Source organism: Fulmarus glacialis, unplaced genomic scaffold (assembly GCF_000690835.1).
Source record: "Fulmarus glacialis isolate BGI_N327 unplaced genomic scaffold, ASM69083v1 scaffold5051, whole genome shotgun sequence".
Taxonomy (NCBI): Eukaryota; Metazoa; Chordata; class Aves; order Procellariiformes; family Procellariidae; genus Fulmarus; species Fulmarus glacialis.
In genome coordinates, this window is record NW_009192051.1 from 7,700 (window position 1) to 79,788 (window position 72,089).

Below are 72,089 nucleotides of genomic sequence, written 5' to 3' on the forward strand. Positions count from 1 at the left end.
AGCAAAATTATGCAACTACCTAAGCCCAGCTTGTCCCCAAGGAGATCTCTGTCTGAGAGCACAGAAAAAAAACCCAAATCCTGTCTGTGCAGCATCGGTTCCCCTCTCCCTAACCATATGGCTGCTCCTCAAAGAGTCGGGGGCTCTGTAACTGAGAAGAGGGAGTAATGTGGGTGAAACCAAGACGCTGTCATCATGCATGCGTGACGGCTTCCACAAATCCTCCAGCTACTCTGTAAATACTCTTCTCTCTCTCACTATTTGCATTGCTAATTCATACACCAAGTAACTACTGGCTAAACTACACAGATAGGGAGAAGTATCTGGATTGCTTGCTCCCTTTACTCCCTGTATTGTTTTTTTATTTGATTTTTTAAAGATTTAATATACTGTGAAACAGAGAAGTAAGGCAGACTCCTTTTTATTTCCAAGACATCTTTTGTCATTCATACCTTCTTTGTGTGGAGCTGCATTTCATTTCTGTAAAACTGGGGGGAAAAAATCTACATTAGAAACATTCAGCCCACAGAGCTCTATACAGCTCTCGCATAGCTGCACTATCTCGTATCAGCAAGCTGTTGTTATCTGAGCCACTTCAGGGACACAGGCTCATATCTGGAGGGTGACAGCAGTAAAACCGCTATGAGCAGCCTTGAAATTTCCACTTCAGTGCGTCTGGTGGAAGCCAGAGGAATAGGAACTGCGCAATACACCACTTCCTCTTGTTTCAGGGAAGTAGGGACAGCGGTACTTCATCAACAGCGCTCAAATAGTCTACTAAAACCTTTAAACCCAGCTTAACAGGAGTGGCAGATACAGTGATCCCTGTAATATATTACTTTTTACTGTTTCTTCCCGCAAGCAAGCGAAGTTAAGACTACTATCGTGAAAGATGAATTCATCCAAGCTGGGATTTGGTGTAAATTATGCAGACTGAGAAAATGAATGAGAGATTATGGCCTCTGCAAATGCATGTTTTACTCCCTGCCAATGCAAGAAGATTTTTTTTTTTTAAATTCACATTTTTATTACTATATACATGATCTGGTTACTCACAGAAATCATCACATTCAGGACATTTGCTGGCTGGAGACATAGGAAGAGCAAGGCCTTAGCCTGATTACTTCCCAACATATTTTTATTTGCCTCATAGTCCTTTTACACGTAATAGTGTGAATTAGAGTTGGAAGACATAGCTAAATGAAGGACACATTCTGGGGTGTAAGAAAACTAAAATCACAAACAGTTATGAGCTGCAATGAAGATGATTTAGGAAGGAAGAATATTTCATGCTCTTTGTGTGTCAGTCGATGGTGCTCTGTACACTATCTACATACACAACATGTGCACAGAGTGGTTTTATAGGCAATGATTATTATGTTGAAGGACCTCTGGGGAGAAAAAGTGTATTAAATTCAAGTTATTTATAATTTTAGTTATATTAACTTAAAAATATACTTTTTGCCCTTATTTTCTTTCTATCTCCTCTTTCTGTTCAGGTATGTTCTTAGAGTGTTTTTGCTTCAGTAGATCTTCTGGCTTCTGCATCAGCATGTAAGATAGCAAATAAAAACAAACTAGTAAATAAGTTTGCTTCACAACTTAACTGATTTTCATTGTAACCCCCATACACACAGCTACATGTAGCTCCATGTGTAGATCCATTTAGGTCCTTATCTGAGAACGATATTCCTTAATAGTCTTTCAAACCCCCCATTTTAGCAATAAACTTACTTTTAATACATTTTATGTTAGCTCTTGATGCTGATCTCACAAATTATCATTCCCCGTATTTGTTCCCATCATTAGGTGACACCTATACACACGTTAGTACTATTTAAGAGTTCTCTTGTAGGAGCTTTTGCTCATCCTTGTTTTATTTTTTACAAGCTAGACATACATTCAGACACCAGACTACCTAGAAAATTTCCAATCATAAATATGAATAAAAAAATAAGTAGTGTTGAGATGCGACCGAACCTTGAGGTATGCTGTTCCCTATTGGCTTTAGTAAGGTGAAGAGTTCAGCATCCTGCAAGACAGGAAGCTCTTCGTTTGGGAACAGTTACAAATCACAGCACGTACAAGTATACCAGTTGTCAGTGGCCCGCTCTCGCCCCACGATGTCAATGGAAAAGCTCCTTTACTCTAAGACAAATTGAGTACACCGTGTGGGCACCCAAGGAAATATTAGGTATTGAGTGACTTCAGGTGCCTTTTTGTGTCGAGTAGATAAGGCAACTGGATGTGTCTGTAAGTGCCTACAGAGACACTTGAGGAAAAAAATCCTTGCTCTGAATTTAGCCCACAATCCCTATGAGACGCGGTTGGCTGTCCGTGAAATGGGAATACTATCACATCCTTACTTCCTGGAAGTATTGTAAAGGAAACCAGATGGTAAGATTGAGAAGTGTAGAGGCAACACAGCTGTACAGAAAGGTTAATGTATTTGATAAAATAAGACACTTTCTTGAGATATAGATTTGAGGAGAAGAAAAAATATTTTCAGCTGAAGTTATTAAATAAGTTTCATCCTAGATACTACAACTGTAGTAAACATTTATAAAGAAATGACCAACTCTAGAATCAAAAGGAAGATTAACAGCTTTAGTTTTATATGCTAGCAGCCAAATTCTTTTCTCACTTTGTGGAATTCATCCAGGCTTCTACTCTCTAACTTTAGTGAGTTACTCCAGATTTAAACCAGTGTAAGCAAGGGCAAGTTAAAAATACTTGTGCCACAATTGGCCTTGGAAAATACATTTCTCCATGATAGACGTTAAACTGACTGCTGAGGCAGACAGCATGTCTTGCCCATAATCATTTTGTATTTGCTTCTTTTCCTCAATCCTTAAAATGAGTTCATGACTTCATGACTCTAAGAGTAAATACTTTATATAATGAATACACTTTTTATTCAATATTTGGAAGAAATTAAAGTAAATGTTGTATGTAATAATACTGCATGGAAAAAGCAATGATAATTATCTGATGAGAGTGTTAATATGAAGGGCACTCAGTTAATCCTGTGGTCTGAGGTAAATGGCAGATAATCAAGTAAACCTAATTAACATCATAAAACAAAGACAAACAGCATCAGCCCACCAGCTCTTGGCTAATCTATTATTTTCTTCAGAATACCATTGCATGAAAAGGTTAGGGTGTAATACTCAAACCAACCCAATTCCATAAATGAATTGTCACTTTGTACTGCTGAAAAAATATCAGTAAAGACCTTTTGTTCCATTTATAGAATGTTGCTTATATGGATTTCTTTTTCATTTGGAATAACAAAGGGGGGTTTTTGTTTGTTTTGGTTTTAAATGAAACTATCATGCTTTAGCCAAATTTGAACCAGACTTTCCATCTGCACTCTTGCGAGCAAGTCCTTACTCATGCAGATAGACCTTTGGAAATGAGTTTTCTCTAATGGCATTTCCTCCCCATTATTCTGGTAGATGAGCATTGCACAGGGAGAGGGGGATTAGTGAGAAAAGAGAGAAACCACACAACCACTGCAATAATAATGATATCATATTTCAGTGCAGACAGTTAAATGAGAGCAACTTTGCTGCTTTAGGTGCACTTCACCGGTTGCATCAGTAATTCTTGAAGGTGAAGCATCAGCACCTGGGAAAAGCTCCTGAAAACAAGTATATTTTCTGCTGAAAAAAATTTTATATTTTTGGTTGGGGGGAAGGATTTGTGACATTTTCTTTGGGGTTTTATAAAGCAAATATATATAATGTAATATTAAATTTGATTACTTGTCATCCTGTTGGTTCCTTCTGCTGTTCATTAAAACCTGGAGGACTGTATGTCACTTGTAGATAGTCTTTCTGTGAATATAGCACCGTGGATAAACGTTATGAAATGTACTTTGGATGTGACAAGGGTCATTTCTTCATACATTTATATACAGAGACTTGGACAGAATATCAGAGGATGGACAATACAAAGCCTTTTAAAAACTGCCTATTTTCCCAACTTTACATAGAATTGAGTGAATGGGACTCAGAAGGGTTTTTGAAAAGTTAATATTTCTTTTCCTCTACATGAGCCATCTGAGGTGAACAAAGTTTCATCTCTCAGATGAGGAGGATTACCAGATACAAATAGCTACCAGTATGATGAACTAGCATGTTTTTCCTAGGGAAAAGGGTAATAGAGTATTTTCATCTTTTTTCTGTTCATACAGTACATACATGCTGCTTAAGAATAAGCAGTTCAGTTATTTCATGATGTCGATTATTAAAGGGTAAAAGGAGTAAAAGAGGGTGCCAGCCCCGAATCCTTGTCTCTCTTCAGTCCTGACCTGGCAGGTGGCCTCTACCAGGGAGAGTCAGTGGAGATTTTGCCATGCATATTAGGAGTGACTGGGAAGGCACAGAGAGTAGCAACTGTCCATCTGCTGAAAATCTCTGGTACGTTGTTCTGTAAACATGCTAAATCTTACCTAGGTTTCTTCATCTACAAAAGGAAGAGGGGGATAGAAGAAGACTGGAACAGAGAACAGTTTTTCTACTTTAAACTCAGGATTTGTGCAAAATACTGGGTGCTTTGACCACGATTTATGAAATTCAATGAGCATTAGCTATAAACTTCAGAATTTTGTTTTGTTTCGCATAAATATGTCTATGGTGGACTTTGATTAACCTTTCTATGCATTTTGTGTTGTCATACTTTGTTAACTGTATTGCCCTTTTCCTTCATGCTTTTTTTTTCTCCTAATGACAAAGCATTGTCTAGTTAGATTTATATAAAATTTATCCAACTATTAGTCTTTATTGGGAACTCATAGAGTAGAGAACACGCTACTAAGAAATAAAGCAAGTTAAGAGGGATACGTGCACATAGTAAAGAGGTGGCATGGAATGACAGGAAAAGGGCAGCAGCTTTAAATTAAGAAAGGAAAATGATGTAATAATGATTAAACCACAAAACAGAACTCCAACACAGTGAATAAGCAATGAAAATAAAGTAATAAAAAGAAGTACTGAACTAGCTCATGAGACATGTTATTACAGTGAACATTATGCTAGCACTGTTTATTTTGCTTAGCATTATGGCCACCTTCAAGGTTGCTATGACAAATGTGTGTGAGCGTTTAACGGAAAGTGAACATTTTTTTTTAGCTAAGGCAGCATCTACCAGCTCTCTGCCTACTTAATTTCCTAAATTATGTGCCACATAAATTTAACTTCATTGGCACTAGACAAATATTAACATTAACCACTTATGGGTTAAAACAATTTTGAAAATATTCAGTGTGTTCCTCTGTTGACATTCCTCAATCCATACACTGAAATCCATGCAGTTATGCAGTTTTGCTTGAAAAAAGTATTCACTCAAAGTGTATAGCACAATAACAGCATCTAAATAAGAAGTTCTACTAGCTAAAGGGCTGATCCAGAGACAAAATGAGTATATACAGCTTCTACTAGATTTAAGGGAAATTAAAGTTGTGTTCATAACTGGCCTTTCAATGACATTTTTTTTCACGGCACTGAAAGAGTCATTCATGCGTGACTAAGTGACACTAAAATTTATGCAAGCTTCTTACAGCAGAGAGAGTAAAAGAGGAAAAGCACAACAGGGTTTCTCCATGCAACTTACAAAAACATTATCAATGTGGCTCGTTCATTGAGGCCTGTTACCAGCTGGAATGGATGTACTGGACCAAACGAAGAGGGAATGTGGAACTGGGACAACCACAGTCTGAAAGTGAGCTAAAAATAGAGCACAAAAGGCCACTGGAACACAACACACAGGAGGGTCATACATTGACAGTGCCCCTTTCCAGGTTGTTATGTAGTGGTGCAATTTATAAAGATTAAACTAGGTATTTGGGAGCTTTGGTGGCATAGGAAGCAGGTGAGGGGTTCCCACCTGGCCTATCAGGACACGTAGAGGAAGCAGTAGAAGGCTAGATTAGCCTTGCAGCATTTGAAGCTGTGCAGGTAGTGCTTAATAATGTACTGAAATAATGAAAACACTAAATGGCAATAGAGCCAGTTCTCAGGCAAGAAGAAAAGCTGGTGTAAAAAAAGAATATGAGATCAGGGAGCCCATCTAATCAGACCTCATCATTTCAAAAGGAACGGATCGATTTCCTCTGCTGGGACCTCAAGCTGCAGGTACACTGCCCTCTAACCTGGTAACTAAAGAATTTTGTGATGTTATTGTTGGAAACCTTGATATACGCTTTCTCTTTTCTGAAACGTTGTTTAGGAGATGCCCTTTTTACAAGTTTTTTCTCTTTGTTCCTAGGGGATGATTGGTAGAAAACTGTCATGGTCTGTACATCTTAGCACAAGATTGCAATTTCATTGTTGGGGCGCCTGATAAAATGTAGTGCTCTCGCTGCTAGACTAGCAAAAAGCATCAGGAGGCTCACAAGTCACACCACAGGAACCTGTAAGACTACAAGTGATATCGATCGTGTTCTTGTCTGATGTTTGTTGTCAAAGATTCAAGCTCATAACAGATCTCCTAAAGAGCTGGCCATGACCCTGTCAAAAGGACTCTAAAGCAGCATGCATATAGAGGAGACACTTCTACAAACGTTCCCAAAGGTGATGTCCTTCTAAAGCTACAGGTGGCAAATAGCATAAGAGCCTAACCATGTACATTTGCTGCTCAGGGAACACTGTATGTAAGCAAACAAGTGACTGAGAACAAGACAAAAACAAAACCCACTTTTCTGGGATGTACTTGGTGATGGGAGAGGAGCAGAATCACCTGGCTGTGGAGATTTTGCCTGAGATACCACATTGTGTTTCAACATGGGAATGGATATTTTTGCCATTCCTGGGGACATGCTGTGGTTCATTAAGCTCTGCCCCACTGAAAAGAAACTTTCCACAACATGTCTCTGCAGAGTGCTGCATGAGATATTTGTGTTGGTAGAAGAGCTGGAATGGCTGTGATTGACTTGAATGCAAGAGCAGAACTAGTGCAGGGGTTGAGCAAGGTTGAATACCAAGCTGCCAAGGTCAACCCCATCTCAGCTTTCTCACTCTAGTCCGTTAATGGCTTGACAAAATGGAAGCAACCTTATACAGTTGATGTTTAGCATCAGCCCTCAATAACTCATCAGGAGCTATTTCACCTGAGGAAGACTGTCAATAAGCCATTTTAAGACATTGTCTACAGTGATATCTAGCTGACTGATAAACTGCTGATTGCTCACGGACATAGCTACAGGACGTAAAAGTCTCCAGCAAGCTGAAGTTTTTGGAAGAAACCAAGACTGTGCACTCAGCAATTCTTTGTGTGTGTATGTGTATGTGAGCCCAGTTAACTTTTTAAGCAATTTTACATCCTGAATGCCTAATATCTATGACCACTATAAATTGCTATATTCCACCATATAATTCACTTGGAGGATGCTGCAAAAAAACCCCTTTTGGGAAGAATCTTTGCTTCAGTCCTGATTTGACATCACAAATTACTGTCAACTGTCATCTAACCACCAGTATCAAAAACAGAGAAAGATAAACCACTAATTTTTCAGATATCATGATGATACACGATGACATGGCAGGCTTTTGAATACTTCTGCATACTGGCTATGTCCACTGGCACTAAGCAGCACCTGTTGATAGCTACCCTCCTCTTGACTAGCTTTCTCCACTTTTGTAACAAATCAAGATAAGAGTGAACTGACAACCTTTCATGATCTTCCTTAAACTGTCGCTGTAGATGTGTTATTGACAAGCTACTTACTGTCCAAAAAAGGAAGCAAAGAACTCACTGAAAAATTATATTACCATATTGTTACCAGCCACATTTCAGAAGTTGTTTAAAGTCTGGTAAGTGACCCTTCAAACACGTCAGCAGCTGGTGAGATTACTGCAAGTAGAGTTGATCTTCCAAGTCAGAGATACAGTTAAGCCCTAACTACACCATGTAGTGGAAATAGAAAAGAAAATTCATTGCAAGATGAACTGCGGCTGATGAGGTGCCATCTGATCATCCATGTAAATATGCAAACTGAAATGCCCCTTGGGCTGCATCACAGATGTCAAAGTTCCACCAATTCCTGGCAGCATGTTCACCAAACGCTCTAACAGCCAAGGCTTTCATCTCAAGTGATGTTGTGATAGGATGTCAGTCGCTCTGTTTTTGCAGACATGAATCACTCATGATGTCAGCCTTTCCTAAATGACCTTCGCAACACGTGGGAGCAGTTTCGTTTAAATGTTCTTATGTCCCGTTACCACACACACAGTTTTGAACTGGGCATGCTTGAAGATCTTTTCTACAATATAATCATTAATTACATAAAGTGAGATTTTTCACACATGCAAAATTTTCAGAAGGCACATAATCCCAGAAGAGGTCCACACACATAGCAGGATCTAGTTTGACCATTTACAAATCTGTATCACTTTGATATCCTTGCAAAGGACAGTTCTTTAACCAACAGCCTGATAAGGAAGCCTACATTTGTTAAAGGTTCATTTGTGGATAAATGATAGTAACACAACCCATCACTGATTTAGTACATGCTACTTGTGAATTGAAGAGCAAGCCCATACGGTGTTCTGTCCGGGTCTACAAAAAGACTCCACTGTACTACCTAAAGATTGCCTGCTCCATGATGGGGAAGGCTTCTATATCATCCTCAGAAGACTAAAAGTATATTTTAAGTGCAGGTGCTTAGGAGGAGAGTGAAAAAATACAAATCAAGGGATCAGGGACTTGAAAAAAGCAGTTGCCAAGTGCAGGTAGCTTTGCACTTGAGATGTAACTGAAGCCTAAACTCTAGGGTTAAAGGTAACTTCTAGACCATGCTTCAGCAGATATATAGCCAATTAGAAATACCTGCACTGGACAAAGCACGTTGTAAAGGTTAGTTTGGAAGATCTGAAACCTCTCTAAGTCATCTAGAAATATAAAGCTCTACTAGTTGAAAAGCTCTACTGGTTGAGCCTGTTTTCTCAAATTCTTCTAAATAATAGTAACTGTCCTAACATACTGTTACAATACAAATCTGCACTAGCATTCTCACCCTACTTTTCCCTCTAAATGTAAATGTATATGTTAGAGAGATGGAAGGTGGAAACAGAGAAGCTGAAGAGAGAACGGAGATAACTGTTGCAGTGAAGGAGTTTCAGTAGATACATATGGGCCACACGTCCAGGGTGTGAAGTCGGAGCGAGCCTTACGGCTCCAGTGGCTGACGGTTGTAACTCTGGTGCCTGTGTGACCTTTCCTCCTGCCCAACGCTGTATTACTGCAAGACTGGGGAGTGATAGCATGGAAAAGTACAACCAACATATCCACTCCCACCTTCCCTCAGCTTACTTCCCACCTTGCTGGAAGTAGAGAGACCGAGTTGCTTTATGGGTTTTTTTGTTGATCTTGGGGCAAAAACCTTCTACTTTACTTACACTACTGTAAGGCCTCAGGGCAGTGCTTACCAAGAAACGAGATCTGCAACTAATAAATGCAAGAAGACAATACTGTCAGTGGTCAGAACTGCCGCCACACTCATGAATGTTTGAGTCAGTTCAGAGATATCAGGCTGAACAAATGAGGACAGAGAGGAAAGCAGAGAGGTGACAGGTCTAAAGGGAAGAGAGACTTCAGGAAATAATTAAACATTTTTTGGAAAGACTGGTAGATCAACGGAGAGAAAAACTACAGAGAGCATGAAGTCATCAAGGATAGTGCAGGAAGGACTTGAGTCATGATCAGCACGTTACTGAGTAAGCTGATGAGCCAGAGTTACCACTTCAGAACCGGCTGGAGGTAAGCTAGCAGGCATCCATAGACAACAACAAGGTACCCAACAAGCAAACGATGCAGTTCAGGTACTTTCGAAACACAGAAAGGGCCAAGGTTTTTAGAATATTTCACTATTCTAAACTTCAGGACTAGGATATGTGAACTGACAAATATATGGTTAAAATCTGTTCTAGTAACCACTTGAGACAAATGTCTGTCTAAAACCGGGATGGATGTTTGTGTGCAGTAACGTTACTTTGATTTTTTAGGAGAGGCATGAAGGGGAATGACTCAATCTTCTCAACTCCCCACCCATCCTTTGGCTCTGGCTACTGAGCACAGTACAAATTTTGTAGTAGGTGCAGGGTCCCAGAGCCACAGCCATGAGTAGCTGCTAGCTCTGCGTGCCTGAGGACACCCATCTCCAGTCTCACCCTGCCGCTGATGCTTCAGTCCGAGCACGTGTGTGTGCCTTCCAAGTACCCTCTGCGCAGGCGTTTTTGCCTGGCTTTGCTCGGGAAACTTGCCTCAGATTCCAGCCAGGTTTTAGAGATGCTTTTAAGCTAGATTGGTAATCTGTAAATGGTTTGGAGGGCCTGATCTATGTACTTTTTTTTACTAAACTATCTTAAAGTTAGTTAGCAGCTCTGGGAAAACATTTTCTCTGCCAAAAGAGCATGTGAAGCAGCTGTTCAGTACTTATGCAAACACCTGTGCATATTTTTAAGCTTACTAACAGTTGGAATAGCTTTCCCCCTCACCTCAATGCTATGCTAATACCTCTTACTTATATTGAAGCCTTTGTTCATGAAATATATTCATATTTTAATAATTCTGTCAGTGAAAAATATTGAGGTGTAATGATGACATGATTAAAATGACAGTCCTTCTATGGTACTTGAAATGTTCAAGCATTTGCCTCCAAATCAGAGACCAGATTTAGCAGGCACAAAATCGCATCACTTTTCTGAGACTGCTCTCTTGCTTCTCCAAAATCTTCACTTTCTTGAAAAGCAAGCCAGAATCGCTGATGCTGTAAGTGACTTCTGGAGATTGCCTAGTCCAACCCCACCTGGTCAAAGCAGGGTCAGTTTGAGCAGGTTACTCAGGGACATGCCTAGGTGAGTTCTGAGTGTCTCTGAGGATGGAGACTCGTCCACCTCTCTGGACAACCAGCTTCAAATGCACTAAAGCCTTCCGGATACTCCTTCACAGCCATGACTTTAGAAATTTAAGTTTACTTTACTAACATAGCTAACACAGCGATGTCTATGCAAGTCTGCCACAAGCTGAAGTTATTCAGAAGTCAGAATACCACCACCACTTCAGAACAGGGTGTTAATTGAAATGTCTGGAGAGCAGTCAACCTTCAATATCAATCAATTAGCTATTCATCTGTGCAAATCCCAGGCCAGGACTATGTACAAAGGGAAGTGTTCTGTACTATGACTTGGCGGATTTCAGAGACAGTGCCTATTATGGAAGAGCCAGGACCTGGGCTGTAACAGACTTTACATATTTATTCAGGTACACAATGAGGCTCAAAGGCCCTGGGGAAGTCAGAAGCTGCATAGCTGTATTCAGAAAGTTTGAAGTCTCTTGTGAACGCTGTATCACTTGTCAGCTCATCCTTAAGAAGTTAATTTTGTGAAGAGGGCCCAGGCAATGCTCCCCTTCCTCTGCTCTCCCTCTCCATTCCCATTATTCCACACACACAAAATTTAACCTCTGTCCCGCACTGTACCTCTTCAGCTCGGGGATCACCATTCTCCCGTCTCATGCCTCCACCAATTTCCAGGCTTCTAAGAACTCCCTGAAGACCACCAAGCCCAAGGAAGAAGGAAGAGTCATTTCATCATTCTCATGACAGAAGTAGCCCTGAAAGAAAAAGAGCTCTTTTCTTCATAAGCAGCATTTTTAACGCATAGCTGTAACATCATGGAAAACAAGAACAGTGGATTCTGCACAGCTGGTGACTCAACAGCATTTCTAGTACTGTTGAAGGCCAACAGTGACAACCCTCCCAAACTAATTTGTTCCACCATGTTGGTTTCAACATAATTTCAACAACTGTTAAAATTATTTAACTGTATTACTGATGTGATTGTTAGGGCAAGAGAGCAAACCAAGAGTTGTTTAGAGCTTCAGGGTTTGGTTTCCTTCCCTGGCAAAGAGATGTCCAATAATGTACTGGAGAGTTCATCCCATTACATATCTTATAGGCAGTTATATGTAAGTAGGCAAGAGACAAATGAAAATTTAGGTAAAACCGTATCAGACTCAGAAACCAATTCTTCGGATTGGTCACCCTGTGGCTGGATACCCACATAACAGAGAAAACTTCTCAGCATTACCACATTCAAGAGAGATGTAATATTTCATACTCTTTTGGCCCTTGCAAAACAACTTTTAGATACTATTTATAATGGACATTCAGTAATCAGGAGCTATAGTCATCAGATGCACACACAGCCTGTAAAACTCTATATGCTGGCAGAGAAAGCCGAAGACGACTTCAGACAAAAGGAAAAAGAGATCAAGTCACCGTAATGCTTCCCTCATAGGCAATACAAAGCAACAACAGAAAAGCACCTAAACACGTTGGCAGGTATGAAGGGTCAGCCAGCTCTGGCAAAGTGACAGTGATAGCTGCTGACAGCAGTAATATGTTTTCACAACCCTCTTTTACTTCAGATATAACGAACATAGAATCATACCCTCAGTTTGAAAAACAGTTCACTACACTACTTGCTGTTTACATGAGATACAAAATGGCAAATTACCTACATTGGGGGCTAGGAGGTCTTTAGTACATGTAAATGGATTTGTTTTCTACAAATGTAGTAGTGGAAGGAGAGAGCTCATACAGGAGTGGTTTGGCAGGTTGCAAAATTGGAGTAGGGGAGATTAGCCCATAATTCAAGGCCAGTTTTGCATGCAACAGGACATTTTATCATCTTAACAGGCTTTCTTCAGCTAATTGTAGCATTGACTGGAGAAAGAGACCTGGTCGATCAATGCTGGATCTATGTTTAAAAGGATAATTCCTTCTCTTTCAAACATTCTAAATATGGTTCTACCATCACAAACCCCACAGTACTTTCCATTGTTAGCAAGCTCATTAACATCTGCACATTGTCCTTCATGGTGAAATCAGAACCATCTCTTAGCAAGGCTGCTCATTACCATGGAAGGCAGCTAAATCTGTCTCTCTCTAAAGTCTCCATTTTTAGACAGCAAGTCATACTGCAACAGCTTTCATTTAGGAGTTGTTTCATTATCTACCATGTAGGCCTGGGAAGGAACTAAAAAGAGCTTTCCTGGTCATGGGTTTTTTTTTCCCTCCCCACCCATCCTCCCACCAAACACTGAGCTTTTTGGTCAGCTTACCTTACCCTGATACATATTACTCAAAATGAGAATGCAGAAGAGTTTTTTGTTGATAGTTTTGGGAAGGAGGGGGGGGGGAGGGGGAAGGCAGTAAATGCCAAACATGAAATAATTGTTTCTGTGCATTACTTCAAACTGACATAAATAACGTAACATTGCTAAAAACACATTGGATATGATTTGGTGGGTACCGAGATGTGCCTGGAGTCTGCCAAATCACCACTTAGCTGAAATCACAATTCATCTGAGAGGCTTATTCTGTCAGTGAAAGTCATTATCTTCTCAAATATTCCCAAATTTCTCAAGTCAGGGCATGGATATCTAGAGCTAAAAGCTTCTTGAAGAACTGACTTATCTCGTTCTTCCTTTTCCTTCTAGGTAAAACCAAATATTGCCAGTCATTCACATTATGCAGTAGTCAAAGTGTAATTTAGTCAGATCTCATTGTGTGCGCATGCACACACTCTCCAACCTCAAGTTAAAGGTATGAAATGTGGGATTATTTTTTATTCTCATCCATTTACTTGTTACGTCTATTTCCACGCTATTAAATTACATTACATAGCTCAGTGTTCCCAAATGATGGAAGTAATGATATAACCTTGCAGACTAAAGTCTTTCCGTTCTAGTACAGGAGCACATGGAGCACTCATGACAGTAAGCCAAAAGGTTCAAGAAACAGTAATACAAAATACTGAGTATTAATTGCTATATGGCAAGGACTAATGTGATATTTTTATGAACTCTCTTTAGAAACCGGCCACTAAGTCTGTGATCTACAGACAATAGTCTGTGGATTAACTTCAGTTTTTGATTTAATTTATAAACCCCAGCAACTGAGTTTGACTTACCTGTCCAAAAAAAAAAAAAAAAAAAAAAAAAAAAAAAGAGAGAGAAAAAAGAAGAGCCCTTTATCTATTTTTTTTCTTGTTCAAAACCAGAAGATTGTGTATTATCCATGACATTAAGGTGGATTTGTCCGAGATCTAACACTAGGTTTTTAATTTTTATGAAACCATGTTTAATGCTGAGTCACTTTCTCATATGTGGTCGTCACATAGTCCTGTAATACTCTCTGTTAACCCCTCACCTTGCTAGTCACTTAATTAATTTGCCCGTTTCCTTTCTCTGGTAGAGCTGCATTTTCAAATCATCAGTTAAAAGCTCAAGTATCAACAGTTAATAGTCCATGTAATGATTACACCCAGCAATAATAAAATTCTTCAAGTTAGAAACTGATCAGATGAACAGCGAGAATTACTTTATCAGTTGTAACCAGTAAGAAAACATTCGTAAAAGCTAGAGGCAAATACAATTCAATTTAGAATAATCCATCCTAAACCCTGACCATGAGCTTTCAAATTATAGTCTCACAGATTTCTACGTGTTCATCTTCATTTTTCTTCATGGACTGATTAGTTTTTCTTCCTTTTCTGGTGTATATCTTATTCTTTAACCTGCACAAAGCTTAGAATTATATTCAGAGATACACAATTTTGTGGTGGGGTTGAGTGGGAACTCAAGCAAACACGATTTATATGAAGGAATCTTGACCTCCATAGCATGATGTCAAGGATAAGTACTGCTGTAGATACAAAGCAAGCTCGTACAGGCACATTTTTGTTTAAAACATTATAGCAGCTTTTAAAGATGTTCTTACAATGAAAGATGCTGGAGCTTGAAGGTAATACAATGTTTGTTTGACCAGTCTTAAAATCATAAAATGATCTGATTAACATTTGTTTAACCAGTAAGCAGAATACTATGGCAAAATAATTACCTGTATTTACATCTTTTTATTCTGTTCTTGGGCTGCAACATTTCATTTCATATGCGCTGTTCTGAGTAATCCCAACACAGAATGGAAAAACATGTCAGTTGTTTCATTTCAAGATAGTTTTAATCAGGTAATTACAGGAAAAAACATTTAAACAATTTTAATGTTGTTATCTGCTATGTCAACTTACAAGGATATGATGTAACAAACCAGTTACAAACTTAAAGGCATATTTACATTATATACTCAAAGTAACAAGCTATATTCTTATTCATAAAGGAAACACCTATGGGATGAGTTAACTAAATTATACATCATTTAATAGAAAGAAATAGCAGCTGAGGTTTAATGGAAACAATATACACATGAGGCACTTCGAGGTCATTAGGGTGGAAAGCAAATGGCACCAAGCGAAAGGAGGAAAACTGCGTACAGCTTATACTGCAGCTTTGAACATGAAGGCTTCTTCTTCACCGAATGCTTTGATTTCTTAAACGAACCACAACTTTTGCAATTAAGAGAAGCTTTCAGGAAAAAAACCCAAACCATCCCCCCAACCGCTCCTTGTATTTATCAGTGCACCGAAGGAAATGGAAGTTTTATCCACCCAGCTGCTGGACTAACAGTACCATAAGGCATCTTTTTAAAGTTATTGTTTCGTTGCCAGCCACCACCCTTGATCTTCATTTTATTAATACGAATGTATCACTGTACTGGCTGCATACTGTGCCATAAGCTCTGAAAATATTTGAAGTCTAATTTAAACTTGAGCATTATTTACACGGGAGTTCAATATTATCCTCCAGGTACACATGAACAGATCATTCTGAAGAGAACACATCTGAAATGGGAATGTTGTATTCCAACATGCAAAATTAAGACATTCTTCAAAATACCTTTGCTTCTCTAGAGGAAACTGCATTGGTTAAGACTGTTCGGAACATCCCTTACATAAGCTCTGGAAAGGCATCTGAGTTTTATGCCATCATTTGCTGCTGTTTACTAAACAGTTACCATAGTAATTGTAGATTATTATCAGCATATTGCTTTAATCTTGCACACAGCTTTAGGTGTACCCTTCACTACTACTGAATCGCACAGACCCACCTGTGCACACTCAAAACTCGATTCGTATCACAAACCAAAAGGCCAGATTCCCTCTGCATGAACATCAAAACTCCATCGCTTCGCTGTGGGAAAGAACTTGGGGGGGAAGGGGGGAAATTATCTTTCTTATGAACCCAGTGACAGAATCAAAAGAATTTTCATTTCATTCCTGATTGTTATGCTTTTGCGTAATAGGCCATTGTAACTATTTTAAACCTAACAAAATATGTGGTTGAAGCATTTTTACTTTCAATCAGTATTAATGATGAAACTTAAGAAGCATGATGAGATAAAGAATCACAGTAAGAGTCCAAATTACAATTCATAACTGAAGCTGAACATGTTTTTGTAGTTTAAGTAGTGCACCCATAGCCAGTTAAATTACTGTGTAATCAAATATTGTGCCTGAATGCAGCTGAATGTTTTTCTCCCAGTAGATGGTGCACGAGTGCTGCTGTCATCTAACTTCTTCCCCCGCTTTCAAGGGGAAATACTTAATTTTCACGGTAACTGAGGCTTTCAACAAGACAGGGACTTAATACTCAATGATGGTTTCCCAAGGCTCAGGTCTCCCCTCCAAGCAACACAAAGCTCTGCTACTACATGCCTGACAAACTACAGTTCTGATGTTAAGGGCGAGGGGAGGAGTAAGGATTGGGGAAGAAACTTCTCTTTTCCCAAATGCTTAAGGAAGTATTTCAGAAGAGACAGAACGAATGTTACATGCTGTCAAAACCAAAAGATGCACAGATGCAACAGCCCGTTCTGGAATGGGTTTGCTGTTATGTCCTCCTTCTACTACTCATCTCCTAACTGCAACAGCGGGCAAGATCCCTAACACCAGAAGAAAAAGTATGTGTGCATCCTACTAAAACCAGCCCTTACCTAACCATGTATCTTTGCAGTTCCTTTAGTCGCTCTCAAATTGGGCGTGCAGGCTGACGCTCCCAGCACAAGAGGAAAAAGTGAACGTATGTCAGTTCAGGAACCCTTTTTAAATGGATCAGGTCTTCAAAGAGGAAAGCAAAAGGTGAAAACATTTTAGCAGCAAAGTGGTTAAATGTAAGGTGAAAATATTAATGCACACATTCAATAAAAATATTAAAGCATATATGTTTCATATAAAATACAGTACAGGACCAGAAGTTTCACTGTGTTGTATAGTGCTCAGAGGAAACTGTTAAACTCATTTCTTTCTGAAGTCTACACCCAATATATTTCTATAGCATTTTCTTATACAGCCAGCAAGTTCTTTTCTTAGGTTGTTCATACCTCTCTTCACCTCCAATTAGGAACCTAGCACTTACAAATACTAAATTCCTCTCATTCACTAGAAAAACATCACCTTTTTTTAATCAAAGTTGTTTTTAAAGTTAACAGTCTATTCTAGGCAACCAAGTTTAGCTGAAAATGTGTGAAGCATGAAAATCAACCAGAGTAGCAGCTTTCAAATATATAAACAGTAAAAACCAACAGTAAAAACTGCTGCTACCGTGTCATATTCTTGGACTTAATTCATCCAATCAACTCTTAATACAAAACTAGAAGCTCTTCCTTAACTTCTACAGTTATCAATATATTTGTCTTCTTTTCAATGTGAAATAATACTTCGAGATGATCTATGTACACAAGGTGGTCAATTCAAGCTGTAATATAAATATAAATGTTTTCTTTTAAAAAGTATTTTACAGACAGATAATGTTATATACACTTGCTCATTTTACTTCTGGGCTACAAAGGAAAATTAAGGGCACTGATACATGCAGAAAGAAAAATTACACAAAATATACTGAAGAAATGCATAGGAAGTGAGAAAAGTCAGTCATGTGCATCTTCTAAATCAGTTAGGTTTTTTGTTTGTTTAATAACAAGGGTATACTGAGGACAGTCTGTCCCACTCCAGCCAGGATATCAAATAGGCACCTTCATTAATGAATTATGACTGGTTTTAGTGTTTTACGTATCTTTAATGAGAAGTAAATGTTTCTTACTTCATGACAGAGTAAAGTATGTAATGTTTTAAAAAATCCTCTATGGGTTAATCGGTTAATTCTTATCTGAAAGTTAAACACTTAGTAAGTACAAAGCCATAACAAATATAATACACAATATACCACTGCGCATACACATACATACACACTCTCTCTCTCTCACTCCCTCCCCCATCCTCCCTCCAAATTTCCTCAATTAAGAAGTTCACTCCAATTTTGCCTGGACTGTAATTTATTTCTCAAGCTAAGTCCTTTGTTGTTGTTTTTGAACAAAACACACAGTACTTTTGTTCTTGCCCGTTCAAATAAGAAAAAGTTGCAGTTCAAAATAATGAAAACAATTTCACTTTTGTTATTAATCTTTTGTTTTAATCATAGTACTTGATAAACAGCTGAACAGGATCCTAGTTTAACAGAAGGATAAACAAGAACACTGATGACCATTTGTTACAACTGCCTTAATGTACCTTTTGCTTAATGAACATTTGAATATGCAATAAAGTATTTTTGGAGGACACCCCAAAAGAAAACAACTTGCTGGTTGAGCAACAGAAACAACTTCCTTTTTGCTATCATGTTGAAATCAAAGTCATTTATATATAAAAATAAATGTTATGTCCTAACAAGAACATTTTAGACAATTACATCTGTGCTTAACAAAAAAATATTGGTCACTCAAGACTAGAATAATTAATATTTTAAAGATTTTTAGATTATCAGAATGTATGGATACAACTCAACACAAACTGTAGCTGAAGGGAAACAGGACTGAAAATATCAATTTGTCCATCTGGAATAAAAATGCGACTAAATTAACTAATTAAATATTTAAAATACTACCATGGAATGTGACAGTAGATATGGTCCATACCTACCATATCAGAGGGAAGGAAAGTTTAACATGTAATAATTCGTACCTTACACATTTAGTTAAATATAAACATTTGTTATTTATACATAAAGTCGCTTCCAAAAAACTATTAATAAGTGATTTAGTTGCACTTAAAATCAGTTTCATTTCTCATTTGCCGAGTATTAACTTTTCTTAATCTTAAATCAACTGTCACTAGTGCACTTTTAGTTAAAATTTCCCCTCAGGTAAGTTTTAATCCTTTTAAAAGAGCCCCCTCACCTACACCATGAATGTACAAAGTGGCAAAAGTTAATCCCTTTTAGTATAATCATAGTTTATATACTCATTTTATAGCCAATAATAAGAATAGGCTTTCCTTTGCAAAATCTCCTTCACAACTTGCAACAAATGCCACGCACTCAAAGGAAATAGTTAGGCATGGCTAGCACTTGTAAAATGCCAAGGTCTGACAAGTCTTGTTGCCTCCTCCACCATCAAGCATCTCTTACATGAAAGAAGATTCCCTTCAGCTTGCCAAAAAGCTCCACAAATCCAAGTTAGATGCTTCCTGGAAACAAAGATTTTTCAGCTCTGTTTGGCACAGGACTGATTCATCCCGCAGCTTTATGCTTTCCTCCACAGCACCCACATACCTCACCACAGTGATGGCATGCTCTCAAGGGGAGGTAGCAGCACATACATGGAGCAATGAACGAGAGTGCCACCAGTGCTAACCAGCGTAAGCAGAACTTGTCATCACTAGTGTCACACGAGCAAGGATCAGAGAAATCTCCTTCAGAGTCTGACATGCAGTGATACAGCATGCTCTCTGCGCAAAGCATGCAACTAACTTGGTAGATACATCTTTTAATAGGATCTGGCGCATCTTGACATTTTCCTCTGCCATTATCTTCATGATTAAACCTTTCCTGGCAGTATATACAGCGGGAACGCTCACCATCCTCTTTTCTTCTTTTTGAGTTTTTAAATTTTGATGAGGAAGGCTGAGTTTTAAATACCACAGAACTCTTCGAGTCTTTCAGGGAATTCAACTTAGTTCCATCCCCACATGGGTATAAATAGTCAGATTTTTTACTGTCTGATTTAGAAAATGGTATATTTGAGTCTGCGTCATCCCTCTCCAGGTCGTTCTTCCACATGTCAGGATGCCTGTAGTCTGCATAACGACGTATCAAAATGTCACGAGGGTTTATTCTGACAATTTCATCTTCATCCTGAAAACTAACGTGTCTGATTGACTTCAGTGGGACCTGAAATGGCAAAGCAAGATAAGTTTACTACAGTAAAGTTCCAAATTTCTGTCCACCTACAATGTAAAACTTAGATTAGAAAATTAAAAAACAGGATTTTTTTTCCTTGCTGCTTGAAGATAAAAATTTCAGCTTATTTTCTTACTAGTACAATTTACAGACTTCCCCACAATAATGAGCCTTTTGCATGATATTAGGACCATGAGCTTTAGTATTCTTTCCTGACTTTTTAGTATCTCATAAGAGCTTTGGATATTTTGGTATCCGCATAAAACTGGATACTGTTGTTTGAATTATTCTCAAAATTCAGGTTTTAACATCTGACAGCAGCAACTAATTCCACAGATCAATTACGCTTTACATGAATTTGCTGATTTCACGTCAGTGATGATCCACTGCTTTAGGATTAACTCCCTGATAAATTCACTTTGAGTTACTCGTGTTATCTAGGAGAAGCTTTCCTTTATTCCTGCTCTAAGTTTTCAAACTCCCTCCACTTTTGCAACAAGAGCATTGAATACTGGTTACTTATTCTCAAAGCTATACTCTAGATAAACTATTCTTGCCGTATGAAGAATAATACTCAGTAGCATGATCAATCAATAACAGTGGCTTCTAAGTGGATCTCCCCTTAGCTGATATACAGTACTTAAATCGATTAGTTTAGGACACCAGCAGGAAAACACCTCAGTACTTTTTAAATTCTCAACTTACAATGAACTGACCATAATTCAGGACCTTTTACCTCCAAAGGCAAGTAAGAAGGAACGTGCTAAACACATACAAAACAAACAGCAGAGAGATAAGATAGAGTTCTTGTTTATTCTGCCTTATGATGAAAGGGCATGGGGGCATGAAAAAGTTGTTGAAGATGGCAAATTTCAATCATCCGAACTGAAATACTGCAGACCTTAGATATAAGTGTAAGATAGTGGACTGCCACTAAATGTTACTGAAATCACATTACAAGTGACTTTCAAGAAAAGGTGCAAATCATGACAGGATAAAAATTTAGCACGTGTATGGAAGGAGCTCCCAAAAATAGCAGATAGTGCAGCAAAAAAGCAAAAGTCTCAGTACGTCCCAGTATTCCTGCCTTACAGACAGGCAATTATTTTCCTATGCTGTAGGGCTATTATAATCGGAGCCAGAATATAAGCGAACTTCAAGTCAAATTCCGCCTTCTTCTCCTGTCAAGTGCACAGCCTGCAAACCATCTGACAGAAGAGACTGAAAAAAAAAAATCACTCCCTAACGCATTAGCCTTACAAATTCTTCCAGAATCGTGAATTATTTGGGGATGCATCTTTGGCATCGGTTATCGTTGCTTTGAGAGTGTTTACCTTATTAGTACTGATCAAATTAATGAGAATTAATGTGTCACCATCCCATAATTTAGGACAACAGTTGAACTGCATGTTCCTAATCTGTTGCAGTGTGTAACAACACACTACTGAAGATGATGCTTTAAGTTAACACACTTCTATTTCACTTTGCACGTGTCTATGCTCCTACTACACTGAAGTCTGCATGCCCTGGTTTTGGGGTAGGAGGCGGAGGAGGGAAGAGGGAAGGCAGCTGGGAAAGAGGAAGGAATAGCTGCTTAAAATATGCCAGCTTCTGATTATGTAAGAATATCTGTAGCCTGCTCTAACCATCACTTCCCTGCTTGATAATCCTTGTGTGATATATTTTAAGTACAGAACTGTAATTAGAGCTGCTTTGCCCTGGGAGTTTCAACTGGAGTATACTAACAAGAATAATTTTTTTCTTAGCTCCAAGCCACGTAGTTGGACTTCCACAAGGTCTCAAGGATACAGGGTGAAGAAAGGTTATATCCTATTAAGCTAACGTCACTGCTCTTCCATACTTCCCCAGGCTCCCATGCAAGCAGTTAGGCCTCCCCTTTGCTGACAAAAGCAGAGTGCTTCTCAACTCTGTTCTGTTTTCAAACAAGAGAAAGAGCCTATTGTTTTAGCATCAATAACTAGCTATGGCTAATTGGCTTTTTTGAACAGTTAACAGCATAAATTTATTTAAGGGAAAAAGCATCAAAAATGTCATTACAATTCCATATGTTACAGGCATAAAGGATCCTTACCCCACTGTCCACACATAGTATTACGCATGCATTTAAGACATCAAATAAAACCCATTGTTTAAAAGAAAAAAAACCACCGAAACCTCAAACCAAAAAACCCACCCTCAACCTCCCATTCCCCAGACAGCTAATAACCATTAAAGATCACTACAAATACTAACAACTGTAAAATCTGACCTCTCCTCAGTCTTTGAAGGCCTTTTGTTTGTTTGAGCAGAACACACCACATGCATAGAACTCGTTTCTTTTTTTCAAGTCCCCAGCCAAACACCTACTAAAATGCTTAAGGTCTGACATGTTACAAACAAGGCAGCATTATGTTCTTTATGAAACTGATATTAAGAAGTCATTTTTTAAGAAAGCAAGTGCGAAACGCTGAAAAACAAGCGAACAGGAGAAATGTTGGAAAAGCTTTATTTACAAAGTTTTTACATATTGGGTGTTTAATGGGACCTATATGAAAGCATGAGGTACATGAAACCTTAAGAACAATACAGAATCCAGATTAAGTTAGGTACAAATACCAGCAAAATTCAATGAGAATAATGCACATAGTCCTCTAGCCACTCAAAATTATAACTCAGTACAAGTGCCATCTCTGTATAACAGCTGAAGCAGGAAGGGAGGAAGAATATTACAGCAAACTGAAATTCCACAGAGAATCTCATTATGAACATAATTAGCGAACTGGAAATTAGGCAGAAATTGTTTTTTGACACGACTGAACTCACTAGTATTACACCTTACTTGAAGAGGCGCACCTTTAAACCAGGCATGGACGTTTGCTTGGTACTCTAGCCTTCACTGTCTCTCCTCAGACAGATACACCTGACTTTACTCAGCTTTCAACTCCATGATATGAGGACACGGGCAGCTGAATGTATCATCACAAAGTACTAAATTTAAGTTAAACACACATCAGTGTATCAGAAGCTGAAGAGCTGAGGGACTTGGGTATTTTTTAGTAACAGTCAAAGTATTACATTATATTATATTATAATAAAGATCTGAACTGTCATTAATCACTTTAGTTTGAGCATGTACTTCTTGAGCTATTCAACTTACGAGCACAGTAACTGAGTGTTCAAACTTATTTATACAAAATTGAAACAAAATAGGTATTTAACTCAAGATCTGCTGTGCCACATGGTCACATGCATGGAGTTCAGCAGAGAAAGTGTGCGCACATACTGAATGTGAGATTTTGTTGACTTGCCTACGTTCTAAATGTGTACACCACAGGACCACGCAAAAAGCATGGAGTGTCGGATGCAGGTGGTGCTACAATATCAGAAAAATATTTTAAAGAATATCTACTTAAATTTCCATGGAATCTCCCATAACTTCAGTCTAAAAGAAGTGAATTCTAGCATTGTCATTTCAAAGAAATTCCTATTTAATTTCTGTGAGACAGACACTACCCAGTATACCACAGCTTAAGACTAGCAGCACATACATCACTGGTTACTGTGGCTGTTAAGTGCTAGCTGCAATAATTTAATCACCCATCTATTCTATTCTAAGAAATTTTAAAAATCTCTTTGCAAGTAAATGGGAAGAGGGAAAAATATGTACCTCTTGATGAACAGAAGGAACAAAAATATGAGATGACTTATACAAAGAGATAATTGAAGCAGAACAATGACTAAAAATCAGAAGTTCGTAACTTCAAGCTCTTTAGTTAGTTCTCCAGGTAACACAGTTTGCTTCTTTTGCCCGATAAAGCAGTTAGAAAGCAGCTGATACAAGACTTTAATACAATCCTATCTTTTTGTGCAAGAATGACTGAGGGTATTAAAAAGCTTTATTTCAGGGAGCAGAAATATTTTCTGATGAAGTGTTCACAACTACTTGAACTTCATTCTGCTTTGACTTCTGTTATTAAGCTTATTCTAAAGAGCTTCCTATGTGTTTGCTTCTAGGCATAAGACCCTCTAATTAATTATTATCCAACTCACTATTAAGTCTATTTCTAGAGTCTACAAAAACTGTCAGTTCTTTGAGGCTTAGAAAAAAGCAAAATGTATATTATTGAAGGAAAAGCTGTAACATTGCCTTTCCAATCTAATGTTCTATAAATATGACCTCTTAAAAAATGTCTGTACATCAGCTTTCCTCATGTTAGTGGTTTTTTTTAAGAATCTGTTTACCAATAGCTTAATACTTTTCATGCATAACTTTTATACTGTTTTCCTTTCTGTAACAAAATAGAATATTTTAGTTCAAATAGGCAGCTAGAAAGCATAAACAATGTTTCACTAAAAATATTTAGCAAAAGTGCCCCACTGTGTAATGCATCCAAGATATCAATTTTAAAGATACTTTTCAATATTTCTAATCACAACAATATTAGCATACATGTAACAGAGATTGAGCTCATGGCCAATTAACATCTAGCCATAAATTTACACAGCTTTTCAAGGCTGCATATACAGAAGTCTGTAAATCAGAAATCTGACTTCAAAGAAAGTGAAAGATTTATTCGTGTAGTCTGCTGCACTACAAGCATAGGTAAATACCTTCACAAAGCTTTACCTCTGCCATAATAATGCTATAGTATTCCAACTGCAAAGTTAATATTGATCATTTCAAGAAGTTGAGAGCATAATGCTACAAACAGGGACTTAGAATGAAAGTGCTTTCTTGTCAGAAACTATATAGTGTGCATATATGCACTATATACATGCAGCAAGCAAAGTAAGAACCGCTTCTTTTGTTTGTAGTCTTACCTGGTTAGGTTGGCTAGGAAAACAGGCTCTCCTGGTGTTGAAATCCTCAAATGCTGAAGGCCTTAAATTTGCACTGTTGTAAGGTTCACTGGTTACTACAGTTTCGTGTTGGAAAAGGTGATCTTTCATTAATGAACCTGATGTATTTTCTTGAGTAGTCTAGAAAACATAAGAACTCCCTTGACATGATTTTGCATTTATACAAAAACTACACCAAAACCACCAAGTTCATACATAAAAGCAATAATATTCTACGTAACGTGTTAAGAGGCACCTATAAACACAAGTATTTTTAAATACACATTTTTAAAGTACTTGTAAGTAGGCAAGTATTTTCTTCACTATCAGTCAGCCTTCAAAAATAAGAGTGCCTTCTCTGCAGAGCGTACATAACTTGGGCATTAGAGATACATGCCTTTATAACTCAGTTGCCAAATCAGACTGAGGAACTCCTTTAAGGAAGGAGAGATTAGCCCAGTCTCTGTGATTATGCTTTCTCTAACTACCCACCAGGCTGCCAGTATTTACAAATATACAACTGGAGGAAAACATTTCTGAGACTAATAAGGCAAAAGCTAGTCAGACCTTTTAACAAATTAAAAGCAAGATCAGCTGGAAAGGAACAGAAAGTCAGTTTTAACATATCCTGGCTCAATTAAAATACCTAACTACAGCAAGTGTGTATTAAACAACTAATAACTGCCTTTTTGAAATTAAGGTTATGTCAGGCAATTGATACAAAAATGAGACCATGTGGCAACGTATAATGAGATATCTGCAGGACGTGTGCCACTCAGAATAAGGAAGAGGAAGTATGTTTGGGTGGAACTATTGGCTTGTGAGATGATCCGATTTCTGAAAAGAATAGAAAACCAAACAGTTCTCATTCTTTAAGCTTAACTGACTGGGATATACTTAGGATACACTAGAGCATATTGATACAAATCCCATTGGACTGCCAAAATGTACTGTACAATGTTTTGTTTGTATTGAGAGATTCTGTAAAGTTCACTGGCTGATAGCATTGAGAAAATTCTGGCATCATCCAACTTCCAGCAATGAGAATGTTTCAGCTTTATTTTAAGGATTTGTATATATCAAGAAAACATTAAGGGGGAAACAATAAAAATACTGCAGAAAACTACTGAGGCAGAGGCAAACCTGAAGTTTTGGCAGGTTAAGTGCTAACACTGAATCATTACTTTTCGTTTGTCAAAATACTTAAGGAACTTACTCTGGGATTACATTGGCACCTCACGTACATAAAAGCCTAATGTATCAAGTTCTAAGACATCTAGTTAAAGTGGAAGTAGGTGTTCTGTGGCTGATCTTTAGAAGAAAGAAAATCATCACATCACTAGGAATTTACATATTGTTCAGAAGCACTCTGAGTGGAAAAACATTCAAATTAGTAATTAATTAATGATCAGCTTTCATTAATACTAGAGAGCATACACCCCATGAAAGACAATAGCTCAACCAGGTTAAAGTTCCACTGAAAAATTTTGGAGACAGGCAAAACTCCAGAAAGAAGTACTTTTTGCAGATCCTTGAGCATGACACCACCACTAAGCAATTGACTCTGTCGTTGTCAAAATTAAATTTTCTGGTCAAACACTGTTGGGAAAGGAGTACAAAAGAAACGTTGAAATGACTGGCAAGAGTTAGCTTTCATGGATGTATACCTATCTTAAGAGCAAAAAGCACCAAATACTAGTGCAATATCAAACATCTTCCTAGCAGGAGGTACTCCTGCAGGTACATTGCCCAATGACATAAAAAGCTTCCAAAACACTGGTTCAAATCACAGGAGAGCTGCATTCAGAACGAGGAAGAAATGCCTACAACTATTTTTGGTTTGAGCAATTTTATAAATGCTTACAAGCAGAAACTATTTAAGCTAGGAACACACTTAGCAGCTAGAAGCTATTTTACAGAAACCACCGTGATAAGCACTACCTAACCCCTTTACCCCCCAGCTATTACTGATTTGAGTGGTCTAGGGAGAAGGATGAGAGCTGCAAAAACTACTACTCCTTCCTTCCCAGGGAAAAAACACATAGTACCCACAAGCCAGTCTTTATCCCTGGGTGAGATTTGCAACAGCCTGCATTATTTCCTGTCCCTGCAGGTGATTCACACTTTTTTTCTTCAGAAATAAACTACCTATACTATAGAGCAAAAAGTACACATGCCCATGCTCACACAGACAGACAGACACATTCCCCTTGGCAGTCAAGGGCTCCATCTAATAAAGGATACAGGCACCGATCATCTATTACAGTGCTAACTAGCAGTGCCAGACACTGATGTATAAAATACAAACCTTAATCTTTAAACAAGCCTTTGTGCCCTATACGCAGCAATTTTCAAGGAATGCTTTTGTAAAATGCCAACACAGACACCACAATTCAAGCTGATTGACTTCAAGGACAAATTTGGGGGTGGCAGGAGACAGAGAAAGGCATCTGACCTTTGTAAGGTAAGAACTCATGAGACAGCTGTTCGGAAAGCACAATGCTCAGCCTACCAACCTAGACACTACAGGTAAGCGGACACAGCCCAGCTTCTGGTATTTATGAAAAACGAAAAGCGATCAGGTCAGTTATGATCTTATTTAGCCCACAAATATTCACTATGCAGAACTACAGAGATGCCAGATGAATATCCTGAACTCTGTATTTTTAATTAAACTGATAGTTTAGATACAGCCAAATCACATTTATTAGTAGCAAAAAGGCTTTCTTTGGACAACACTTCCTGCTCCAATGTGATGTTTTATGACAAGGTCATAAACACCTGAAACCCCACATTTATAATGGAAACACTGACAACCTGAAGGGAGAGGCCCTAGAAACAAAAATGCTATTGTATTGAAAATGCATTTAAGTAAAAAGCAAACATGTAAAGTTTTCCACAAGAACTAAGCTTGGTATATTAAATATACAGAATATTATACACAAACACAGATGCGCACATTCCCCTTTTCTACTGTCCGAAGCAATTACACCGCCCACATTCAATATCCTTTAACCACAGCCCGCAAAGCACAGTACTGGCATAGGTTATTCAGTATCATCTGTAAAGTAACCTACGCCAGTTTTTAATGCACAACGGAAATCTGGTTTTCTCCCAGCTGCTGGTATAATAATTACTGTCCTATGGTTGCTAAGAGATACTCTGAATTTTTTTCCAAGCCTACTAAAACATTTCTGTGCGCGCAGGCAAAAGGATGCTGGGTAAAGCAATAAAATGACTCCAGCTGTAGCTCTCCAGCAGAATTCAAAGCCAGATGACAGCTGTAGAGAAAATGAAAACCAGACTGAGCTTCTCTTCTTCTTCAAATTTTCTCTCCTTACTTCTCCCAGTTTGCCAGAGTTAAGTCTGGGAGAGAATTCAACATTGTTCTGCAAACATTGTTAAAAATGTTCTGCTCTAAGTAAGTTTAATGATTACACAGAAGGATGGATGAGAGACCACATTTCCGTTGCATCCCAGTTCTTGTATTTACTTCCCATGAGGCCTGAAAATCTGCTGTTTGATACTAACCAACACAAGGAGTGTTTAAATGTTTTTTCCTTAATTTTTAAATTGTGAATAAATGATACAGGTTTCAAAAACATTTGAGTAACTTCCTTCTGCTTTAGCTATTTCAAAGACTGATGGAGCAACTATTTTCATATTTGGCAAAGAAACTCTATTATAATCAGGTATGTATTTCTGACATAGACTGAAGTATTACCTAGATTACTCTGAATGTTTTGTACAGTTTAAAAGTAAAAAATAAGGCATTTGACATGCCTCTTTCTTCCAAGGCTGTTCTACCTGAATATATAAAGCATACTAGAGGTTTTTAGGGATTCCAAGGAAGGAACCAATAAATTAAAATACAAAGCGTAACTCTGAGGAAATGAGAGATGGAGATGTAAAGAGGCTGCTAGGGATACCAGTGAGGAAAAAAAAAGAATTTCCTCCTATTTTTTGAATACTACTCTACAAAAAAGCCTAATAAACCCAAATAATTTTAGCACAATATATTATTAGATTTATTTTAAATGGATAATATAAATTAGTATTACTTTTAGTTCTAGTAACTACACCTAGCCAATTTATTAAGCGCACTAAATATTGCTAATTTAATGTTTTATCACGTAGTATTTTCTTCTCCATAAAAACAATACAATGCCAAGGGTAAATTATTTCACATTTCCTTACAAGTCATAATGTGAAGTTATTTTTGTAAAATAAAACTTCTGTGAACCTTTTGTTATAGACAAAATAAATTGAATGGTCACTAAATAGTGCATTTACAAAGAGGTCACTAAATAGCGTATTTACAAAGAGGCACATGAACCATTTACGTCCTCCTTGCTTTCACCAAAACCACTTAGGATGCATGTAAGTTGCAGGCCTTTTCCCCTTCATATTGACAAAAAGCCCAATGTACCTATTTCTGAATGAACAAGCAAACTTTTTTTTTTCTGCTTATAATTTATCAGTCTACAGTTTTCTTCTGCCAGTAGGAAGATACTCAAAAGCATATCTGCTCCATTTCTTATTACTTCAAAACTGTTAAAATGTGTTGGTAGCCTATAAATAACACCAGTTTGGCTGAATCAACAAAACCTGAAAGAAATTAAAAGACTCAACTGCTCTATTTTTCAGTTCTCAAAAGCAAGACGTAGCATTTCAGTATCCAAAACCCACATAAAAATACTTTTAAATGCATGAGCTCTAGATTTCATTTAGTTAGATTTACTTCTAAGAAAAAAAAAATTTCCGATTTTTAGTTTTTTTCATTTAAGCTAGATGAGGTTTAGAGCACTAAGTTTATATTTGGTACAGGAAAAGAATCTGAGCCAATTTTTGAACAAACAAGCAAACTGACTTAAACAAGCTGCTTGTGTACTGCATTCAAAATGCCTGGTTTTATACCAAAAAATCCAAACCTCCTACCAAAACAAATTCCCAGTGTATATTACCATATAAGTATATATACATTCCCAGGATCCATTTACAAACATTACAGGAAGTCAGATAGCTCTGCATTAACTCATTTGTGTATTTCTATTTGAAATTAATCTAGTAAGACTAAGGCTTATTTAATGATATAAACAATTTGCATATAATATGGTCATTAAACAACTAATACTAATTGTAATCATTTAAGCAACCTTTACAAGGAAGTATGAACACCCTTAAGTGGTGGGGTTTTTTTAATACTAAGATTTTAACATTATTTATGAACAACAGAGCATCTGAAGAAGCTATAATGAAGCTACGTCTTCTTAAAATGATAAATTTGATCTTCAGTAAGAAGGATGCTTTCTCTGTGAGATTTAATTTAAAGAATGTAAAAAAAAAAATAAATCTAGCGACCCAAGATACAATATAGTGAGCAAAATGCTCGCCTAGAAAGCACAGGATAAGAGTTCAATTTTTGGATTTGCATTTAAAAGTTGCACATACAAGTTTCAGACAACCCCTATTTCTGCTTGCTACATCTATAAAATGTGATAATACTTATTACAAGTAAGCACTGAGGTTTAACAGCAGTGCCACTGACTAGATCAGAAGGCTGAGTGTTTTGATCTTATTGAGATCATTTTATTTGCTCTCTGTAGCACCGAATATCACCAACGAGTAAAACAACTTATGAAGCATGTTTTGCTTTCTTCATCACTAATTATCTTCTTTTTAAAAAAAAAACACTGTTAATTAAATTTATGTACAAACTACATACTATATTCATACTTCAAATATGCACTAAATATAGGATTCCCGCTGTGTGAGATAACTAGAACAGCAGAGGCAAAACACTTTGACAGCAGATGATGTAACTAACAAAGACATATTAAAATTAGTATTTTCAAATGTACCTTGATGACATCCTGGAGACTCTACCTACCATACTAACTAATGAAGAAAGAAATTAAACTGAAAAATACCAATACACATGATAGTTACTACAGGGTATAGACAAAAATCTAAGTGCATTAACAAACATGCTATGAAAAGTAAGTGTGAAATAACCCTTTTCTCTTTTTGATATTCTGCTATTTTAGAAACAACTTATGACTACTTAATATTTTTAATTAAATGGAGGAGCTCCACTGCTTGATCTTTTGTACTTCATTCCTTAGAGGTTACAAATTACAATTCTGGAAGATTGTTCTGGTGAAACAATAAACATCCCATTGCCCTCATATCCAAGTGTCAACCTGATCTTTAACACTCTATCCACACTCTAAAATGGCCTTGCATAGATATACTCCAGAACTTACTCAAAAATACTATTAGAGACTTGGGAAAACAGCTTTTAGAATAAACGGGTGGGGGGAGCGATCATTAGGCCTTTTAAACTGTAGTGGGGTGGGAAGAAGGGGGGACAAGTCAACATGACTCTTTAAATACATAATATGTTATCTTGAAACACAATGGTCTTAGCAGTCTTTCAAGTTAAAAAACCTGGGGTATCAAGTTCCACCTACAACAGTATCAATCTTGGAAGGGGGAAGGAATTAATCATTTGGAGGAGAACATACACTATTTGGTATTTCCAAGATACTCTTTATGACTAGACCTGGTGCCTGTAACTAAAATGCTGGAGCCTTTCTACAGTGACATTCATAACCCTGCAATTACAGCTTCATTATTGATACATAAACCTGATTAATATGAAGCATAGTTAAACCAGGGTGGGTTCAGCCCTCCCTGCATTTCGGGGTTTTTTTCCCCCCCTTCTGGTATTGTTATCGATAGGCAATTCTATTATCATTTATTTTACTTTGGTATGCAGAGATATGGTAAGAGTGTGACTAGTTTTTTTTCCTCTAGAAAACAGATAATTCTCTAATCTATCCACAGCACGAATCCACAATTAAGCAACATGTGTTGTGGTGAAGTCATGAAATATGTTTTCATGTCTGGAACGTAACAGATAGTTCTATCAGCAGTTTGCACCAAACAGGATTGTAAGTTATATATAGAGAGAGTATTTTTTAAAATATGAGTGTGACTAGTTTTTTTTCCTCTAGAAAACAGATAATTCTCTAATCTATCCACAGCACGAATCCACAATTAAGCAACATGTGTTGTGGTGAAGTCATGAAATATGTTTTCATGTCTGGAACGTAACAGATAGTTCTATCAGCAGTTTGCACCAAACAGGATTGTAAGTTATATATAGAGAGAGTATTTTTTAAAATATATGTATTTATTTTTTTAAATATATATAAAGTAAATCTACATCATCAGTTTACATATCTAAATATATCCATATTTACATCTATATAGAATGGATGATGTTAATACACTTTTCTCCACTTTCCCAATAACAAATTTTGTAAATATAAAGAATCACAAATATTTGCTTCAATTTTGGCATCCTTACATAGAACCGTAATAACTAGGCAGCATAATCAAGAGGTAATTAGTTTCCTCTAATCTCTTAGGCCAGTAGACATTGCTCAATTATTAATCCTTGCAACAAAGTGTATTTAAACAAGTCTTTTAAAAGCTGATTAAGGATTGCATTAACTTTGGCACACATTTCCTCCACCCTGACAAAATCTCATTCCTATTTTAAATCCAAAATATCTAATATTTATAGCAATTTTGCTTTAGAGTGGCTTAAAATAAAGCACTGCAAATAAAGAACAGGTGGTTGCACAGCCAACACTTACACAAAGAGATACATTTCTTCTACCATAAAATGGAAAGAAATCAGGAGACTCTTCTGCATTGCCACTGCATTGCAGTATCCCTTCTAAATACTTGACTCTCAGTCTCCTATCATAATTTGATTCTTACCCATATCTTCAAAGCAGGCTGCTAATTTTCTTGATTTTGTGTTGCAGAGGTTCTACGCTGCATCTGTCTACACTGATAAAGAATTTAATATTGCATAAATGACAAAACTCTTCCCCTCAAGAAACCACTTAGGAATACTATCAGTTTTCTGAATAGTCACTAAGACCCCCGAGTCAACTTGTTTCTATATCAGCTTCATATTAATTTAAATATCTGCACTCTGAAAACTGAACGTATGTGTGAATAAAGCCAAGACTTTCCCTGAAACTGTAAATAGGAAAGAAGAGATGACAAGCACACATAGACACAAGTAGGTTTTTACTCAGTTATATTACACCTATTTACTGTATATATGTATCCATAATATTTGTTTATAATGGCTTTTTAATTACATGGATTCTTGAATATTACCAGGCAGTGCTACACATCAGTGTTACAGTCCTTGATATGGTATTTGTGTAAAGCATTATAACTCTGAAGCATAGTAGGAGGCAAGTTTTTACCTCTTATGCCATTATGACCTATAGAAATTGAGTGGTGCAAATAAGGATCAATAAAAATTTGAATCTCAACAATCTTGACTGCTTTATCTTCAGTGTGTTTTTAAAAACTATCTGAACTTCCACCGTTCTTTTGACTAGATTCTTTTAACCATTATCTCAGCACCTTTTCAACTTTAACCATACAATGTTAGAAGTGTCTAGCACTGCAGAGTGGAATCTAGGAAAACAAATAGGATGTGCATGTAAAAGAAGAAGATTCATGACTGCTTTATTTTTTTTTCCCAGAAGAATATTTCACGTTCCCATGAGTTCAAAGAGGAAACATAACCTAGAACAGACATTTTAAACTTAAAAATTAAACTCAGGAGGACTAATCAGCCTATTGATTAAATATTGACTACTTAGTTTAGGACCCACAATATTGTAAGTCTTCCAGATAACTGTTCTGGAACTTATTTCATTAAACTGAATTTTGCTATCGCTCTTATTTTGCTTATTCTTGCTAATGAAAACAAAAACTGTTCAATGAATTTCTTCAAAAAGTAACTGCACAATTAATGAAAAAATGTAAATACTCACTTGAAAGCAGTCTTCTGCCACTTCAACATCATTCTGGGAGGGTGGATAACCTACAGAAAAAGTAAAAAAACCAAAACAGACAAGGTTATTTTCTTTCTATTTACAGTTTACTGCTTCCAGTAGTCCACACCATCCTTCAATATCCAGCTATGATAATATAAATATGCTTGTTTACTTTTTTAACCAGTAGATCACTGTATTTCAAGTTGATTTTAATAAGTACCATTCATTCAACTGTTGAGAAGGGCAACGAAGCTGGTGAAGGGTCTAGAGAACAAGTCTTATGAGGAGCGGCTGAGGGAACTGGGACTGTTTAGCCTGGAGAAGAGGAGGCTGAGGGGAGACCTCATCGCGCTCTACAACTACCTGAAAGGAGGTTGTAGCGAGGTGGGGGTTGGTCTCTTTTCCCAAGTAACAAGCGACAGGGCGAGAGGAAATGGCCTCAAGTTGCGCCAAGGGAGGTTTAGATTGGACATTAGGAAAAATTTCTTTACTGAAAGAGTGGTCAGGCCTTGGAACAGGCTGCCCAGGGAAGTGGTTGAGTCACCATCCCTGGAAATATTTAAAAGACATGTAGATGAGGCACTTAGGGACATGGTTTAGTGGGCATGGTGGTGTTGGGTTGTAGTTGGACTCTTAGAGGTCTTTTCCAATCTTAATGATTCTATGATTCTATTTCTACATTCTGTAGTATACATACTGAGTATGCCTAGCCACACTCCTCTCTGTTGTTCACACCCTTCTTGTAAAAGCATTTTCAAAGTGTCATCAGAAGTCAGAAGCAAGGGAGTATATCTTGTTAATGTAGCATTTTGAAAATTAAAGGCAGATACATTTGGTTGGCCTGAATGCACACTGTGCTATATTTTGCTATAAATCAGCAGAAATTGGAACTGTGAGACCCTGAGAGAGAAAAGGACTCATACGTTCTCTAATCATTTCTCTTGCAGGGATATGGATGATATCAGCACAATTCAAAAGAAGTCTTTCTAGTATGTCAAAAAGCATTTCCCTTCAAAAACATGTTTCTCCCTTTGCTAATATGATAGCACACATTAAATCCCTAAATTTACAGCACATCACAGCAGAGAATATTTTGTTTAAATTTCTCCCTTCGAGTTACTTTTTATAAGCCTGAAAGAGATGTTCTTTCCATTCAAGAGACACCTGTTCTCTTCCCTCCCTCCCTCTCTCCATCCAGCAATACGTTTATCATATTCTCAGCTCAGAATTGAGGCTTGATAATCTTCAGTTTGCTCACTAGTTTCCAAGAGGTCAGTGAAGCTCTGGAATCAGTTAGCCATGTTACTATTAGAGTAAATTTTTCATATAAACCTGTCCTCAGAACTATTCTGTCAGCTGTTAATAAACAAGTAAAACTATTAACTGAAAGTATGTGCAGATAAAAAGAGAACTCAATGGGTCTCAAATCATTGAGCTTCATAGCTTATTCTCTAAGAACACAGAAGCTGTGACAAGGTTCTGAGAAGAAGATCCAAGTAAGACACTGTAACACTCTAGCTTCCTCCATTTCTTCACCTCTAAAAAAAAAGAGGCAATGCTTTATGACGTAAGGATGTTTTGGGGAATTACCTCATTAGTGTTTGTGAAACAATTTAAGACACTTGGATGAATGGCACTTTAGAAATGCCAGAAGTACTATTTAAAAACTGTTAAAATCTCAATATGCTATAGATCAATCCACATCCTTAAATACTGTCAACATTAATGTTATGCAAAGTACTTTGACTTATCTCATTTACTAAACACTCAACACGCCCTCCCTGCCAACCCCTTCACCTGAAATATGTACCTTGAGAAATATCTTCTACTGCTCTCCGAATACCTCTGTCAAATGCTCTTGCATCAGCAGGACTCTGAAATGTGAGGCCAAACTTTTTGTCATCAATCTTCCAGTGGTAAAAAGTAGGAGTAACTTTGTTGTAAACGAGGTCCTTGTTTAATGTGCATTCCAAGACCACCTTCCAGAAAGAAGACAGGACGAAAAGACATCACTTTTTAACATATCAAATTTGAGAACTAAATGTAGTTTTTGTAAATTACCTGAAAACATACATCGTAAGAGCAGATAAAAGTCCCTATTTAAATGTCGTCCTGTTACAAGGATGTAATTTTAACTTTGTTTCCATTACGTCCAAATTATTCACTAACAGTTGCTGATAGGTGGTATGGGTTAAGGACACTATCTGTATAGCGAGTGAATCTTCCCAGCCTCAAAAGTATCTACCTCATACCCACAGCAAGCACTTCTGTCAGTACAGACTTGCTAGATGTTCAGCAAATGAAATAGGCCACACCCCGCAAAAAACATCAGTGTGCTGATAGCGAGTTTTACTGTATCACTGGGAATTTTATTTTTATACTTATTCTATAAAATTTTTGAGCACTGGACTAACTTTATGCTGCTTTCAGGCCATATTAGTTTTCTCGCAGAAAGGCCACTAGACAAGAGAAAATAACACAGGAGAATTGTTTTAAAAACTGAAATTAATCAAAACTAAAATATTTTTGAACGTATTACTGCCTGTACCTAGACTCAAATATATTTATGGCTCATGTTCAACTATAATGAAAACAGTAATTAGGAATAATTAACAGAATTTTTTGGCTACAAAACCATTACAGGTATACATGCACATTCAGTTATGAAGCAAAGACGCATCATTTCCCCACTTAAATTGGCTGGTTTTAAAAATATATTTGCATATTTAATTTACCTGCAAAAATTGTTTTATGCAACATTGTTACAGTGAATGATTGTTGATTAAAAAAATCCAAGGTGAACAAGAAAGTACAGAGGGACGTGCATGGATCTGGTCCTGTAGCACTAGGTATAATAAAATGCACAGCAAGACAACCTGTATCTCTGTACTACTACTAGATTCTGAAAACCTACACTGAGAGGTGAACGAGGAATTTTAATATTCTATCATTTCAACATTAATGTATTTTCAGAATTTTAATTTTTGATTTTGTTACATATGCAGCTTTTTGAGAGAAAAATACAAAATTTCTTACAGCATGTGGAAAAATGAGGTTAATTATAAACACAACTGAGGAAAAAAATCTCCAAATCTAGAAAAAATGTTATGTCTGTACTTAGATTATTCTTACATATCCTTTGCGTTCTTCCTCTCCTTTCCTTGTTTGATTATTACATAGGCAAATAGGATTTTTTCTCCTGCTCTTCATTATTTATTCCCCCTACCCTACACCCCACCACTAATCATCTCCTCTTGAGTTTTACTGCCTTCTAGCTCTGTCTTTAGAAGGACAACATTCTTTCTGCACATGTAAACTCTTTCAGCATTAAAATAATTTTTGGTACGCCGCTCTGAATTCCCTAAATGGTCAACAATATCTAGGTACAACTGCCTACAAGAAAGCATAGGAAGGAATCTAACTATTTGCTGTAGATGTGCAGGAAAAGGTGCTGCAGCAAAAAAAGAAAAGTATCATTCTGCAGTTCTAAGGTGTATTAAATGATCGTTCTTTGTTCCTTTTGATATTTTAAATTTGCTTCCTCCTAAAAAGAAGAGTTAAAAATCAAGATTTCTCACATCACTGCATTTTCTGGGTCTGTGAGCACTTTTGGGGGATCTGTACTATATTAAACACCAACTATTTTCACACTGTATTTTGTGTGCAGTTTTACCCAAAATACCAACAAAAAGTGCTGCAAGACTGATTTTACAGCATCTCAATGAACACCTGCTCCCAAAGGAGTTAATCCAGAGTACTTTATACTGAAAATTCATACCTGGACGACAAATGTTTTTAAAAGATAGTACCACTGGAGATAAACTACTGGAGAGAAACTACTGGATTAAAACTTTACTGAGTAGAAGCTGTGATTTTCAAAGAAACCTGAACCAAACCAGAAAAACCTCCAAACTAACCCCCCCCAATCCAAAAAGGAACACTGCTACCACCCACCCTCCACCTCGAACCCTCATAACATTTTACAAGACAAGCAATCATTAACAAAACAAGCAGACATCCTATCCAACACCGTAATTGTCTTCAGCTTGATTTAAGGAAACAACAAATTTGACAGGATCACACCAGATCTAAAGCGGTATGAAAACAGACTAGTTAGCACAGTAGATAAAAGTGGTTAAGGGCATTGAATGGGGAAAAATTAGTTGCATCAAAATTGTATGTGTTATCAGACATACGAATCCATATAGGCGAGACTTTATGCCTGCCCCACCTGAGAGAAAACTCAAAAAACTGTAGGTCAGAATTAGCAGTGGGACACAAATCTATAAACACCCAGACTTCAATAGTTTTTGTCGCATCCAGGAATACTAAAAATCCAAACCAAACAAAAAACATACCAGCCATCCCCTAAAGCATTTTTTTTCCTCCCCAAAACACTTCTATGCTTTGCAGCAACGACATGGTTTTGCCCTGTTAAACATAATGCTGTCAAAGGCTTCTTTATGCTGAAGCTGCAAACTATCATTGGGGCTGGGGAGGAAGTATCCTAATACACATATCTCCAAAGCCTGGAAATGGAAACCAATCTTTTAGTGACACAGATTTTTTTTTTTTTTTTGAGTCTTCAAACATCCAAAACTCCAATTATTTTTTACTGCACTTTGCTATGGTTCGGAACTCTCCATATTATATGTGGAGATGATATCATACTCTCCCATGTGGTTACCAAAAATCTGCCTTCCCAAATATTTTCAGGTAGACCTCCCCTAAGATCTCCAGTGATAAGCACAACAAAAACCTGCAAAATTGTAAATTAAGTGACTACGGCTTAACAAAATTCCACTTTTTAATAAACATGGGTTACTGTTCTGAAGGTTTTCTTCATTTGGAAACTTAATACAAGATTTCGATGCCAATATGAAGCAGCCACCTTAGCACGTAATGGGAAATGTTGCAGAGTTATCAGACTCAAGACAGAAGAGCTCCAGATCCACACAATCAAGATCTAAATTCTCTGAGCATAAATAGGGCTGTATGTCTACTTACTACTATTTAATGAAAAAATCCTTTTAATATCCAGATGTCATTAAGTGCAACGCTAATGAGTTCATAGCTACTCATAAAAATACTTGCTTGCTACATGTTTCTTTTCTCACCTCTACAAGCTACATTCTTTAAAGATATTAGAAACTATTTGGCTTGTGTAGACAAGATGAATCTCTAAAGTCAGTAATCTTAAACTTCAACACTTCAAAACTAAATATTTTTAAACAAAGTAAGATGAGTATTTAAGATATTAGCATCATTATCTAGGGTTTTTTTCAGAAACAAATATGAAAAAACCTTTATTGCATTTGATATAAATTTTTATTTTGATAACAGACCCCATAATTGAACATTTCTAGATACTGGATACTATTTTACTGATTTCTAGCTGTACTTTCAACAGCTTACAACATTACATGTAGCTATAGTTTCACAATTTCTCATTCCCAGCCCAAAATCTACAAACACGTAAGCATATAATTTTTGATGAAACTTTTGAATGCCTTTTCTGCTAAACAGAATCGAAGGCTTTTCTCTAGTCTTGGGACCAAGCAGCAAGACCTGAGTATATACATGCTACAGAGCATGTGGCTCCAGTGCCACCATGACCCTGTGACATGATTATTATTCTGTGCATGCTTTTTTTTTTTTTTTTCAATTCAAAAAGTAAGATGATGTAAGGACTGTACTATGGCCCATCAGAATCAATCTTTTCTCAAACTTTAAAGCCAATTTAAAAAGTAAATGATAAATTAAGTTTTTGAACAGCAGATTTTTAGAAGAGAACAGTATTTATATTCAGTTTCAGCTTTGTATCTCTCCCTTTACACAATTACCTGTTCTTCAAAAGAAAGATTTTAAACTTTGATTTGTCACTCCTCACTCACGATCCAAAAGATACTAGTCACTTTTTTTTTCCTCCTTCAATAAAAACATGCATGGCAAAGGACTGGAGAAGAAATAAAACAGAACAGAGATGTCTATTAGACTTTTCATTCAAGAATGTAAAATTCATCAAAGCCTAAAAACCTGTAAGCTTGAGCCTAATGTACGTTTCATACTAGTGCTATTAAAATAGAAGAGAGCTACTGTAAACACAGTAAAAGAGAGCAGCAGACCTGACCAGGTTAGGAGGGAGTGCACTTGTTCCAAGCAGACTGGCTGAAGCCAGATCTAGGAAGGTGAGTATAATAAAGGAGGAAACATGTAATTATGTCAAAGTCTTCACGAAGTACCCTTACATTCCAACACAGATCTAAACAACCTGAGCAAACTAGCAGGGAGCATTCCCTCTCCTAAATTAATTCAATGGTGCCACCACTTGATTTTCTTCTCAGGTAACTAGGATGCTTTTTGGGAATCCTATGAAATGTTTTAAATAACTCGGTACTGCACAAAAATTTTGGAAGTTCTACACGTAGCCTGAAGCTGGTTTGTGAAAGGGCTGATAGCAACCTAATTCTCAGTTATATAAAGAAACGATGAGAACCCCCCCCAACAAGGAACTTCAATATTTTGATGTTCAGTCCCAAAGTATTTAATTTATACAGCTGACTTACGGACTGAGATCTATAGTCCTAATTAAATGCCCGCATACCCTATAAAATATGCAGAGAGATCTGGCACATTGGAATGGAATTGCAATGTAGTGTCAGAAGCAGAACTTGGAGAAGCAGCAACTAAAGCTAGTTTACAAGAAACAGTAAGAGAAGATATAAAAGATCTCTCATTCTTTTTGAGTATAACCATTTAAGAGGCATCTGGAAGATACCTCCATCAAATACCTCAGCTATGGATTTCAAGTTGCTTTGGAATAAATTCCACGTTTCTATTGACACATACATTGAACAGTAATACTGGCATTATGATTCCCATATATCTTAGGTAAAAGTCATAGATCTGAATTCCATTTGCTCTCTAACCTGAGATATTTCAAAACCCATGATTCCCTGTGTCCCAGAAAAGTGCTCCAAGTTCCATGCTATAGGTTTTCCAGGATAAGGGAATTTCTGCACCTTTTCTGGAAGCTGAGCCAGTTCACAAAAGACTTACTGGGCAGAGGAAGCCAAAATATAATCTAGTTATGAAGGTATTTTAACTGTGTAATGTGACTGGGGGGAGGGTGGGGGCAGGGAGGAAAGACTTCATTTGTAAGGATTATTTTATTTTTCAATCTATAGAAGTATTTTCAGAAATGGCTGTGTGTACCTTGCAAAAAAGTGAGTGAACTGGAAATCGTGGTCCAGCGGACCGAGCTGTAATGACTTTAGATGCTACAATAGATTAAACATTCCTGAAGACACATATGCTCAAAGTCTGAATAACTGAAACGTTCAAAATGGTTTAGGAAGCTTTTTTAAAACAATATTGCTACTTCCTCTTTGCAAATACAATGGCAGAGCAACCAACTAAACAGCGTACGACTAACTTCAAAGATTATTCAGATATACAGATACACACCGAAGCCATTCTAAAATGAGATTAGAGTGATGTTGGGAGCACAGAAACAGCAGATTCAGCATAACTGTTACTCAGAATCAGAAGATGATCAAAATTATTTGGTCCCTACTCGATAGCAAACACGATGAACCCGTAACAACTTCCACTTTTACTTTATTTTTAAAGCAAAAATAAAAAATAGCATTTTATGCCACTGAAGTAATCTTCAACAGTACTTTTCAGGGTTGCCTCTTTGAGAACACAGCCTTCTCCACTCTTTCAGTTGGAACAGACAACTACATTTCAACTTCCTGGGTTGTTTTTCTTGGTCTTTTCTTTGTATTATGAAATATAATAGTCACCTATCTATTTGGACTAAAAAACCCAATTGTTTGGCTTCATTAAAGAAAAGGTTAAAAATTGTGCTTGAACATTGAATCCACAGCAATATCCTAAGAATAAATGTAAAACCATTAACTATATTGAAAGCATAAGGATCAGAACAGTTTTAGAATCAGTGACCGGATCCCTGTCCAACAGAATTTCTCTTCCAGTCCCTGCTACGGTCCTTCTGAAAAAGTGTCATGACCTAACAATGTCCTCACATATCTTGGTGTAGGATCTTGTTTCTTTTATGCCAACAGGGGTCTTGCTGCATACTGTGCAACTTTGTTGTTAATTCATTACACATTAGCTGTTGCTTACAAGTGCATCATTTGAAGTCTGAGGAAATACATGCATACATAGCTTCCTTTTACTCTGTTACCAAAGCATCACTGGCTCTACAGTATTCTTCCCCACAGCCTAAATCTGTATTTGTTAGTTCCCTAAGCTTTATTCAATACACACTGGAGAGACATTCTTCCTAGCTGCATTTCTTTCATCTTTTATCCTGTGTTTTTGAGGGGCTGACTTCCAACAGCAACTTCCTAAAACTGTAGTAAGATCAAAATCTGCCCTGACAGACTACTAGGTCACATTTGGGGGCAGTAGGGGTGGACAGACAGACACAGGATGGGGGACACACAAAAAACCACACCAAAACCTGTTCAGGACAATAAAGGCTTGGAAAACATATTCATACTAACACAAGCTCAATTTTGGACAGGAAGAGGAGCAGAGACATTTAAAGCCTTCTACCAGAAGTGGAAACGAAACAAGGCTCGCCCAGGGGAAGCAAGAGAGAAAGCGCGAACAGATCAGGATGCTGATGGCTGCGACATTTTCATATACATGTGGGAGAAACGTTAAACCAGCCTTCATTTCTGAGCATTTTACTACCCCCAGATTCTGAAGGCAAGCTGTGAATGTCGAAAGCATTAAGAACTAAGAGAAAATTGTCAAGTATCTCTAAATGCAATTAAGCTCCTCAAAAACAGCCTCAATAAGGCTAAAAAAATTTCTAAAGGGAACTACTGCAAAGTGAGGAAGGAACTGCAGGTGCACATAGCTCTGCGGGAACACAGGGTACTCTGCTAATAGCACTACGCCTCGCTGAAACAACTGAGTCAGCAGAATTTCTATTTATATGCTCTCTTCCTACAATAGTCACAGTCAAGGCAGAAAACTCAGCAGTCCTGCCTCAAGGGAGAAACTGGTATGCTTGAGAAAGAATCAGCAGTATGGAATAAGAAGCAATTCTACCTTTTAAGCTTACACAGAAGTCATGAATTATTGGCAGAAAAGAGTAAGTTCTTGATAAAAGTCATTAAGATGGAGGTTTTGTACTTTCCCCACTTCTCTTTGTTTCCACAAGACCCGCCCCGCCTTCAGAAACCGATTTGGCACACAAGTAACCAAGCAAGCCTTAGCAAGCCAATTTCGTCTTCCGTAGGTCTGCATGTAGAAATGGCTGAGATCCCACACCAGTTTTCCTTTTGTGAGGCTGACTTTTGTGATGCTATTTAAGACAAGTTTATTACTGGTATTTTATTTAATGTAGCTGATAAATGAATACTGTCTACGTGTTCATCAAACCAGATCAATTCTTGGGGGGGCGGACCTGTCAGCTTCATGCTTACTTCCAATACAAAAGTTGTTTTCATGTAAAATGGCTACTTTTTGTCATAGCCAAATTCCACAACTAACTGACTCATTACTGGGGAATTCCTTCAGATTTTGTGTTTTAAAAAGTTATCTCATTTTCCAACACTCTATTAAACACAGTATCATTGGTGTATAAACAGGTTAACGAGAAGATTTAACTTTAACCCTCCATTGGAAAAAAACCTGAATAGCAAAATGTTTCCCCAAATGGATGGAAATCTGCAATAAAAAAAATACGTTTTAAAGTTTCTAAAAGATCAATACGCTTAATTCTAGAAATGCATGGTATTACTCTTACAACAAATAACTGGCTCTTTAGGTATATAATCATTGATATGGATAAAAGCTCAGCAACAGCGTTAGACTGAGACTATAAATTTACTTTCTAGTCTACAAGCAAACATCTATTCTTAGGTTCTATGTCGTTTTCATAGGAACATTAAACAGATGTAAATTGTTACCGTTTTATCCCTGAGTCGTTCTCCATGGATAAGAAAATCAGCACAGCTATTCTCTTCCTGGGGAATGACTTTGAAGACTGTGACACAGCTTAGTCCACCCCCTCCAAGTGGTAACCATCCACCACTTGAGTCATCCCGGGTCATCACCACAGCTCGCACTCGTGCATAACTATTACTGGAAGAGATGCAAAAGAAGAAATTAGTTTTCCATAAACGCAAACCAGCTAAGTCTAGTTAAAAAAAAACAAAACAGAACACAAAACAAAACAACAAACCTACAACCAAGATCATAATTAACACTGTGGAGGTTCAGTCCTTCCGTAACAGTCACCTAGAAGAAACGACTCTAAGAAGACCCTCTAAAAAGAAATGTTCCTCTGTACTTTTAGGCCTTCTTAGGCATAAAAGGCATTAGGACTTCTTGGAGCTTACATGCGATTTCTTGTAAAGAAACTTAACCAGACAATATAGTTTGACTGTCAGAGTCAAAACTGATATTCTTCTAAAAACTTCACAGTCAGTGATCTAGCTAGAGAGGGCCAGGGGCGGGAAGAGAGTAAGAATCAACTCCCGATTTATTTTAGACTAATCATGAAGCCAATCAGCCACCACGAAATTGCACAGGAAAGAGAACAAGAAAGCAGAAAGAGGTCAGGCCTTCTGCCACTGAAATCTAAACAAGAACAGGCTTCTAGCCAGAAACCCCATTTCCCTTCGTCCATCCCTCCCTCCCTCCCTTCCCTCCTCCCCACGCACATAACCCGTCCTTTGCAAGGGTAGGTCAGGACACACACGCTGTGGGGTTCAACAACAGAACCAGTTACGGCTACTTAAAACCTAGTATTTGCAGTGTCTACTAGCTGGTTCTCTCCTGTATTTGCAGTGTGTGGAAAATTACTTGCATTTTACAATTTAACAGCTTTTTCCATCATTTAGCATTTTTACAAAATAAACAAATAGTTATGACTTCATTACTTAAAAGCCAAATTCCTTTTTCAAAGTCTTGGAAAAAGAGTTTTTGGTGATCTTCTCTCTCTCTCAGCTTTTACTTATTTCTTTTAAATTAAATGACATATTTTAGTTTTGGTTACGAATTTGCTGCTAAATCAGTTGAAAAACCCTATGGTTTACCAAGGATGTTATAAGATCCTACATTCAAAGCATGGTTTACTGCATGAATGTAATAGCCCGTGAATGAACATTCCAACACTTTAAAGGAAATAAGCTTTATGATATCTTTTGCAACATATTTCTGATTGTAGGTTTAAGTACTTATGCCAGTTAGCATTCGTGATGTCAAATTTAAGGACTGAACAGGAAATATTAGAAGAGGACAAAGTTGTTCCTTCTGTACAAAATTATTTGTGATATAACAATTCACCAAACTGTTGTATTTTAAAATGATCACGGCTTTATTTTTTTTCCCCCCAAATGTCCCAAAATAACTGAAGGTAGGCTTTTTTGCATAATTAATATATTACGTTCTCACACACACATATGATTCACACATATGATTCACATATATATAAAAAACACAATTTTGCTGCAAGCATCTAAAGCTTAAATACATAATGGTTTGTAAAATGGGAAATAAAACAAGACTATCCAATTTTAGCTTAAAGTCTCTATAAACAAATTCACTTGCCTATGTTTGCCCCCTCCAAGCAGAAAACCAACCTCCTCCTCCCTCTTAAACCTCATAGTTAAAATGACAGTCCAGTCAATGTTTCTCACCATTTCTGTATCAACATCTTTTAGTAACTCCTCCCACATAGCAGACAAATATAATCAAGAAAAATCCAATCCTTCATTGTATGCATCTGTCAATTCTAACATCTGCAAATAAAAATGGCTATATCTTGATGCTTAATATTATTACTGAAAGCTGAATCATTCATTGGTCTCTATCACTGTATTTCGCTCAGAGATAACTTCAGATTGTAGTTGGTACACTTCAGACACAGGTAGTCTTTTGTCTCATTTCTCTCAGGTGAAGAGCCTCTTCTGACAGAAACTGAAGACACCAGGACTTTCCTCTGAAACAGTAGCAAATAGGATGCACCAATTGGTTAAACCTACACACTCTTTGCTATTCTCCATCCAAGCGAACCACACATTTAGCTTTAAAGTTATTCATTCTATAAATTTGGTTGTAAATTTGAGTATTAGAGCTTTCTTTTGTACACCAACAGACTGCAGCAAGAGTTCAGTGAAGCGTCATTTAGGGATATCACAGAACTTCACTCAGGCTACATGAGAAAACTTGAACTACAACGGATTAATTTCTTTTTTTTTTTTTTTAAAATGAAAGTTTACACTCCACATCCATTTTCTTTTCAAGAATTGCTAAGGAGAAGCAAAGATGGAGGATACAATGGCTTAGCTACTTCCATTTGCCAGAAGTTTTCTGTCAGTGTTGGGTTTTTTCCTTCTTCCCTATACTGAGATGCCTGGTTTGGTCTAGTTAACAATCTTGTGTTTTGCCTTTATATTTTCTAAACTGTTTTAAACAACATTTATCCTTTCAAATATTTTAGAAACTACTGTCAAATCCACTGCATTAGTGCAAGAGCCAAAATAAAATTCCCCAACAGGTAGTATTTAATGAATAACCTCTTAAATTGAAACAAAACAGTTTTTCTAGACAATCACCCTGTAAATTAACTAGACAAATTCATTACTGTATTTGCAACAATGCCAAAGACTATGAAAAGATTGCTTAGTTTTGTGTTTTTGTTGTTGGCTGGTTTTTTAATATTATTTTTTATATTTTAAAGGAACTCACAATTGGTAACAATAGCTATTTATAGTAACAATACAAGCTGGTTTGCAATTAGCCACCAAGTAGCAGCAGGACTGAAGAGTGATTTCCATTACCAGAATCCTCTGCAAACAAAACAGCATCTGCCTGTCACGCTACTGGTGCTACCGAAGCCACCCAGATGTATCTCTAAGCGTTATAGCCCCATCTACTTTTGGGAATTTCAGAACAAACTGCTAAACTGCCAGCGCAGCTTAGCTGTGGGAAAAAGGGCAGACAAGGTTCCTGTGTTTTCCAGCACCACCTCTACAGCCTAGCATTTTTACCTACTCTTGGATGTTTAGCAGCTCTATCAGGAATAACTCAACAAAAGAAAACCAACCAAACAGGGCCATCAGTTGAGCACTGCTCTTATAAAACCTTTTATTAGAGCTACCACCACAAGCACATGAAAATGTAGCATGAAGAGCAGCATTGCAACAGCAGGCCCAAACCTATTGTATCACATCCAACCTTTCCTGAGACCCCCTGATTTCGGTTGTGGCCACTGGAAACTCCCGAGGCAGAGCAAGGCTTACAGGAAAAGCCAAATAGGATTCTGTCCATAGGAGCATGCTGCTTCCCAAGAGTCAGTGTTGAGCACCAGTGAAGGCTGGAGACAACCACACCGGAATTCAAGATCAATTCCTAACAACTATGGAAACAGATCTTCTCTCTAATAGCTGACTTAGCTGAGTTAACATCTCAAGTAAGGAGACGAGAGTACGGTATTCTTATGTGACTACAGTGATTTATAAATTGTGACAAACCAGAAAAAAAAAAAAGGAAAAAAAAAAGGTTATCTACAGTCTTATTTTCCCCTAGTAATTAAGAGCTACTGAAGAGCACAGCATGTGTCTGAACAGTATACCTATTAAACTTGAAATGAAGTAATTTTAAGATAGCATAGCATATTGTGTAAAGTTTCATTCTAAAAATATTAGCAAGTGAAGATGATTCTTGTACCAAAATCAAAAGCTGGAGTGGTATAAACTAAGAAGTCTGAGAAAGCATCAGGGGGCAGAAACAAAGGGCTACAAACCACAAGCGGACAGGAAAGATATAAGATTTACAGTCCTTGCCTGCCATCAACTTTACGAGCATCAAGCATTAAAATCTGACCACAGGTTTTAAAGGCTCTCTCCTCCCTCCAAAAGCTGTGTGTTTATACCGTTGTAACGATCTTGGGCCCAAACTGACTTATGACCTGGATGACCAAACTGTCGTTCAAGCCTAGGAAGCACTCTGCTGACCTCGACAGGCTGGGACATTCAGCTCAGCTATCCTGCTTTTGGTGGCTGGGGGGAGGAATACAATTGTAATTTCATCACTATGGCTTTTTTTGTAAAAAATAAATTACTTTGATAATTTGGAGTATTTCTTATGTGTAATATCAAGCCAATTAAAGATACCAAACATTATTACAACATTTGTCCTTTCTTCCATTAGCAATCCAAAAGAGAATGAAGGTTAAGAATTTTCTGCCAAAACATTTTTCCCTGAGAAAAAGGGGAAGAGATGTTGAAGGAGGAAAAAAAAAAAGCAGCTATCTTGTTGCAAGACATTTATTTTAACCCAGTTTCAACAGTATGCAAATCTTCCCTCTCCTAGATTCATATTAAGCATTACAATTCTTTTATTTGTATTGCATCTTGCACATTTCTATTTTAATATAGGACTGAAAAATAATAACAGTGATCTCAGAAATGTTTGTTAAGACAAATGAACTGCAATCGCAAATCGTTTTTTAGTACTATAAACTATTACCATCACCATCAAGAAAGGTGGATCTTGAAGTGGAATTATAAACTGAACCATACAAGAAACTGACCCTGTTAGCTTTGGTAAAAATATTTAGCATTATGGTTTCTTTCAAAGCTGGAAAGCAGATTTGCAGAAAAGGACCTCGGGTTTCAGGTGGACACCAAATTGAACATAAGCCAGCAACATGCCCTTGAGACGAAGGCGGCCAATGGTGTCCTGGCCTGCATTAGGAGAAGCGTTGCCAGCAGGTCGAGGGAGGTGATCCTTCCCCTCTACTCAGCACTGGTGAGGGCACACCTGAAGTGCTATGTCCAGTGCTGGGCTCCCCAGTAGAAGAGCAATATGCAGATACTGGAGGGAGTCCAGTGAAGGCCACTAAGATGATTATGGGACTGGAGCATCTGTAATATGAGGGAGGGCTGAGACAGCAATTTAGCCTGGAGAAGAGAAGACTCGGAGGTATCTTATAACATATATAAATACCTGAAGGAAGGGTGCAAAGAGGGAGCCAGGCTCTTTCCAGTGGTGCCCAGTGACAGGACCAGAGGCAATGGGCACAAACTGAAACACAGGAGGTTCCATTTGAACATCAGGAACCACTTTTTCACTGTGAGTGTGCCTGAGCACTAGCACAGGTTGCCCAGAGTAGTTGTGGAGTCTCCATCCTTGGAGATATTCAAAAGCCACCTGGACATAGTCCTGGGTAACCTGCTTTAGGTGGCCCTCCTTGAGCAGGGGGGTGGACAAGGTTACCTCCAGAGGTCCCTTCCAACCTCAATTAATCTGTGATTCTTTATTTAATATCATATTTCAGCAATTTCAATAAAATACAACTTTACAAATATAACTAATATGAGTTAATTTATGAGAATTCATGATACTTTGAAGTAAGAGTTGTCACTGTGCACAACTGCTATTTAAACACTTCTGACAAGGCTAAGGAAAAAAACAAGGCATTCTGAAAAATTGTGACACACTCCGCTATGAAATTACGTTATCTTTGCTGGCACGCAAGTATCAGCTCCAGGCTGATCTCCAAATGTGAACTGGTCATGGATTGTGAACTGGTCATGGATCAAGGCTCTTTACCTTTGACTGGCACTTTACACACGTACTTTAACCCCTCCAACTTCTGGTGCAATATACTTATGTGTTTGTAGCCTCACGCAAAGAGCATACGTGAAGAGCATACATGAACCACACTTGGCTTTTTATGGTTCTTATTATCCAAACAGCTTAGCAGAAGATTTTATGATTTCCAGCTAGAGAAGTGCTCAAGTACATGCATGCCCAAAGTACCAAAAGGTACTACCAGACCACTGAGCTAAAGACTATTTTACTTGCAGATAACATTTGTTGAGTATTGACTCAATTTAGAAAAAAATAATTAATTTCAACAGTATCGCATGAACGTATTGGTACACTGCTAATGATATAAAGCCCTTTGTTACTGAAGGTTTAGAGAATGACTGCCACTGGCACAAAACATCAATGACTTATCTACAACAGAAGGAGATGCAAATATAGCATGAGTACTAAAGAAGACATAATTTACATCAGAAAAACATATGACAGCATATCCTATTACTTTTTATGAAAAGGAAACTGCTGTATATATATTTTTTGCCATAATAACAACTACTACATGAGGCTTTGCCTGACATGACTGTTACCTTTCTCCTCTCAAAATTATACCAGCAGATCAGAATATACACCAAACTATTATGCTGGTAGAAGGCAAAACTTCTCAGATTTTCTCCTTTAAGAGAGAGGCAACAGGTATTCTTCACAGTGAAGACAGGAGGTCCAGTAACCATGTGTGGCTACTACGCCTAGGAAATTTATTTTTGTGAGGAGGTTAACAAGAAAAGACATGGATTTTCAGGAGGAACTATAGACAAATGCTGTTACATTTAGGATACTGATATCCACACTGATATACTGAAGAGCTTTGGACTTTGCCAGAAAACCTGAATGGGACATTCCTTCTTGAACAACAACAACAACAACAACCACCACCACCACCACCTACTTCAGAAACCTGAACTACCAAGCAAAATGGCGTGAACCCAAAACGGCAGAAGGAAAAAGCTACGTGGGAAATTGTATTACATAAGGAGAGGATAACCGGTACCCTGAAAGAGCCAAAAATACTTGACTACACAATTATTATTTAGCAGGAGAGGCTTGTAAAACAAGGTGTTCGGCAGTCCACCTACAATTCAAAAGGGAAAATGAGACACAAATGAACAAGTGTCCAGAACGGGAAACTGTCAAAATAGTGTATTGTTGTTATGAAGTGTTCTCTTGGACACAACATCAGAAAAAAATTGCAGCACTAGAACCCTATTCTTATTTGAATACAGACAACTTAAGATTTGTGACCGTGTAAAGTAACCAATGCTGCAAGGAAGAATGGCTACTACCACAAGAGCTTTTGCAAAGCACAAGAGCACATGAAGAACAGAAAAGCTGTTAAAAAGATTTGAAAACCATGAAAATTACACACAAAGTAGATATTTGACATTTCCGTGAACATTTTAGCCCTGCTCCCCAGCACCTCCTCTTGTTTAATAATTGTAGCTAGTTTCTATTACTTCTGTATGTCATCCATGAGGATTGGTTAAATGAAGTAATATTTTAGCAGATGAAAGGAGATCACGACACATACTTGGGTTCCATCTCTTTTAAAGAAACTGCCTTCTGGAGGACTAAGTTTTCATAATAGTATGGGTTCTGTAACACCATCTGGTCAAAGCATATTATTTAGAAAATTGCAGCTGATATGAAATACACAAGCAAATAAAAATCCCAAACAAACTTATTTTTCTTTCTACCCTTCCCCAGAGAAGTTAAAAAGAACCAAAGTAACATCCAAAGATGGGTCCGCAGGTTTTGGACATGTGTAGCAGAACTAAAAGGATAGTATATAGTATGTAGTTGCCCTTTGTAAGAGTTGGTGAGATGAGCCGGACATTGAAGATGCTTTTTAACCACTTCCACAGCTGCCTGCTTAACAACAGAGGACTGCTGGTACCAGGGAATCCTGCATTAAATTCCATCCAATTTTAGGCAGATGGGATAACAGAATTTGAGTGGCCAGATCCTGCTACTCATATGCCCCCCAAGTTTAATGGGCTTCCTCCAGAAAACCCTAAATTCACCTCATTTTTACAAGCTGACAGCCATGAACTCCAGAAAAACCCACTCTTCATCCCAGCCCACCTTCTCCTCTATATATTCTCATCGTTTTTTCTTCCTCCTTACCCCAGAATTTCTGAAGATCAGAGGAATCTCTTCACTCCATTTATAGCACAGAACTGTCTGTACCTCTTCTAATTTTGTTTCTTATCAAGTAGCAATCAAGCTATTGGGTAGTCATTCTGTGTATTAATTGTGACTTGCTTACCTTGGAAACACGTAGATAAAGATGAAAAAGCCCACAAATAAAACAAGAGAAAGAGTTAATTTTTTAGATAAGAAAAGTTACCATTTCTTTCCAACCTTGCAAAAACAGAGGAACATCTAAAGAAATGATGGAAGACAAGCTTTTAATTTTCTCCGGCACTTCAGCAAACTTAGGACAAGCACAGGTTTGCAGCCTAAGCCAGATTCCACTGAAACTAAGACAACTTGACACTTCCAGTAAATGTCATCAGACAACATCCATCCAGTCTAGAAGGAAATTTTTTTTTATTATTAAATGAAGCTTGTGCCTTTTATTTTCCTTGGAATAGTAACAATTACTACAGTTTATGATACATAATTTAAGAAAAGTTTTTCAGGTAATAGTTATACCTGAACAAGTCAGAATTCTCTCTTCTCTCAGGGCCATTTTCCTCCAGTCTTACATACTCACAAAGTCCCTGCGTTTCAACCAAGTATGCAAGTACAATTAGATCACCCTCATAGTCAAAGCTATTAGTCGTCTAGCCATCAAGATTAAGGACTCTGGATACCCTGTTAACAAGAGATGTGAATGCATTAATCAACAAGTCATTCTATAATAAGGTTCTTGACCACTAAAATAAGATGAAGGTAACTAACACATTGAAAGAAGACCATAGTAAGATTCCTTACGAACAATTTTAGCTACTCTAAGAAGGTATGACAGACTGTACTGAATATGTTATTTTCAAACAAGTACCTGTGCACTTTTTATTCCACTGCTCCTTGCATTTAAGAATAGTGCTCCACAAATGTCCAAAAAGCTATTATTCTCCTCCTAACACACATAAGAACTTTTTTAGCAAAAATGAAGGACAAACCAAGTAGACCCTGCTATACTTTCTCTAACACACTAGAAAACATTGTCTCAGATTTTATGTTTACTATGTCTGAATTTCTTTCAGCTTGTCCTGACTATACACTCTTTGGGACAGGGACCATTTGTAATGAGCGTTAATTCAATAAAGACCTGAGTACATATTGGTATACAGAGCAGCTGGTAAGCTGCTACATACTCTTAATCTTTTGGCAATACATTTATGGAAGAAAAAAAGCATCAGTCCCACTGAGTTTACTCATCTCAAGCAACACTTGGTATTAGGTAGGCAACCACAAAGTTTAAATTTTAATCTTGTTACATTAAAACAAATTTATAAAAGGTCCAGATCGTTCCTGGTATGCATTTCCCACTCAGCCTGCACAGAAAAGGAACAGAACCTGAAACCAAATAAAGCATATCCACACTTACAAAAATAATCTTCCTTTAACTGTCTTGCTGAGCTGTGAGGTTGCTAATGAATGTTGTATAAGAAATGGTGTTTTAAAACTATGTGAATTAAAACTGTAGTATTATTTGTTGATATTGTTAAATCTAAAGCTTGTCTCAACATTTACATTGACATAGCTTTTCAAGGACTTTAACCTGCCCATATGAAAGTGATCTTGCAAAGTAAATTATATTCTAGGAAAATCCCTAATGCTAAATTGCTCTTTTTAACATAGTAAGAAAAAACCAAACATCGAAAAGGATGTTTCAAACACACACACAAACACAAATGGGCAAATCAAATATCCACACTAATGAAACAGAAAGACTGCAAGCCAAACTGCAAAATGCTGAACAAATAGCACCAAAGTCAGAGTAAAAAAGAAAATCTGAACAAGCCTTCAGGAAGATAGCTTGTGAATTTACAGATCTATTTTAAAGGTCTATGTTCAGTGACCGAAAGGAAGCTACCATTCCCCTGCTATGCAGTACCACACTCTGATTTGAATCAGTCTTTTTGTAGTTTTAAGAAACCATGAATATTTGGGATAGAGGAAATAAACTGAGACAAACAAGTGAAAGACAAATGCAAAGACTTCCATTACAATAATCCATCAAAGGAGAAGAAACAAAAAATTAATAAGATTATACAAAATGTTTTAATGGTGTGCCCTTCATATTTGCAATACGTCAGCATAAACAATGTGACTTACATAGCCATATATAACTGTATGATCTATGTTTGATAATCTCAGTAATAATTAGCATCCTAGCCAGCAGTCTCAAGCACAGAAACAAGTGATTCAGAACAACATAGGAAGGTCAGAGAACATAGGAACTTTAATAATGCATCAAAAAAGCATAACTAAGCCTTGTGTAACTACATTCCCCGTTCCAACTACTGCTAAAGTAATGCTTTTCACAAGTTTCCACAAAAAGCTGTATGTAATGAATACATGGGTCATGCACGAACATAACAGAGCAACATAGCACACTGAAAGGCCTCTCAGTTCAAAAGGAAGATTATTCAAGTTGTATTATTTGCTGCTGTTCCAGAAGAAAAGTTTAGAAACTTGTAGCCAACTGCACAGAAAATAAAAAAAAGTATACATGCATTCCCCCCCAAAACAATATGTAACAAAACAAAGTAAGAATACATTCACACTTCATAAATGATTGCTAGTCATAAGAACTCCTACAATAATCACTGAATCTCTCAGTCTACTCAGCAACTGAAGACGGATCCACCAGCTACATTTTCCTTGTTTTGGCAATGACAAAGTCCTAAACAAAGGGTTACAACACTGAGATCATGAGATGATTTAGTGTTATGATTACATCTAGTTGCTTCCTCTTTGGACTTTTCAAAACCATTAATATCATTAGAAGTTATGGGTCTGGGGTGGGACTTCATCATAAGGAGGAAGTTCTGAAAAGGGTGCTGGAGATAGCTAAGTCAAACTGAACAAAATATATCATTAGAGTATCAAGAAAGCAAGTGCAACACAACGCAAGCTCAAAACAGTTTTTAGACAGTAGAATCCAAGCAAGGAGTAAAAGAAAGGTCTTTCTGCTCCAGTCAATCTATGAGACAAAAATGTCATGTAGGAAAAACTAGGCAGGTTTTTTTTGGTACAGCTCTGACATCTATGTTGCGTAGTTTTACTAGACAAAACAGATTGCTATCCACGCTAAAAATGTTTTAAGTGGCTATTTGCCACTTCTATTACACAAAATATGGTGTAATAAAGTAGTTTATAAAATACAGTATAAAGCACAAAATTGAAAAATCTTACTAAGTCAATGAGATATACATTAAGCGTTCCACAAATATTTGTGTTCTTGTATTTAACAGCACTGAAAATGAATCCTGACTGCGTAACTGAGTAAGTACAAACAGAAAATTAAACACCTCTGCTTAGAGAGACAGAAGAAGACATTATATATTCAACAAATATAAGGTGAAATGGACAAATAGATGTACATGGTGAAGATCAAACTCAAGAAACAGGAATCTAAATTTGGCCATTCCATTTGTACTCATGTGTTTTGTTATGGACTTTTGCTCTGATTCCAGTAACAGAAGGACCTTTTCTATTCATATCCCAAGCACAGGGTCTACTATTAAAACAGTAAGAATTACAAATAATTTTCCCTTATTATAAATAACAATGAATTTTGAGTACTTTTATCTGCAATGAGACTGTCCAAATAATCCCAATAAACCAGGAGAAGTCATTAACTGCTTTACTAGCTAAAGAGAAGCAATCAGCATTTATTATGCATCTGGAAAAGCAAGGTCAAAAGACCAATAACATATTAAAAGTAACCTCTTTAGTAATGTTAACAAATACTCTAATTTTTGAGCCAAAATTTTCACTATTTAGGAATTTAAGCCTGAAGTACTGGCTGTATTGTAAAAGTTCATCTGACAGAATTCTGTAGACTTAGTTCACAATCCAACATTGGGAATGCATTCATCATGAGCTTTACATACAGGATGTACAATAGTGTTTTTGTGGGCTCTGCTTCTTGAATTTGGCTGCTCAAACATCAAAAAGTTATTGTGTTTGAAGGGAAGAAAGGATATTCCCTAGTCATGCAGTAATTCCTAGACAGAATTCATTTGCCTGTAGTTTTTATCCATTCCTTCCAGTGTTATTAAAACTTGTTTATTATTATTTTTAAAAACTTATTGACTAAAAGAAAAATCAAGAGAGAAGCGATTGTTTGAGTGAAAGGATTCCAGAACCATCACTCTGCAGTTTTAACTACCTGATGACTAAAGTAGTTCATCCTTGTTTTCTTCACCCATATGTTGACTGGCAAGTGCTGTGTGACCGGTACTCAACACAACCATCTATATGAGGCATTTTCACAAAAGACTGAGTAAAAAAACGATATTGACTATTCCACATAAAAAGCTGATATTTAAAGAAGAACAGCTGACACAGTTGTTTCCTTAGGAAGCACAAAAAAGAAAAGATTGCCCAAGAGTTATTTAAGGGGAAGAAAGGGGAGCTAAAAATGCCAGAACTCAAATAACAAAAATGAAGTAATAGATGTTTCAAAAGTCAGTAACATGAAAAGATCGGGCGGGGGGGGGAGAACATGGCTTGCATAAATTCTTTTCTACCAAGTAAATAAAATTAAAAAAAAAAAAAAAAAGAAAAAAAAGTGGGGGAGGTAGAGGAATAGGAGAGAGAGAGGAAACAGCATCTCCTCTTCCCAAACAAGAAGCAGACACATGAAGAAAAACGGGGTGCCATTCTTCAATGCGTGCAGCACAAACACAAAGTATTTGGTTTTAATTGTATAAGAGAAGCATAATCACAAAGCATATCACTGCAATTCTTATGCTATGGCTTTCTATAATACACTGATTTTTTTTCTGCATTGAAAGGGAAGTGTAAAATCTTGTAGCTAAATCTAAACTAGTAAAAATTTGGTTAGATTGGTTCCAATAAAAAACCCCACAGTAAATACTAAAATTTTTCATTTTTAACTGTATATGGATTAAGTTATTTCCAGCAAATACAAGCTATTGTACTACAATCTATATCATATTAATAGTTTTAAGTAACACAGGTGGAAAGCTGCTAGGGATCATGAAGGAGTGGAAAGAAAGGTTCTAAGAAGCACTTCCACAGTGAGTAAGCAGAGTCAGATGAAAATGCACAGCAATCAGATTTCTTCTTATCTTTCCTGTAACCACTTTCTGCAGCCTGATTTCAGGAGGTCCTTTAACAGAGACTGGTGAAAGAATACAAAACTACTGACAGTTCTACACTATCTTCTTCTAACAAGACCAAGGCAACTTTCATACCTGCACTACTGTTATTGTTATAAGCACTTTAAAGTAACATGATTTGGCACTGTCGCCAGAAGCACTCTCCATCCTTCTCTTGCCCTGACCATTTATTCCTGGCATGCACTTTCTCCACCGCTTCTGCAACTTTGCAGTGATCAACACGGGGAAGCTGATGTGAATCAGGAGTAATCCAGAAGAAAGGTTAACTTCAATCCAGAACAATTATCCAACCTTCATCAGTAAATGACTGATCTTGGTCACAAGGCTATCTCATAACTGCTCAAAGTGGTTCTGTAGACACGATGCTTCTACACAAGTTCCAGAGCGGTGTCTGAACACATTATGAGCATCTGCCTCACCGTCAGCAACTGTTGCCAAACTCTCATTCACATAAATCTGTATGGATCAGGAAAAGAAGGGGTCAGTCACACTGAAGTCCAGTTGGAGCTTGACTGCTTCTCTACATTATATATGTATTTTGAGATTAAGCCACAACTAGCAATATGATCACCTAGGATTTAAGTCACAAAGTTTGGCACATTTGATCTCTTTCTACAGTATCAACATAATTTAATTCTTAAATTTTCCTTTTTTTTTGGCTTCATGCATGTGGAATGATGACAAACGTGTAACAAAGTTATGAATAGTTTTCTTCCTCCCAAGAAACGTACATTTTCTTTCTCTAAATTCTTACTGCGAGAGGTTTAGGCCCTCCTTGTATTTAGTAAAGCCCAGTTTACATGCTAACAAAACAAACTGAATTTCCTTTATGTAATGACTGAATACACAAAGGAAAAGCACTCTTGATTCCAGAAGATGCAAGGGGCTTAACTCTGGTAGCACAGAAAACAGATATTCTGAACACTACAAAAAGTTTATCCCACAATGTGGTGAAAACTGAAATGCAGAGAAACCACAATTTTCAAGAAATACAACTGAAAAACATCACAATATAAAAAGCAATTATAAGCACATGTAACCCGCATGTAGCTTTTAATTTTGATATCATTATCAATCCACGTAAAACCTAGTATTTTCAACACGGAGATAAAAGAAATGAGCACTACCTTGCTGCAGATTGAAATGCTGATACAGCATATCTGTACTCATAAAGTACAGATAGTGTTACAATAAAGTAACACTAAAGATTGTAGTCCGACTGTATGAATTTATAAGTCTGAATGCAAACTGTAATAAGACTCAGCAAGGGTTAAGAGTACTCAGTCTGGATCTTTTTACTGGAAAGGTGTTACAGCAACCTCTATTTGGAAGAAGTTTAATATATGCCAAACAAATGTGATTTGTCTGAAGTGATTCATCAGCTCATCTTCATTGATGCACAGTCACCAATATTCAAGGAAATATCACCCAAAAAAAGTTTTAAAATACAAAAGTAGCTGTTAAGAACAACCTAGAAAAATTCATTTGACAACTGAACCTTTTCTGCTACAAAACATTTATTCATTTTAAGGAATAACAAAAATCAATGAAGTGATTATACTGTTAACTAACTACTTGTAATGGAGACTCTTTAAATTTTAATTGAGACTAGTCAATTTACTGGTACAACACATTTTCCAAACTGCAGTACTACTGGCATCATGAACCACTGCTGCTTGTTACCACTTTTTTTTTTTTTTTGTAGTTTGTGCTCCTGCATTATTATGCCAAGCACATAAGGGAGAGGAAATACAAATCTCCCCTCTTCAAAAGAGGAAGAAGAAGAAGAAAAAAAACCACCATGAAAACCCTTCAAGTTTTGCAGCTATTCATCCTTTAATAAGGATCATTATTTACAGAAGGTTATTCACTATTTGCTGAGAAAGCAAGGAAATACAAAATCCATAAATTTCAAGCTTTAAACACTGGGTTCCAGTACACTGGCACTCAGAAGAAAAACAGCTTCCAGATTACACTCATGCAAGCATTTTGACACAGACAGACGATGCATCTCCACGAGACAAATTAAAGGGCGATGCTCCATTGAACAGTTATACAATAGGAGTACAGTATACTATGAATAGCACATAAATGCTACATAGATCTCTCATTTTGTGAGCTCCTTATTAATTGCAAGGTTTTATTCACAGGAGATGTCTAAACAGTGACACATGTAGGGTTCTACCAGATTCAGCATCTGTAGGTTTGCAGCAAAAATTATTTTATTTTGTGGGATAATGGGAAGGCAACTAAACCTACTCACCTAAATCCAGCCTGAATCCCTACCCCTTTCTTCTCCTCCAGACCCGGGGCACAATTCTACTACTTCCTTTGTGTTAACTCAAACCAGTATGCAACTGTGAAGTGAGCTGATTGCGCAACCAAACTGGAAAATCCATCAACCTAAAACGATTGTTCTGGCAGATCAGTGCCCCAAATCACCTGCAGTCACGTGCCCCTTAGATCTAAGGCCAAGGCTGTGTAGGTGAATGCAAACTATCCCTTTCAGTGGCAGCCCGAAACTATACATCACTAGAAATGAGGATTTACACAATTATCTAATTACTTACCTAAACTATTGGGGGGGGCGTTTATATATAAATTCATCTTTAATCCAGAGGAAAGCCATAAAAGTCATTCTCTAGTCCATACACAAATTTTAATTATAAATAGTTTGCTTTTTTGTTTGGTTTTTTTTTTGTTTTGTTTACTGCTTTAACTCTGGTTTAAATCAGTCTGAAACTGATGACCAATAACATAGCCGTTTGTCCAACATAATCCACTTGTTCCTCCTGTACAGCGTAGAAACAAAGAGACAAAATTACCCTTTGCTTTAAGAGACCCAGACACCAAGAAAAAAAACTTTCTGTTGCATTTGACATATTTCAGTGACTGTAGATCTATTATACACACACTTCCACCACCAGGTGTGAATCTTAGGAAAGTCTCATTCAGTCAGGATACTGCTACAGTAGTGTTTTCCAGATATAGCCAGCAGTGCTTACATTCAGTTGCACATAAAGTTTGAAAAAAATAGAAATTAAAAACAAAAAAATCAAGCCATGATTAACTTCACACAACTAGAGGCTGAGAGCATGACAGCCTTGTTTCAGACATGAAATAAATACTTTTATCATTTTAATTTTAAATTAGCCCTGTAAGTCTACTTACGCATTTATTCTTGATCCTCGTGTTCCATCTTCCTGAGCAGCAGTTACATAGTTAAAACCCAATGCCTATTAGAATAAACTTCTGGTGGGAAGCGCTAAGAATTCACCCCGCTGCCTACCAATCTATCCAGAAATCTGTTCTCACTCCTACTTCCTCCTGTCTGTTCCTTTCTGAAACAGCAGTAGGGAGGTTGGGAGTTTGCCTTTCCTTTACTGGATCACAGTTGTGTACATGAACTATACCGGACCATATGGCAATCTCTTTCAATTCCTAAGAGGTACAACAAGCTCCCTACCAACACATTTCGAAGAGATCCAGGTAAGAGAGAAAGCCTACAGATACCAGTGTTCACATCTCTGTGTTCACAGAGACCAGTTAACTAAATTCTACCAATATATTAAAGTAACAAGTAGGAACTATAGACAATGATGCTTCAAGGATAAGCACAGCCCTGCCCATGCTCACATAAGCATTTACAGCGTGCTCCGGCTTCTCTCTCCACCATACACCAAACTAGCCAGCTGCCTACATGCAACTCGAGTAGTCCGGAGAAACACCAAAGACTCAGATGCATTATTCAGCACGCAGGAAGGCTTTGACATAAATAAAATTACTGTACTGAAAGAAAAACAGTGCCTGTTTAACGAGCAACGCATGCAGAGGACGAGCCTACTCGCAGGAGAGTGAAACTCAAGAGGAGAAAGGTTGAAAGCTGAAAAGAAACCTCCGTAGCTGCCTGGAAGTTGCCAGGCGGAGGCAGGCCGACCAGAAACGTAGTGGAGATGGATTTTCCTTTTGTGAGGGGAAAACATTAATGTTTTATTGAACACCAAAGTTCAAAAATCCAACAGGAAAACAACCCCCAGACACAGCACCTCAGGAGAGCTTCCACTACTCGCTCTCAGTGAAGAGCAGCGAAGTTTCTCATGAGGGCCCACCCTTTGCATACATGAAGTTGTGTTTAGCTCTTTGGTAAAACTAGGATTGTCTGATCAAATACAACGGAATAAGATCTTGCTCATTTACTTTTCTGGAAAGTTAAAATCGATTTTTACAGAGACTTTATTTTCAATCTTACAAAATTATCATTGCATTTTACAACAGCTTTTAGCCCAGCAACCAAGTTCTTATGTAAAATAGTACAAAATTTTGTCTACATTTCCATACTAAGTTTTAGGGAACACGACTTACATGAACATGCAAGGAACTGACTTGATAGAAAATAGCTCCCTCAGCTGGAGCTGCATAATTTTTACTTTTTAGTTTAATTCAACTAGTAGAGTTATTAAGTATGTAATTAAATTATATTTGTATAACAACAATCTAATTTTCTTATTTTAACTTTACTGTTCACTACTATGTTTCTGAAGTTCTTTACTACCACATAGATATTTTATTGAGAATAACAAGAAACAACTAAATCAGAGGTAGAAGGGAGCAAACCGAAAGCAGCATAAGACGTTGCCCATTACCTGCCCTGAAGAAACACGAAAAACACCAGAGATGGGCAACTGCCAACTAGCTGGAGATATATCCAGGATCTGCCTATATTAAAACATAACTACAATAAAAATAAAAATTAGACTACAGTTTGCCATTGCATCATTTCTTCTTCAACTTTAATATTTACACATTTTGGAGAGAGACATGGGCCATATAGGATAAAATCGAGTAATATTCTGCCTTTAATTTATAGGTGTTAATGCACCTGTAATCTGCAATCACAGATCCATGACATTTGATAAACCAATACCAGAAGCGTCATTGTAAAGAACCATTCACTCCTCATGTTAAGGTTAAATATTCATCCTTCTCAATTTAAGAGACTTGAACATTTGTCTCTGTCCACACTTCATTAAAAAAACAAGGACATAAGCAATTAAAGAAATAAGGAATGAGGTGACCAAGAGATTTTAACAAAATCTCTAAGCACTAAACTAAGAGGAAGCCTGACCACATTGGTATTTGCCTTAGAGAGAAAAAGTCATCCTTTACTGAAACACTGCTCTAGACATGACTAAAAATTGCCACTTCCAGAACAACAAAGAAAACCAATTTTCTTTTCATTGATAAGCAGCTATGAAAAGAACGCACCTTTGTACTTTCTTGGTTCTGCTTTATGTCATAATTGCACGTTATAAAGATTAAACATCCAAAAACCTTAAGGGTTCAAATGTTAGCATGAAAAAGTTGAAGGGTTATAACTCTCTCTCACTTAAACCTTACAATAAACACTGGCAAGAGGATGTCAAAGATGCCACTAGCCTACCTATCATATTTTCAACCTTCAGAAGACAGCTGTGGTTAAAACAAAACAAAACAAACAAAGAAACAAAAAAAAAAAAATCACAAAAAACCAAACAAACGCACCTTTGAAAGAAACTCTGAAATCCATGTTTAACAGCAAAGAGTTAAAATACTAAATAGTCTAAAAGTTAAAATACTAAATTTTAGAAGTCCTACAGGGCGATAGAGATTTCAGAAAGCTCATGGAACCTCTTTAGGAACAAGGTTCTCTAATTCATGCCACAATAATTTAAGGTTCAGTTAGTGTCAAGCAACCATTATTTCTTAAGGGCTTTTCTCAGACAGATTATATGCCAAATAGATTTAACCCCAGAGATGTAACATGATCTTATAATAGTTATGACTAAATTACAAGTTTTAAAGTAGACAGCCATCAAAGTAAGGAGAACAGGCAATCGTGGATTCAGGAAATGTACATTCCCCCATAGTCAGCTAATGGCAACTTTAATAGGATGTGATGGATTTTTCTCCACCAGGAGAAAATACTGCCTGCATTTCTGCTTCAACAACCCACGCCAGCTGACTAATGGAGTTATATTTTTGTCTCATATGAGGACGGTTACTTGCCCATCCTCTAGCAGTTGCAGAATGAAACATTAACAGCAGCTGTGGGGCGAAAAGAAAAGCTGCTCTATTTGGTAGCCAAGATCCAAAGTACAGGCCTTTCCCCTCAAACAGTGGAGCTCATTTTCTGTCACAGGGTGACGAAAAGACACAGCACAGAACAAGGCCAATTTTAGGGCTTAAAGTAGCTAACTGAAGATACTTTTAAGGAGTAATAAATCTTCATGGGGAGGAAAAGTAAAGGATTCACAGAAATTAAAAATAGGGTTCTTGGACAGATAAGAGCCCTTGGGATCTTAGAAGTTGTTGTTGGAAAGAAATACTGGTGGATCAAAAGAGGTTTCTTAAAACAACTCTTATCGAATACTATTAAATGTTAAAACTCTTTACCTTGGCATAATCACAATTCTAATCGTAACAGACCAATCCCAAAGAAACACTTCTGCCACACTACTGAATAATCAGCATATGCCTGCAACTAGAAACATCTTTTTATGCAAGCACTTGGGCTTCAGTCCTGCAAAAATTTAAATGTATCACTCTGAGTAGACCTACAGATCTCTGTGGAAGTCTGTAGAGTTTATCACATGCATAAAAGCTAACACATATTTATAAGTCTTGCAGGATAATTGCTTTTGGCAGAATATAAGTAACATTGCTCTAATGTGTTTCAGCATCATGGTCTCCTGCCTTAAGAACCAGGCATTCTGGTGAAGCCTGTCATTCTTCATATAAAGAGTGGCAGCTGCATAGCCCACAGAGACATTTAAACCTCTCTTTGCATTTTCTTTAAAGTTTCAGAATAGTGTTTGGGCATTCTTTGAAAGTAGCAAGAAAGCTAACAAGTGAAGCTGATAAAAATTGCCTAGAAATGCTTTCTTACTAGTGCCATGGATACCACTGGCAGGACTGGAAGCAATTCTTAGACAAACTATCTATAGCTTCCAACGCTCCCAAACAGTACATCAATTAGGCTGTGGAGTTTACTAGGTATTTTTCCAGAACCCAAAGCACTGGGTGACAGGGCAATAACTCAATATGAGAAGCAGTCTTAATAAAGGACTCTAATGTTCATTGTATTATACTTCAATGAAAAAGCTTAAAAATCTGCCACAAGAGCTTTCAAATAGCAAGACAGGCATCTGAAATAATTTTAGAAACTTAATGCCAGTAGTTTGCCTAATTGACTTTTAAATGCATACCTAAAACTAGGCCTTAGATTTCTCTCCTTGTCAGTCGTCTTTATCTTTTCAGCATTGTCTTACTGTCTCTATTGCCTTTCGTTTTAACTTCTAGCAAGGATAAACTTCAGCCAAGAAAGGGAACTTTGGTAACTGCCAATGCCATTGAGAATTAAAAGAATGGTACGTATCACCTCCTGCAGTCACTATTGCTTATGCGAGCCCCAGCTACAACAGCAGATCTGTCTTGGCAGAAGGCCCAGCTCTAATGAGGGGAAAGGAATTAATACATTTTGTAGACATAGGTAGCTCTTACAGCAGGTTTACTTTTGCCCTTCTGTCGTGGTTTAACCCCACACAGCCGCTCACCCCCCCCGCCTCTGGTGGGATGGGGGAGAGAATCAGGAGGGCACAAGTAGGAAAACTCCGGAACCAGGACACCTTCCATCCCTGTCCCCCCTCCCCCATTTTCATTTGATACCTTCATCTCTCTAATCTCACCTTGAAAAAACAAGATAGTTTCACTGATGATACACCATCAAGACTTTACAGCTGAGAAAACATTGCATACAACAAGAACAGCCCTGGTGTAATTACTTCTAAGAAATTGTCTACCAGAAGTCCAACAACACTAACAGCAACGAGGGGAAAAAAGTAATTTAAAATACTCAGCAGCTCTCTCAAACCCATATGATTTCACATTTACAGTTTATATTGCCTTGGCCCAAATAACCAGTTAGAAATTCCTTGCATTCAATTGATTTCTATTGAGGACATTTTGTTTTGTGTACAAAAATGACAGACAGACCTACAGGTAAATGGAACACACAGGCAACTTTTTTGAAGTATTTACCTAACTTTTAATCAAGAAATCCTTTGTTTGCACTTCAGATGTATCTAGTGTGAAACAGCATCTTTAAAAAAAACCAGTTTCCAAGTACTAATGAGCCAGCCCTGACTGAATGGAGGCTGAAGGAAAGCGACGCAGGTGATCCCCTCCCCACTTGAGTCCTTGTTCATGGCCAAAGCCCAAGAGCACCAGCACCTCCCAATCCCCTTTCTCCTTCTGCTAAAACACTACGTTAGCATCAGAAAGCAAGCAGTTTAACACTGACATGACCATAAATTCAATGCATTTCCTAACAAAACTGAATTGTTAAGTTTTTCCCTAGAACATCATGCTTGGCATTTTATCTCATCACCTTAGAATCATAGAATCATAGAATCATTAAGGTTGGAAAAGACCTCTAAGATCATCAAGTCCAACCGTTAACCCAACACCACCATGCCCACTAAACCATGTCCCTAAGCGCCTCATCTACACGTCTTTTAAATACTTCCAGGGATGGCGACTCCACCACTACCGTGGGCAGCCTGTTCCCAGGCCTGACCACTCTTTCAGTAAAGAAGTTTTTCCTGATGTCCAGTCTAAACCTCCCCTGGTGCAACTTGAGGCCATTTCCTCTCGTCCTATCGCTTGTTACTTGGGAGAAGAGACTGACGCCCACCTGGCTACAACCTCCTTTCAGGTAGTTGTAGAGCGCGATGAGGTCTCCCCTCAGCCTCCTCTTCTCCAGGCTAAACAGCCCCAGTTCCCTCAGCCGCTCCTCATAAGACTTGTGCTCCAGGCCCTTCACCAGCTTCGTTGCCCTTCTCTGGACACGCTCCAGCACCTCAATGTCCTTCTTGTAGTGAGGGGCCCAAAACTGAACACAGTATTCAAGGTGCGGCCTCACCAGGGCTGAGTACCTTATTCACATGGTTCTTGTGAGACAAACTGTTTCAAGAAAAGAAATACCCATGCAGTACACAATGCTCTGAAATACTCCGTTTAGATACTAAGACTAATTTCTAACATGCAAACATGAGCAAACGATACCAAAAGATTAAAACTGAATAATCTGGCATAGCAATTTCAGTTCGCTTCAACTTCTGAATGTCTGAAAACACACCACTTGCATTAAGAACAGATAAGCCATCCAAAACTAAATTGCTGCTAAAGTAAAATGAAGTCCTACCAACCAACCACATGGTAAAGTTTTCCACCAAAGCATCAAACAAATAATATACTTCAGTTCAAACTTCCTGATGAGGAAACAGATGCATATGGAATTTAACCACATATAGTAAGTGAGAGAAAGGATGTCAACAAGAATTTTTGCCAGATCCTTTATGGCAATTCTTATGTTTTTATGTAAAGCATTAATATCTTAAGGTAATAGCAGCATTAACATCTTAAGATAACAAAATATAGTACTAAATCATTATTAATTTGTGATGTCCTTGGAACACTTTGTGCAAATATTAATTAAATCTCTGAAGATCTTCAATATCTCAGTTATCAAGTTTCTTGAATATTTTCAAAGGGAGATATCCAGTCTTCCAGAAAGGAGAAACTGTAGCTGACCCCTTTGTAGTTTTCAAGTAGTTCTGAACCAGCATCTGCCTTGTCACAAAAACTTCCCCAAATCATTTCAAACCACAGATCTGCTTTAAAAGCAGATTAAAAAGCAAACAAGTGAGCAGTTAAGTTCAGTAGATTTAAAATAAATCTACTCCTACTCTCCCTCATTAACTGATCTCAACTGTAAATTTGCTTTAGATGCTTTAAGAGGTGGCTATTAACTACATAGAGACAAAGTTATTTTGTGTGTCAAAATGACAGCACCAGTACTATTTATTTAGTGAAACTGGATTTGTCAGTTTTGGTAAAATGCAGGGCATTAGTGGAATTCTTTTTATTTCTATTTTAAATGGCTTGTGTACTTATGCCACTGTAGCTTATTCTGAAATACTTCACAGGTTGACAGAAAGGATCTGCGGAAAAAAAAACCAAACTCAAAACCATTCTAAAGAGTTAAGTATTTCAAATTATGTAAATAGTCTATCAAAACCCATTAAAACAAACCCATCCACAGCACGTATCAGTTATACCACTACAAAACTTCATACCATTTGGGGGAGGGGGCATTTAAAAATAAGTTCAGATTTACACCTCCTAAAAACACCCACAGAATTACAGAGATTTGCTTTGAGTACCCTTTTCTGCATAGTTTTACAAAGCAGCATGAACTTCCAGACCTTCAGAGGTACAGACAGATAATTTCATGCAATCCCAAATAGTATCATTAATACTGAATTCAACTTAATTGCTGTGGATCTTGGAACTTTACTTGGTAGCAGCCTCAACCACCAGATTGGGCAACTGTTGCTGCAAGACTATGTATTGAAACGAATAAACCACACACAAAACATTTTCCTTTGTGAAGGAAATGGTATATAATGGAGCTCAAGAGAGTGAAGATGAATGAACAGAAGTTTTATCATTAGGAAAACACAAACCCTAAAAAAAAATGATAGACAGAAGTAATACTCCTCCCTACTTCCGCTGTCAGATATTAAAGCAATTTCTGATAGTGCTCTCTATGGAAGTTAAAGGCATACAAATACTACCTGGCTATTTAAACCTTGAGTAGTATCAATCTGAGCTTCTTGTGATCTACTGGAATAACAGAGAAAGGGTTAGACCAAGAGAACTTCCTACTTTTTGACTAGCATCATTACTGCCAAAGGACGTATCCCAAAGTCAAACAGAAGCAATTCCTGACAAAATTATCTGCTGAGCTATAGTAAGAACTCATTGTGGAGGAAAGCAAAAATAGTCCTTTGGAGAACACATTTTCCAGTGTAAATAAAGACAACAGAAGTTGCATCCTACCGAAGACCGATAACAACCAAACTGATTTTCTTGGTTAATGATAAAAGCTTGAACATCATCTTTCAGTTTAACTGTTAAGACTGCAGTTCTCAGGAATCAAATATACTATTTTATTATATAGACAAAATAAGGGAATATTTGTCTCAGCCGAGGAATACCAAAACTGCAAAAAATCCCCTCTCACCAAATACACTCTAGATCATAGATATTAATGCTGTAACTGGGAAATGACAGTTATGCTTCCTCCACTGTAAAATACCTAACTATAAGTTAGACAAGAAACAAAAAGTGTAGAAAGCAGATCCTTCCTACTGTAGGATACTATGATTTCTGCACTATCTGACTGTAACTGCCTTGGAAACAAACTGCAAAGCAACCTCAGAAAAGCTGGCCAAAATTACTCTTGCCTTTGAGAAGTGACACTTGTTCCTTCCTTTGCCCTGTGAAAGTTCATTAGGATATCTTTTGCGACTTCTCTACTGAAATTATCTTTTCCTAAAGCACATGGCAGAGATTTGGATCACAATGCCTTATTTGGCATGATACATTGATTAAAGCTCATTGTTTGCACCCTCCAGCTGGAAGGACCATGAGGACCTTAAAGCTTACTTAAAGCTTTTACTTCATCCATTGAGCTTCAGTTGTGGTCAAGCTCATGCAGCATGGATTTGCCAAAAGATAGAAAAGCTAATCTTAAACCTCCCAGTAGATGCTCAGGCCTAAAAAACCAGCTGAAGTAATACATTTGGTAAACTTATTTCCAGTTATTCCACAACTCTAATCCACACATTTTGATTTTGTTCAGAAAAGAAGCTATACATATAATTGTACTTCTACTTCAGGAAGATTAGTTCACAAACATCAAAAAAGCTGCATTTTCTGTAGTGGAGAAGTCACTCAACATTGATTTTCAACATTTCTGTAACGTCTTCTCCTTTCACTGCTGAAAGGAGGATGAACTCATAACCTGTGGGAAGCATTCTGTCTTTCTACAGCAAACGAAACACATGTTTTTATTTGGGTTATGTTTTTGTTGTCCCAGAGTGGCAAAAACCAGGCTTCTTGCTAGCACTGCTCAAGGGTAAAACCCTGGTATTAAGACCTGTAAGGGTACTCAGTGGGCTAGTCAAAATATCTCAAAGAGACACTAACTAGTGTCTTATTTTCCGGAGAAGCTTTTCAGGATAAGCTATATGAGAACACTAATACAGAGAAATGCCCAGAAAAATGCTTCCTAAAATGCTAAAAATAAAACAAAACCTACAAGGATGGGTCTCTCTAAAAGCCAACACACTTCAAAACACAGAAAGATATGCCACTTTCAGCAGTAAAAAAACAAAACAAAAAAACACTAATGCAAGAAAACTACAGTTTTAAAAAGGTACAGCTGAGAATGAAAGAGAGGGGAGAACCTGAAAAGCTCCTCTAATTGGACAACTAAACGTATCAGTTTTCCCCTAGTTAACCACAGCTTACCCCAGAAGAACGAGAATAAAAGGCCCCCACAGGAAATTAGACTATACTAAACCATAGCACTCTAAATTCATGTCTTGTCCTGGAATAGCTTCCTTGAATAGACCTGTTCTTCATCCAGAACTCAACTAACAGATGAAGAAGAGCTCATGCTACCTTGCTTCAGGGGAATGAATGTGGACATATTCTCCCTTTGCAGGATTTGCAGGCAGCCATAACAGAGAAATGAAAGGTAGTGAATTCCTGCACTGTCAACCTAGGTAGTTCAAAGGAAAATAAAACTTGTTTTGTATCAGTGACAAACATACAACATGCTTGCACAAGCATCTCCTTTACACTGTGCAGAACACCCTAAGTATATGACGTAAGATACTTAAAAGCATGTGATAAGGCAACACTACTTTAGCTTCTTCTGAAACCATTTCCAAAAAGTCCTCTTCACCCCCCCAACAACCTGAAAACAGAGAAGCGTCTAATCCCATAACAAGATTCCCTCAGCCTGCCTGTAGCCAAGAGGCTGGGGTGGAGGTATGGTCACGGACTCAATTTTCAATGCCCCAGGCAAATGCTTAACTGATTTCTGCAAATCCTCCATTACCTAACATGGGGTTGTTAACATGCACGATTCTTTTCCATCACCATAGTAACAAAGCACGTACATTTTAAGGTGCATATGGGGGCTCTTCTAGAGGATGTGTCAACTTGAATACAGCTAAGACAATGTAAGATATTTTAAGCTAGACCCGTTCAGTACAAATACATGAAAGCATGAAAGTACCGTGCTAGAGATCATAGCAGGACTGTTTAAGCAGTGGTTACACATCCATTAAAAAGTATTCTGGAGGCTGAAAGAAGTAGAAGATGAAGCAAGATTCAGTCAGGACATTTATGGCCTTAATGCATAAAAACAGCTGTGTAATAACAGCCTGATTTTAGACACTCTCTCTAACTTCTTCAGGAACCACAGATCAGAACATAGTAAAAAATTTTAAGAACAATACACTTTACTTACCAATTGCAAAAAAAAAAAAAAAGAGGTAGAAAAAAGATCTAATTAGAAAAACATATTTACTGATTAAGAAATGACGAGCAACTGGCATTTTCGTTTCAATGAGAACTGCAAGTACTTTGCACTTACATGCCTGAAGCATGACACTATTCCTGTAGGATACATGAATGACACCACAGAAACTCAGACTTAATGGTAAACCATATGTTAGGTGCCTCCACAGCAAATATGCCTATACATGTCAACAGCCTAACTGGCACTCTGCAACTAGCATGCTAGACGCATATCCCATAGTGGCATGACTTCTCATAACAGATATCATTATCGCCTTAAAAGAACCAAACCAAAAGCAAGTTCAACATAACAAATGTATTATTATTCCCTCAAATAACTTCTCATACTACACAAGAGAGAGCTTCCAAATTGGGGGGGAAAAAAACCCATACCAAAACCCCAACTTTCAGATAAGGATTAAGAAAAATCACGCTAGCAGAAAGAATATAAGAAACAGCACGCTACAAGTCTGGATAGAATTACAGCAATATTACCAACATCTGAAATACTCCCATAGCCGAAACCTGAAGATTAAAGACTAAAATCAGACTAAACTGCAGAAGCAAACAAACAAAACCCTAACAAACTCCTTAGAACATTGCTTTACTTTTCAATATTAGTATTTATAGAATTTTAATGCTTATTAAGATGCAGTCTTCAATTACACAGCACCACCTGTGCGTGATCAGAAGGTGCAGTCCTCCCCTCTGGCACAGGATGAGCAGCGAATGAGGCAAAGGGCTGAAAAAAAGAAAATGGGTATTTCCCAGTATTGAAGGTTTGAGAGCAGAACCCAGGCAATCTGATTATATTCCTGACTCTGTCTCATTATCAAAATCATCAAAATTCATATCCCCGGCCACATGGATTATATTTGCACAAACGATCTCAGTTTTCAAGCCTGAAAATTCTCAAGCATTTCATTTTACAACTTTGCATACCCTTGGCACACTCATTATTTGCCATTAGTACCAGCAATCATAATTTCTTCTACAATTTTTTTTTTTCTTAAAATCTTGCAAAATTAAAGTAAGAGACAGCAACCCCAAAATTTTTTGCATAACATCAGTAGCACATGAGTTGCATTTGAACTACAAGTGGAACTTGTAATGAGATAGATAATTGCCCCCTGAAGAGGGCACAAACATACCTCTCCTAGGTATACCCTACTGGGAAACCTCCAATCTATTCTTGGTCCTAAAGGGAGCAAAGACCAGTGATTACCAACAGTAACTAGTGCTTAAAAACATACAGGTTTGGTGCATCAGGTCAGCCACTTACGTAGATTTAAAACCCCCCAGGATTTCCTATTTTAAATGTATAGGCGTCAACTCTAAATCCTGAATTAGCTTCTTTACACCTTTCAAAAATGTATTCCTGTTCAAGGCTCAACATATATCGGACACAATCACAGGCATCATATTAAGGCATGATCTACTGGGATCCAGAGTAAGCATGCCACGCGCAAAAAGAAATACCTAGGGCACAGAGTACTTCATCACGTCTCAGAGGCTGAAAAGTTTCTAGGAAGCTACATAAAAAATTCTTAAATCAGAGCAGGCTCTGTACTCCCACCTTTCACTACCCTTACTTAATCCTTTCAAAAGGTTAGAGAGAGAGAAATCACTTCTGCCCTCAAGGTTTATTCCACTTCACCAAAACAGTTCTGCACAATTTCTGAAAGGAAAAAAAAAAAAAAAAAAGAAAAAGAAAAAAAAAAAATCCCAGGCAGGAATCCTCACTGAGAATTGTATCTTACCAATTCTGGGTTTATTTAGG

At 37.4% G+C, this 72,089-nt stretch overlaps 1 protein-coding gene across 2 annotated transcripts; it reads right to left on the reverse strand.

Annotated features, from left to right (window-relative positions):
- Positions 1–18,347: 18,347 nt before the first annotated feature.
- On the reverse strand, positions 18,348–43,981 carry SPRED1 (sprouty-related, EVH1 domain containing 1). Of its 2 annotated transcripts, XM_009586897.1 has the most exons (6): positions 43,903–43,979; positions 43,805–43,861; positions 35,662–35,830; positions 33,849–33,898; positions 24,955–25,113; positions 18,348–20,124 (listed from the first exon to the last, which is right to left on the reverse strand). In XM_009586897.1, the coding sequence occupies exons 1-6, from the start codon at positions 43,936–43,938 to the stop codon at positions 19,465–19,467; spliced, it is 1,131 nt and encodes a 376-aa protein (XP_009585192.1). In that variant the 5' UTR covers positions 43,939–43,979; the 3' UTR covers positions 18,348–19,464. The 2 variants fall into 2 exon arrangements, with proteins under 2 accessions (XP_009585192.1, XP_009585193.1); XM_009586898.1 differs by having other exon boundaries at positions 18,354–20,124; positions 43,805–43,981.
- Between the last annotated feature and the right edge of the window lie 28,108 nt (positions 43,982–72,089).

What these genes read in the sequence shown, in the direction of transcription:
- SPRED1 (XM_009586898.1), bottom strand. Translation starts at nt 43,948, where the DNA reads ATGACCCGGGATGACTCAAGTGGTGGATGGTTACCACTTGGAGGGGGT. An exon ending in TGGCAGAAGACTGCTTTCAA is followed by an intron (nt 25,114 to 33,848) that starts GTGAGTATTTAC and finishes TATGTTTTCTAG; the next exon opens with ACTACTCAAGAAAATACATC. An exon ending in TTCCTAGCCAACCTAACCAG is followed by an intron (nt 20,125 to 24,954) that starts GTAAGACTACAA and finishes TTGCCATTTCAG; the next exon opens with GTCCCACTGAAGTCAATCAG.